The sequence below is a fragment of the Mastigoproctus giganteus genome, chromosome 3 (assembly GCF_048544385.1).
Source record: "Mastigoproctus giganteus isolate SK-2022 chromosome 3, ASM4854438v1, whole genome shotgun sequence".
Classification (NCBI taxonomy): Eukaryota; Metazoa; Arthropoda; class Arachnida; order Uropygi; family Thelyphonidae; genus Mastigoproctus; species Mastigoproctus giganteus.
This window is the reverse complement of record NC_143577.1, coordinates 235015998-235088086: the sequence shown is the minus strand read 5'-3', so window position 1 is coordinate 235088086 and position 72089 is coordinate 235015998. Positions and strand designations below refer to the sequence as shown.

The 72089-nt window shown below is 36.0% G+C and overlaps 2 protein-coding genes across 4 annotated transcripts in view; both read left to right on the top strand.

Annotated features, from left to right (window-relative positions):
• Nucleotides 1–8938, top strand: part of LOC150088897 (uncharacterized) — a 599507-nt gene extending 590569 nt beyond the window's left edge. For all 3 annotated transcript variants that reach the window (XM_090369705.1, XM_090369706.1, XM_090369707.1), the window contains 4 exons: nt 902–1044; nt 4045–4283; nt 4583–4748; nt 7351–8938. In XM_090369705.1, the coding sequence (XP_090225831.1) occupies nt 902–1044; nt 4045–4283; nt 4583–4748; nt 7351–7607 (805 nt within the window). In that variant the 3' untranslated portion in view covers nt 7608–8938. The remainder of the gene's footprint in view (nt 1–901; nt 1045–4044; nt 4284–4582; nt 4749–7350) is intronic.
• Nucleotides 8939–35105: 26167 nt separating this feature from the next.
• LOC150088896 (uncharacterized) lies at nt 35106–68948 on the top strand. Its single transcript, XM_090370349.1, has 7 exons — nt 35106–35223; nt 43311–43757; nt 45359–45419; nt 49597–49727; nt 54354–54414; nt 60177–60307; nt 68893–68948. The coding sequence occupies exons 1-7, from the start codon at nt 35106–35108 to the stop codon at nt 68946–68948; spliced, it is 1005 nt and encodes a 334-aa protein (XP_090226475.1).
• Nucleotides 68949–72089: the final 3141 nt, after the last annotated feature.

Here is a 72089-nt window from a genome sequence, read left to right as displayed (position 1 = left end):
TTAAGGTATAGAGCTTGGGTTAAAGCTTTCCTGTTAATGTTGCAGTGTAGTACAAAATGTTCTTGCCACAAAGTAATTAGTGTGGCGTAGCTTTGAGTTATCTCTGTTTCAGTGGTTTGCCAAATTCAGAAAGTTAAGTGTAATCATTGTTTATTATCACAGCTGGATCAAAGGTGCCTAAATACTTTAATTCATGAATTACTAGTCACAGACATCACGTTGATATGATAAAGAGTAAGATATTTGGTATGATAAAAAAATGTGAACTAACAACTGACATTCACAGAAAAAATCAGGTCACAGAACTGTAATTGTTATGATAACCATTATTATAAAATAATGGAATATACAAATTTGATAGATCGTCTTCTTTTTCTATAGTTATTATCAGTTATGAATCTGAAATAATTTCAGTAATTTAAATTTAATATGAATATGTCAAAATTCAGATCTGATTTTAAGATACAAATTTCAGAAATATATTCCTTTTAAAACCTGGCATAAGCAAATTTTATTTTGAGAATTGTGGTCTTGAATTTCTTTTTGTTTTTGTTAACTTTAAATATATGGTACAGTCTAAAAGTTCTTAAACTTACATATTAAATATAACTAAACCTAGACATAGCCACTCTAAAAGCACTTTCTTTGAGTAGTAATGCACTTTTGCCACTTTTGGAACAATTTCTGGTAGCTGGATAGCACAGAGAGAATTTTGAGTTTCATCAGTAATGTCTTGTTTGCTACAGAAGCAATAACCTCATAAATGGATTTTTTTTTTTTTTTTTTTTTTGAGAACAGAAATTCGTGCTTTTTACTTTTGCAAAAATTAATGTTTAGACATTAGCTGTTCAGTTAAAAATGTCGTGTAAATTAATAAAATAAAACTTTTTTCTTTAATTAGCATGATTACAACATCAGGAACAATTGCCAATACTGGCCCTCCTCCTACTTGTGTTATGACAATCTGCACCACAGATGGAAGAGAAGTAAGCAGTGCAGAAATTGGAGATGATCTGCTGCTGAAAGTAGATGTTCAGCCAGACTGTGAGTTTATTATATAAATGATCCATTTCTTAAGTAAACATTAAGATTTTTCATTGGTAACTATATATATATGTGTGTGTTTGTATATACAGTAAATTCATAAATTTTGATGCCTTAATATGAAGTTTAGAAAATATCAGAAAGCTTCAAATTTACTGTGTTGCAAACTAAAAAAATTTTTTTTATTAATTTCTCTTTCTATATTATAAATATTAAATATTTAATTCATTATTTAAAATAAAAGTTATTTAATGATTTCAAATTCCCATAGCTTCATAACGTTTTGGCATTACAATTGTTGAAAATGAAATACAAGAAAATTCCATCTTTTTCAGTTAGGCTGTTGTTTTAAATCCCCTGTTCCAATTGCACTGCTGAAATCATTCTCTGGTAGTGAAAACCTTTATTCTTCATCCTACTTTACTCCACCCTTTGTCAAAATTGCAAACCACTGCCTGCAACTTTAATTTTTTTTAACAAATGTGCAAAAGCAATTTGAGATAAGACCATGGTATGTCATAATTGCCTTTGCATCAAATTCTTCAACTTCCTTTTTTGCTCAACACTGTAAACAAATAAATCCAAGATTGAATTTATAAAATAGAAAACCTGCTCCATGTCCAAATGACAATTGTGCACTGGTCTGCAAAACTTAAGGACCATTCAGGTTTTCACCTGTAGCTTCTCATAGGAGTGGCCTGAATATGGGAAAAGCATATCAAAGGGACCTCATGAGGTAAAGAAATGATGAAGGAAACACAACAACGGAAACAAAACTGTACAGAAGGACTTTATTAAAAAATGGAACATAGCACTGGCTGCCATGATACAGATGCATCACTGCTAAAGATGGAACAAAGGGAAGAGGTGGTCCTCGGTAGATATGGCCACCCATAATGTCGATGCACGCTTTGCACCGCCTATCCATACTTAGAACAATGTCATTGATAAGTTCTTGGGGTAACATCGTCCATTCCTCTGTCAGCGCCATCTTCAGCTGGTGAACATTTTCTGGTGGGTGTGGACGTGCCGCTAGGCATCTCCCCAGAGCGTCTCATATGTGTTCGATGGGATTTAGATCGGGAGAAACGGGCAGGCCAATCCATACGAACAATGTCCTCACTTTCCAAAAGCATATCAACAGCTGTGCGATAGGGTGTGGCGTTATCATCCATAAACACGAACTTAGGGCCAATAGCACCTCAGAACAGATGCACATGGGGAAGGATTACCTCAGTACGGTAGCATGCACCAGTTACAGTACTGCCTTCCAGTATCTGGAGTTGTTTATGGATAAAGAGATAATTGAGTAGGAGAAGACAGAGAATGGTAATCAATGGACATTGCTCTTACTCAGGTTATGAACCTGAGGGGGCATAAATTCAAATTGAGAAAAGACAGTTATAAAATAGATGTGCGGAAATTTGCCTTTGGCCAGTGGGTAGTTGACTGCCAGAACAAACTTCCATCTGTCGTCATGGAAGTTGATAGCTTAATAAATTCAAGGAGGAACTGGACAAACTTTGAATGTGTGAAATTGTTTTTTTTTTTCTTGGGCTGATCCTGCATCACGTGCCTCAATTACTACTATTACTACTGTTGTTGTTTTCTATATTTATCAGTGATACGGATGAAGGCATATCAGGCTTAATGTCCAAGTTTGTAGATGATACAAAGGTTGGCAGGGTGGTTAACAACAGGATCTAAAAAGGTTAGGCAGATCAGCTGAGAAGTGGCAACTGAAGTTTAACATTTACAAATGCAAAGTACTGCATATGGGTGGCAGTAACCCCAGAATAATGTACAAATTGTGTGGTACTACACTCAGGTTAGTGGAAAATGAACAAGACCTGGGGTTAATTGTACAGTTGGATATGAAGTTCTCTGAGCAATGCAGACAGTCTGCAGGACAGCTCATGGTCAATGATATACAGGAATTTTGCTAGCAGGGATAAAGAGGTGATCATCCCATTGTATAAGGCAATGGTCAGGCCACATCTTGAAGGGCAATGAGATTGGTGAGGGAAACAAAGGGGTGCTCTTAACTGAAGCCTTTCTTACCAAGAAAGGCTTCAGTTCTGCAAGTTGCAGCATCTCGACACTAGGCACCTGTGAGGTGATCTAATTGAGGTGTTTAAAGCTTTGAATGGATTGAGCAAGCTCAGTGCTGATGGGATTTTTTCTCTTGATCAAACTGTACACATGAAGGGACAAATTCAAATTGCGAAAGTATGGTTGGAGAATAGATATGCAGAAGTTTGCCTTTAGCCATCGATTGTTTATTGCTGGAACAAACTTCCATCTGTTGTGAAAGTTGATGACTTAAATAAATTTAAGGTATTACTAGACAAACTAGTGTAGCAAAAATATCAAATTTTGTTACACTACTTGAAATAACCTTAATTCTTAACCTTATTGGCATAACCATATCACATATATCCTTAGCATCTGAAAACTCATTGTATTATTTTAATTCTGAACAATTATAAATCCTATGTAAATCTCATACCTGAGCCAATGTCCCTAAACTCTCAATAAAAATCCTTATTCTGTTAAAAAATAGGTCAAATAGTCTAGTCATCTACCATTCTTTCACGAACTCTCAATCTCTGTCACACAATTCTTAAATTTCTGATACATGCTGTTTGTACATATTTATGTTGGCACTTGTAATTCTGCCATTTTCTCTTAAATCTGTTAGAACTGCACATGGCAACCAGTCAACTGGAATCCATTCACAATTTAACTCCTCATGCTAACTGTTCTCTCTTTTTCTTTATTCACTCTCCCAATTTTTATCATTCTTTAAAAAAATGCCTCCACATATACTTGAAAATTATGACTTCCAGAAATAAGTTCCATGTCAATAAATTTCTTCAATTATCCCCAACTCTCAGCCCATTGGTGACAAATACCATAAATTTAACAACTATTTTTTTTTTGTGGATTGTAGTTTTAAAAATAATATTTCAATATACATAATAAAATCTTCTTTTACAGATATTTATGGAGGCTTTGCTCGTAGCTGTGTTGCCAAAACTATGGAAGACAATGAAGAAATTCAATATGAAGTAACAGATGGCAATGGATGTGCTACAGATCCTAGCATATTTGGCAACTGGCAATTAGATCCTGATAAAAAGGTGCTGCTTGCTCGATTTAATGCATTCAAATTTCCTACAAGTAATAATCTGAGGTTCCAGTGTAACATCAGAGTGTGCTTTGGTTCTTGTCCTCCAGTAAGTATACTTATTAAAACATTATTTAAATCTTAAGATACAGAATAGAATTAAATGGGTTTGTTAACATAATTCCAGGATTAAGAATAATGCAATATCTCAAAAAGTGTAAAATATTTAATAGCACCTTTCTCCTTTATTTTTATTAATTATGTGATTATGCTGCTAGACAGAAAATGACTTTATATTTACATCTCATCTTTGTACATATGTTAACTTAGAAAATTATTCTTAAAGGACTAATTTTAAGTTCCTTAAATTACATTTAAATGCAAAACTTTTTTTTTTTTTTCAATCAGGTAAACTGTGATGGTGTAGATGCATTTGGCAGAAAGAAACGTCAAGCTGAAAGGCCACTTTTGGAGGGTTACCAAGAAGGAACATTACGAGAAGAAATAATGGTTCAATCAAATGCTATCCTAACCTTCGACAAGAAAGAAAGTCAAGTTGCACAACCAACTGAAGGTAAGAACTTTTCCTATTCCTCTGTTTAAAAGTATTTTCATCAATTCATGTATATTTCTCTTAAAATAAAAATAAAAATCAAAACGTGCAGGCATATTTGAGAGATCAGTCAAGCATTTATGGTAGGGCTATCCAACTGGCATCCCTCCCCCATTAATACTTTATGAAGTTCTCCATAAAAAAGTCAAGACTGCTTGTTACTGCTATTACTATATAATGAATAATGGGAAATCTTAAGTGCCTTGTTTGCATGAAGGTGATGTAGTAATACACATACTGTGAGTGGGTGGCTACTATATTAGGTACACCTGAATTTTCATGAAGTGGAGTGGTCCTTCAGTAAATAGCATCTCATATTTTGTACTATGTGATATTAAGCAGGTGGGTAGATATGTAGGGATGCTGCATGTTTTGCAATTCAATATGAGAATGGGCAAGAAGAAAGAATTAAATGACTCTGAAAGTGGCATGGTAGCCAGCATCTGATGCACTGGTATTAGTATCTTGAAAGCTCAACCCTGCTGGGGTTTTCATGCATGACTCTGCCCCAGATGTATCAAGATTAATACAGTAACCAAATAAAATCCAGCTAACAGCAATCCTGGTTGGAAACAGTTTGTTGATGTGAGAGGCCAATGGAGGCTGACAAGGCTTTTGTAGGCTACAGTCAATCAAATAACAACCCAGTACAAAAGTGGCAACCAAAGAGTCATTTCAGAACACACAACTCATACCATGTCATGGATGAGATATCACAGCCAATAACTGAAAACTGAATCAAATTACAATCCTGTCAGCAAAAAAAAAACAAGAAGGTACAGTTACAGTGGGCTCAAGAACACCAATACTGGACAATGGAGGATTGAAAAAACATCATCTGGTCTGACAAATCCTGATTTCTGCTGTTTCACACTGATGGGAGGACTGGAATATGGTGAAAATAGCATGAGTTTATGATGGACCCATCATAAACTCATGCTATGGCTGGTGGTAGCAATGTAATGGTCTGAGGTCTGCTTTCATGGTGCATAGGCTCCCCCTTGATACCAGTTAAGCAACATTTGAACACATTAGTTTATCTAGAAATTGGTTTAAACCAGGAGTATCCCTTAATGGCTGCAGTGCATCCATCTGCAGATGGATTCCTCCAACAAGATAATGCACCATATCATAAAGCCAAACTGGTTCCAGGAACATGAGCACAATTTCAGTCTACTCTGGTGGCTTACCCAGCCACCAGATCTCAATCCAATTGAGCACCTGTGGGATGAGGTAGAACAAGCTCTTCAGAACAGAAATTTGCAGAATCCAATTTGCAACTAATTGTGGGAAGCAACTGAGTCAACATGGACCAACAAACCTGTGGCACCCTTTTGACTCCTCATCTAGTCCATGACATCTCATCTAAAGGGGGTGACTTACTCAATATTAGGTTGAGGTACCTAATAAAGTGGAAACTCAATGCGTACACATGTGATGGAGAGGGGGAGAGAGAGAGAGAGAGAGAGAGAGAGAGAGAGAGAGAGAGAGAGAGAGAGAGAGAGAGAGAGAGAGAGAGAGACTGTAATCATGCATCCCATGGATGAATGCCTAAGAAATGATTTGGTCCTCTTGTGGCCTGCTTATGATCAAAATTTGGATAGCCCATTATTTATGAGATGAAAATAAATTATTTATAATAAGACATTCTGTATGCAACATGATAGGCTATCTCTTAGGTAGTGCTATATTATCATCCTATCAAGTTTGTCATGATGGGTCAAAGCCATTATCCAAGCAGGAAGTCCCTTCCATTCTTTTCCATCTGTATATCAGTGCCAAGTGTATATGTATATAAAAACTGGTACCACTTTAAGTGGTACCAGTTCAGTGGTACTGTTACAGTACCACTTAAAGGTACTTAAGTAACAGTTAAGATCTGAAATTCAGTCTGCAAAAAAAAATTAATGCAAAGAAAGTAAGAAAAATGGATAAAAAATAAAATAAGTTTTCTGTTTATATACTCTGGGATGACCACATAAGGTCAAAAGATAAAAAGAATACAACCACATTTAGTAGTCATGGACTTAAAACCGTGGCCATTCAAGTACCTCTGTACTCTTTCACTTTACCACAGTGACCAAGAGAGAGAGAGAGAGAGAATTAGGTACTACTGTTCATCAAAAGTTATTTTCAAGATTTTGGAGCAATAATTATAATAGAATAAATGCTTAAAATCCTGCTTGGCCCCACACCACAGTGACTGTCTGTAGAGGTTTGAGATGGAATAAAGCTCTGTCTTTATTTTTAATTTCAATAGCTTTTTGCACTTAAATTTTAAACTTTTTAAAATTTTAATTTTCAAGTTATATTTAAACTGTCCATTCATTTATTTCAACAAGCTCTTCTACTAGCAGCATTATATTAATAGTTACGCTGTGTGGGTCTTCATAATAGCTTATTTCACTTAATAAATATTTCTGAAAATGTAGCCCCAGCCATCTTCCCATTTATAGATAATGAACAGTGTTTGCTAAGTTATCTTATACATTTTTTGACAGTTTTTATTGTATTTTAATCAAATATCAATTTACCTAAGCTCTTCTTTTTTATATTTTTACAGGTCCCAAAGTTGAAGAAATAGATAATGTTTGTCTACCCAAGCTAGGACTTATAATCTCCCTTGTGATTACCACATTACTTGCTCTAGTGGCTGTAGCTGTAGCCATATCATGCTGGTTAATGGCATACAGGCGGAGGCCCAAGGCAGCAGGTCCACTGCCACATCCCCCAGACTTCCCCAATCCTTTGTACACAACACCAGAACCGGTGGCTGAGCCATCTCCCGATTACTATCCGTCTTCCCATCCAAGTCTGTAATTACTGCCAACTCTCTAGAATTTTATCACCATAGTTTTTCTATGGAAGTTTCCTAAAGTACTCAGAGTGCTGTGGAGGAGTGGTCAAAGGAGTAAAGCTGAACAAATTCTCAGTCCCTCTGTAGTCACTGATGTAGAAAGTCTGAGGTCTCGGGTGCTACAAAGGGTGGTGCACTAACATTAATAGCTCACTTTCCTAAAGGTTTTGTTTCAACATAAACAGCAAGGTTACAATGTGCCAAATGAAGACCTTAGGAGATCGCAAGAAGAGAGAAGATACTCAAGGCAAATAATGCTCTGTCCAACGTACATTCATAAACAGTGGAAACCTCAAATATTGAAGGGATCTCGAGCCAATTTTCATTATGATGTCTGTAGTGTATAGTAATGTATATTAACTTCAATTGCTGTTATTTTTCATTGTAAATAGGGGAAAGGTTTTGAAAACAGCTTGTAATTGAAGGTTTTAAAAAGTTTGGTAATTGTGCTCAAAAAAATTGAATGAAAATGACAGAATTTTATAAAATATGGGTCTTAAAATTTGCTTCCACTGTCAATGAGTGCAATGAAAAAAGGCAGCAAAAACTTAGAAAACCTTTAATATAGGAAAATGAGCTATTGCTATGAATGTGTGTATATTTCTGGAGCTGGGACGTTACTTCTAGGGCATGTGGGTGCATGGGTCTCACTGAATTATTCAAATGTAGATTGATAGCAGTCTTATGTGACAAGATGTCTACTATTGAGAAACAACAAATAGCAGTGCTTCATGTCGTAGCTGTCTCCCAAACTACATTTGATAAATGGCTGTTTCTTATTTTTGTTATTTATATATATGTTTATTAACATTTATTTTAAAAACTGCAGTTGTAGACCGGTTGTGTTCATTCTGTTGTAACCATATGGAATACATGGATGTATGCCTGTATGTGTGCATGTGTGTATGTTTGTGTGCATGTGTGTGTGCAAGAGAGACAACGAGAATGAGAGGGAGTGAGTATTTGTGTGTGTTCCTAAGGAGCTTTTTTCTTACTCAGGCTGCTAATGTTAATAAAAACACTGACAAGTTAAGGGCTCATCCACTCCTACCCGACCATGTAACACTCTCCACCCCTTTACTATTTGACTGTGGCAGCTAGCTAGTGGAGCGTGTTATGTGATCATAGAACTCTAGGACAAGTCACTAAATTATACAAAACTTCAAACCTTAAATGTTTCAAGCCGGTGCTTTTCCTGGTGAACTACATACTCTGTATAGTTTTGCTATCAGTTTTATTGTATGTGTTTGTGAAGTAAAGGTCTTTGAAATGCAATAAATTGTGATCAGTTGTCTGCCAGGTGTTCATTTTTATTTTAATAACAGACACTAAGTCAAAATTTGATATGCTCATATCTGTGATACATCAACTTGAAAAAATCTATAATTGGTAAATCTCCTAAAGACAACGTTTAGATATTTATTGAAGCACAATAGTTTTTATTTTCACTTGTGTTTGCAGAGAAAAGAGAGAACTGTTCATAAATTATTTCTTACCGTCTTCTCAATTACTACTGTTACACTTAAGAATGCTATCTGAATTGAGTCATATTTCATCTTCATTGTGAGCATACAAATTTGGGAGAGGGTGGATACCACTCAGAAACTGGACAGAATGTTGTGCTGCACATGGCAAATTTATGCAACAGTTATGCTTTCTTGAGAGTTGATATTTGTTTAATGTCATAACCATGTCATAACCCTTACATGAGTATGTATATCTACAATTTTTATGTGTGGACTCCCAGGGGTGCATACACAGATATACTTTTTTTTTTTTTTTTCAATTATATTTCAAATGTGTCTGTTTATCTATGAATTATCTTGCAATTTTTCCAGTATATACTGCTATCTATTATTAATTATATGTTTTAAAATTGTGTCTATTTTTGGACAATCAGAAGAGGATTGTTGCCTAATATTGGATTAAAAGGAGCTGTAGAAATTCTGTGAAATTCAGATCCAGAAATTGATGAAATTGAATTAAATAATACATAAATAGATACAGCAAATATTATGGTTTCAAAAAGTAATGATGAGTTTATTTTTTTTAATTATATTTTAAAAATTTTTTCAATTAGTTTAAAAAATAATTTAAAGAACTGATTTTTAATAAGTTAGGTTGATTTTTGGCAGTAAGTTTACTCTAATGCTGGGCAATCCAGTCAAAATAAGAAAAAAATTAATATTTAAAAGCATTTATGTACAAAGTTTTCATTTTTATAAAACTTGAAAATTTCATGAAAAAACACTCCACAGAGTCCAATCCCCTATAAAAAACTGACTAAAGGATCCCACACATGTTTGGATAACCTACTCATGAAAGGGTTAAACCAGTGTTTCAGTGTGCTTATCATATTGGACAAGCACACCAAAACAAGAGAGACCCAATGCATTTGAATACTGCCATTCAGGTCAACTGCATTATTTTATTTATTTATTTTATTATTAATAGCTACACGGTGCAAGGAAGCCTGAGGCTTATGCTGCACTAGCCAAAAAAAAATTCCCGAGTTACCCTGAGAGAGAGAGAGAGAGAGAGAGAGAGAGAGAGAGAGAGAGAGAGAGAGAGAGAGAGAAAAGTAGAAGGAAATCACCAAGAAAGAGAAGAATGATGATATCCAGCTCAGGACCCTGGGTGTGCCAAGCCCATACTCACCAGATGTTGAGCCCCTAATTAATGCTGTTAATAAAAACATGAAATATGTATTTATTTTTTTAACAGTTATCTACCCGACCGAATTTATTTGTATATTAATCTGGGTGTGGTAGTGTCTCCAGATCAGACAGATCCACCTATTTCTTTTTTATTTCTACAAAAAAAATTCAATTTTTTAAAATTCTGCTTACAGTATAGCAATGCTTAACCTTTTCCTTGTGAATTGAAATACTCATTAAATATAATTATTAATTTTTAATGAAAATTTTAAAAGTTTTTTAAATAAAAAGTTTTATTAATTATATTTGGGAAAAAAAACTATAAACATAAAATATAAATGTATGAAACTATTAGTCACTTCCAATTTCAACTTTATAAAACTATTAAGTATGTAAAAATTCAAAACTAATACATGCATATACACAAGTTTTTTCAATTTCACTAAACAACTCTGTATAAACAGCACATTTCACTTCCAAACCTACTGAAGTACTATGTGCATATTTAGGCAGCATGACAGAGAAAAAGCCACTAATCTCAAACTGTCAATTTATGTACAATGGATATTTTTCAGGTGGACATGCATCATAACCCAACTATTAACTTCACCTTTATTTATATACCAAAAGGCTAGCAAAAAGCAAAAAAGGATTAGCGAAGGTAGGCTGAGCTAAACAAAATTGTGTGTTGACTTTTATCCATATCATTCATAATAATGAAAAACAGTCAGTCAATTTTTGAGATGATTATCATCACAGCTGGCATTAAGAGCTAGTGAACTGAGTGATTTTCTTGTGGAAATGAGCACATGATTTTCATGTGCTCAAAAAATCACTCAATTCACTAGTATGCCATTTGGAAGAATCTCTCACCTGGAGCACCAGTTGGACCTTTCCAGTCCAGTCTGTTTATATGTTCACTATCCTCACATAAATCATATTAATGTTTGTTAATTTTTAGTCACAATTGCTTTGGAAATAGTACATTATAAGTAGAGGATGACTACTTATACTTTTGCTGAACCTTTGAACTTTTGCTTTATTTTCAATTGGAACTAGTAAGGTTAAAAGATGTAGAAGTAATGTAGTAGTGTTAAAGGATGGAAAAGTAACTTCCCCAGGCCTGGATCTTGGCTATAATTCAGATGGGAGAGCCTAGTAAGGTTGTTTTATCCTGGATGAATCTATGCCAGCTTTTGATACTCCTTGTCAGAATCGCTTGAAAGGAAGCATAAAACAACTATGTATAAATGATATAAGAAGTACGTGGGTGGTTAAAGTTTATAGAATTACTGTTAAAAATACAGCTTTTGAAAAATTTTTATTTCACTGTTCAGCATAGTACCCCTGATCTGCAATGTGCTCTTATACTCCACAAAAGATCACTCTCCTCTGAAATTTTGTCTTCCACAGGAGAAATTCAGTCTTCTACAGTATGTATCACTTCAGTCACTGTCTTTTGCAATTTGGCCTTCCACAGCACGTTCCTTCATCCAATATGAAATGAGGCGCACTATAGTCACAGCAGCTTGTGCGCCATTAAACACCCATACCACACACACCCCAACATGAAATTTCAAACAAAGGGTCCTAAGAATATTCTAAATAAATTAAAATTTGAAAAGGATCAAAACTGCATTTTAAATTTATCATGATGTTTCTGTGGGGTGGGAGGGAAATATGGAATTGGACCTAAAAATTCTGCAAGGACAAATAATACATACTGAAAATTTGATGTCAATCCCACCTTTTTTCTCAAGTAATGCAAAATATACTTTTCATTTAAGTATAAGAATGGAGTTACATTTCAACATTTGCATATTGCATATAACCCTGTTTGGTAAAACTCCAGTATAGTCACAATTGCTTTGGAAATAGTACATTATAACCTTGGTACCAGACCTTGGGTACTAGTCCAAATTGCGACAAATGGACAGGAACAAAGCAGTGATTGGCAGGTGCCACTCACTGCTTTCCCCACCCACTGTCCTCCTAGGTTGATATGCCTAAGGTGTTTATCCTCCCACTTGCCGCTGTTTTTAAATCGGGAACTCATTTTCCAATTTTAAAACAGTGGGATGGGGGAGGGATAAACACCCTACCTAAGCTAAGCACCTCCCTCCTCGATGACACAAAACAATCCGAAAGAAAACGCCTTCGCAATAATCACCCAATGACAGAACTCGACCTTACAATCACTCCATTCTACAACCACACCCACTGCACGGAGACAAGTGGTACCCAAATAATGGATTTTAGTTCCTTGTTCCTTCACTTAGTTGCTCCAATAGGCCAACAGAGCTCAGTAATAGGAATTTAATATTCACATCTTTCATTATATTTTCAATCAGAAGTTTTTCTTCCACACACTTCTTTGGTTACTCATTTACATTTCATACATTGTTCACCAATCAACACAAGGAAAAGAATTGACAGGCTGTAAATGTTTCTCCTCCATATTTCTGAAATTCTGCACAAAATGAATTGTCCACTGCAACAGAAGCACTAAGCTGCTCCCCATGTGCAAGTTTGTGAATACTATATCATTGCTTAAATATGTTCAGCCACCCAGATGTGTCAGAAAATTTGCCTTCCAATCCTGATGTTTAATGAAAAAGCTTTATGTTTACACATTGAATCAGAGATAGATATTCCTGTTTTTTATTAAACCACTGAAATAGGGCTTCAAGTCCTCATAAGATTACTTTTCCTATCTTTCATTAAAAAAAAATCAGTGCTGTTATTTTAGTCTCTTTTGCAAATTTTTTCCAACCTACAGTATTTTATTTCAACATGGAAATTTTCTCAAATGTAATCTGCATCATAAATCCAAGGACCACTTGCATTTACATGTGATTAATTTTATGATTGATCCTGTGTAAGATGAATTATAAAAAAAATTATACACAAATAATCTGCAAATTGTTAATGCACACCTGAATAACTGAGAGCATAGCTGCATTCATAGGGTAGATGCATCTATGATCTCAGTTATTCAGTTGTGGATGGAGCTAAAGCCCCCCAAGAATGTGTGTTTTACGAGGACTTCAATAAAGAATGATCATCATTTTTCATGAACACCAGTACTGCTTGCTACTTCTAGCTGAGCTGCAGAATTTAAGATCAAAACAAGCTACTCACATATAGACTACACGGTTAACTCATATGCATGGTGTGACCTTGGCAGTCAGTCAACTTTATGTCTGTTCAGTTGCCTATGGAACAATGGATATGATACAAAAAGAACAGTATGCTGCTCTCAAATTTTATTTCCATCTCAAGGAAATATCAGCTGAAGCATATGAAATGTTAAGAGGCTTATGGTGAATCTATGCTTTACTTCCAATTTACTTTCATATAGCACAGCTCGCAGATGGTTTAGAATGTTTAAAGATGGGTGTGATTCAATCACAAAAATCAGCAGTCCAGGAGCTCCAACCACTTGTCACCACAGAAACCATAAACACTGCTTCCGTAATCATGAGAAGATTGTCATATAACAATCTTCAATATATTGTCATATAACAAGTGAGGCAACTGGCAGATGTCATGAATATCAGTACAAAGCACTCACGATGATATTCTCCATAACTACTTGCATGTAACACACTTATGCATGATGGGTTCCACGACTACTCACACCTGAGCAACAGCAAGTTTGCATGGAAGTTTGTCAGGAGCTACAACAGATGGTTACTGAAGATAGTGAGGTTCTGCACAAGGTGATAATGACAGATGAAACATGACTTCATTATTTTTAACCAGAGAGTAAGCAATAAAACTGTTTGGAAGTCTACGTCATTGCCAACTCGCACAAAAAGCAAAAGTTGTAGTTTCTGCAAAGAGAGGGTATGGTCATCTCTTTTTTTTTTTTTTTTTTTGATATTCAAGGAATGGCTTACTGGCATGTTGTGTCACATCATATGACTATTATGGGACCTTACTGCAAAACTGTACTGTCATCACAGTATAGTTCAATCATCACAAACAATCAACTGTATGCAGGTGGGTAGATTTTGCATCACAAAAATGTGACCTCACATTGCTCATACTGTCATGGAGTACTTAGCAAGCATTAATGTCAAGTGTTTCTCATCCACCATACAGCCCTGTCCTTGCACCCTGCATTTTTTTCCCCCATTTCCAAAGTTAAAGAAAGAGCTGCAAGGAAAAGATTTCCAGTCGTCACAAGAAGTTGTAAAGACATCAGAGGTGATTCTCAAATGCATGTCAAAAAATTGCTTCCAGCATGTTTCTAAAGAATGGCAGTGCATTTCTCGTCATATAGGGATTACTTTGAAAATGACCATCAAAATATGAATTAATAAAGATATATTGTGAAAAAAAATTATGATTTTTCTTTATTGAACAGCTCTCATATAATAGGAGAGATCATAATAGATTCATATGCCTCATAGTCAAAGTTGCTTTTTTGCTTAGCACACACAACATTATGGCCTATCACATATCATTGATATACTGCATAACAGCAATTTCTGTAACTGAGTTTTGTATTACAGTGAAACCTTGACCTTCTGGTGGTGAATACTGGAGCTATTTGTTTTGTTTCTCAAAAAAAAAAAAACTTCCATTAAATTAAACTTTTTTTTTCCCTATGAGACTTTATTTTAGCTTTCATTCTTTAAACAGTTAATAAAATCTGAAGTAATTTAAAAAACTAAATGAAACAAGTAATTTTTCACACTGATGTTTTGCATAAAATTATATTTTTATTTATAAGCACCATGATCAACAATTTGCCAATCCTCTACTTTAAGCATTATTATACACAAGAAGGAAAGGGCTGAATAACCATATTGGTCCTCTACAGGATATCTTTAGTAACATCATTGCCAATCCTAAAAGTATAGCTGATGAACTAAATAAATTTTTTCATTAATATTTACATCTGAACATTCTTTTAGGCTTCAACAGTGGACTGGCAGAGAAATTGTCATGCTTTGAAAGGCACAAAGAGCTGATGGGATAATAAAGGAAGCAGCAATACAGACTGTCAAACCACTATCTATTTTAATGAATGTGTCTCTGGACTCAGGTAAAGTCCCAGCAGATTGGAGATGTACAAATGCTCCACCAATTTACAAAGGTGGTTCCAAAAAAAAAAAAAAAATGGATAATTGCACAACTGCAAGCTTAACTCTAAGACTGTGAAAATTATGAATTCCATGATAAAGGATGTAGTGCAGGATTTGGACAGAAATAGAATTGTGAGAAACAATGTTTATTAAGGGAAATCATGTCTAACTAAACTGATAAGCCAGTATGAATTTGTCACAAGAGAAAGAGAGATAGAGAATCTTTATTGCCCTTCATGGCCATAAAGCCAGGGGTTTACAGCCTCCCAATACTTCCGAGATACTCAAACAATTATTTACAAAATGAAAAAAGGTAACTATACAAATGAAAACATATTTCGATACAAAGGAGAGAACTCCACACGAGAGTTAGATCTGATCGAGCTGACTTAACATCGAGATAAGAGCACCAGCTCAATCAGACAAGCAGATGCAAGGTAGAGATCAATGATTGCTGATTAGGTACAGATCAGTCATTGCCGATTAGTCCTGCTCATCATTTTTTTCTGGTATGTCCACTCAACAGTGAATTTGTTCAGGTTGGCGTCAAGTGCCTGGGTTTGCTTGAGCATCTGCTAAGGGAGGAACCTGTCCGAGAGATGGAGTCATGCTGAACGTGGGTAGAGCTTAGGGTTGGCCCTAAGGGCAGCAGGGGGGAATCCACCAACCACAGGTACCCCAGAATGAAGGTGTTGCAATTATGCCTGTTATCATCTTGACTGTTGCTAGGAGGCGCTGGTCGTCGATTAAGGTAGGAAGCCGTGGAATCCCGAGAGAGTCGGCAAGCTGCATGGTGCAAATCGGAGCTGGAAGGTTGTGCCTCCTATTGGCCCACTTTACAAGCCAGAATTCTGCTGCAAAGAGTGGTTTCTTTACTGACAGTGCTGCTGAAGCCCAAATTTCAGCATCATAGAGCAAAGGTGGAAAGATAACTATTCTTATGTACTTCACAGTTGTCTTTTCATGGGTGATATGTAGATGTTGTTTTGCTATCCACCAGAGTCTTGAAGCACGTGTGAGGAGCATGTCTAAGTGGGCATTAAATCGAAGTTTGGAGACGAGCACAATGCCTAGATCACAATGGCTGGACACAATTGGGATGAGGGTGTTGCCCACTGAAGGCTGGGGAGATGAAAGAGTTTGCTTCAGTGAATACACCATGAATTCGGACTTAGCAGGATTGATCTTGAGCCCAAATTGGCAGAGGTAAGATGTGACTGCAGTGAGAGTGTTGTTAATTTCCACTTTTACCAGATCTAGGCCTTAACTGGGGATGATGAGAGTGAGTATCTTGTTATCATCCACATAGCTCAGTAGACACCAAGAACGTGCAACCAGTGGGGAGATAATAGATGAAAAGAGAACTGGAATGAAAGGACAATTTTGATATAGTATATTTAGATTTAGTTAAGGCTCTTCAAACCATTCCATGCAAATGTTTTTTCAGTGGGCAATTGGTGGAAAGGTACTATAGTGATTAAAAGATTGCCTATGAATGGCTGTTGCTCTGACTGTATAGGGTCTCAAGTGGTGTTCCAGCGCCAGGTGCCAAGCATTTCCATGGCCAAGTGATTCTCGTGCAATTGAAGAGCGTTTTTCTCTAAGCGACTAGGTTCTCTTTTGTCCCTTGCTTATTAAACTTTTTTGTTAAGTAGCTCTACTTTCTTAAAAGCACTAAGAAGAGAGCCCAGAAGAAGGAAAGAACATTTTTCTTTAATTTAATTCATCTTACTAACTGTACTAACCTATCCGCTTAGCCACAAGCGGAACTGCTCCTGCCTACTTCCTCCTTGGAGGGGCCGGTAACCTGGGCGGTAAAAATAAACCCACAGGGTCAAAAGGAGCTAACATGGATACGAGCAGTTATATACCTTTAGAGCCATCAAGCTCAAGGTCAGAAATTCTTGACAATGACCATGATACCAACCAACCCAAAAGGCTTCAAAGGGAAGCACAATGCCATGATGAATTACCAAATTTCTTGGTGATTCATTCTTGATAATATGTAGGCAAATTATCACCCTTCTTGATTCAAAAATATTTGGAATCAATTACTGGATCACCAAAAATGGTGAAAAGACTACAATCCGGAGATCTCATTGAAACAGCCACCACGAAACATTCTGAGCGGCTCTTAAACACAACATCATTTTGTGGGCTTGCAGTATCAGTTACTTCCCACAGAACCTTAAATTCACCAAAGGGTGTGATCAGTGAGTGGGACCTAATTACAGTCTCCGAAGAAGAGCTACTCCAAAAACTCAGTAGTCAAAAAGTTACAAATGTCAAACGGATTATGACTAAAAAAGATGGAAATCTCAGTCCAATGAGATCCATCATTTTAACATTCAGTACACCAGACTTACCATCTTCAATTAAAGCTGGCTATTTAAATTGTTGTATTAGACCATGTATTCCGAATTCCGTTCGCTGCTTCAAATGCCAGAAATATGGGCATTTGCAGCAGGCATGTAGAGGTGAGGCCATACGTCCCATCTTCGGCTCTGAAGATCACACTCAAGCGGATTGCTCTGTCAAAACTGCAAAGGAAGCAACCCAGCCTTTTCCCAAACTTGTGAGCTATGGATTACAGGAAAGAAAATTCAAAAATACAAAATAGAAAATAACGTGATGTTTCCTGAGGCACGTTGTCAAGTTATGTCGACCATGCCTAGTAGTCGTTCCTATGCAGCTCGCACTCGAAACTTTGTTTCTACTGCAGCTCAAACAGATGTATCAGTTCCACCTAACACCTCTCCAGTGAACTGGCTCAAATCTACGCTTTCAACCTCTAAAAAGATAATCCTCCAAAAAAAACTAGCGAAGCCACAAATACTCCAATCATCATCCCTACTCATATCCCATCGGTCCCAGTTGAAAAACAACAATTAAAATCTGATTCAGGCTCAAAAAATATGGAATCTCCCACCAACAATATGGATGTAGATGAGTTGCTAGATAATGAGGAGCCCATTTTAGAACTCCATGCAGATGACACCATGGATATTGGACGCCTCACATTCCCAAAAAAAAAAGACCGGAAAAAATGTCCCATGTACAAAAAATATGGAATCTCCCACCAACAATATGGATGTAGATGAGTTGCTATCTCCCACCAACAATATGGATGTAGATGAGTTGCTAGATAATGAGGAGCCCATTTTAGAACTCCATGCAGATGACACCATGGATATTGGACGCCTCACATTCCCAAAAAAAAAAAAAGACCGGAAAAAATGTCCCGTGTACAAAAAATAGTCAGATGAATCATCCTCAGGTAAACCTAAATAATGCATAACATCATACAGTGGGATTGCAGAGGACTAAGCACTCATTCTGATGATTTAAGAGATTTAATCGCTCAATTCAATCCCATAGGCGTATGCTTACAGGAGACATTCTTGTCACCTCACGTTTCGCCAAAATTTTCAAATTTTACCATGTACAGACGAGATACGAACTCAGAATCACCTACACGTGGAGGAGTAGCTATTCTTGTTAACACTAACATTCCATTCAGGCCGATCCAATTAAGACTACCCTAGAAGCCGTGGCTGCTCGCATTGCTATTGGTACATCATTTACCATTGTTTCCATTTATATTCTGCCATCTGCTGCACTTCTGCTTTCAGAACTTGACAACGTGATTTCACAACTCCCAACTCCAATTTGTCTTTTTGAAATGGACACCATCCATTGTGGGGGTCTACTACAATGGATAAAAGAGGAAAACTGATGGAGGAATTCATGAATAATAATGATCTTAATTTATTAAATTCTGGATCTCCTACCTACATCCACATACCAACCGGTTCTGCTTCAGCAATAGACTTGACAATTTGTTCACTATCCATCTTTCCGATCATGACATGGTCAGTATTAACCGATACCTTTAACAGTGATCACTTCCCAATTATTTGCTCACTACAAACAGGGTTAACTCCAAATCCCGACCAACGATCCCCTTGGCAGTTTAAAAAGGCAAACTGGGGAGGCTATTCTGCCCAAATATCACCTGAACGTGGAGGAGTAGCTATTCTTGTTAACACTAACATTCCATACTCTTAGACAGATTGTACGTTCAAAGACAACATTTTATTATTATTATTATTATTATTATTATTATTATTATTATTATTATTATTAGCCATATGGTGCAAGGAAGACTGGGGCTTATGCTGCACCAACCAAAAAAAAAAAAAAATTCCCATGTTACCCTGAGAGAGAGAGAGAGAGAGAGTAGAAGGCAATCACCAAGAAGGCAAGAAAGAAAAGAATAATGATGTCCAGCTCAGGACCCTGGGTTTGCCAAGCCCATACTCACCAGATGTGAGCCCCTGAGATATACTGATGATGTAAACACTTACATAACCAATCAGATCCTGACAGCAGCTAATGCCTCCATTCCAAAATCGAAGCCATATCGCAAACAGAAATCACTGGTGGAATACAGATTGTTTAATTGCCAAACAGGAAAAAAAACCGTGCTTGGAATAATTTCCGCAAGTATCGTACCACTAGTAACCTAATTGCTTATAAAAGACTCAAAGCAAAAGCAAGGCAAGTTAGGCGGAACGCGAAACGGGATTCATGGATTGCTTTTGCCTCAACCATCACCAAAGACACTGATACACGTGTCAACTGGAAAAGAATACAGGCATTAAATGGCAAATTTGCTCGGCTGCCCTCTTCGATACTTCATTGTAAAGGGAAAGGCATTTCTACTTCTGAAGAAGTTGCAAATGCATTAGCAGAATCATTTGCAAAAATCTCAGCTTCTGCCACCTATGCGTCCACCTTCCAGAACATCAAAGCAGGTGCAGAAAGGTATAAAATTAACTTCTTCACGCGCCGATCATTCTTGTACAACCAACCTTTACATTAATAGAACTTCAAGAATCATTAAACTGATCTTGCAATAGCGCTGGAAGTCCAGATGGAGTTCGGGAAATGAAAGTGCTGACTTTGCCGCTAAACACCCTCAACCCGCTCTCTCACAATATCCTCAGGTTCCTTACTCTGACTATAAGTCTGTCATACGGAAAGCGTGCTCTAATAAATGGTCACAGACCAGGAAAAGTGACACCAACTTTACCAGATAAAAGAAGATCCAAAGCTGTGGCTCTCTGGCATCCGACAAAACAGACGAAAGGAAGTGGTGGCAAGACTCAGAATTGGACACCCATCTCTTTCTATTATTGGGAGAAAACTCACCACAGTGCTCATCCTGTCAGACGCAACTTACGGTCCGTCATTTTCTGGTTGATTGTCCTTTACATTCAACCTCTGGTCAAACACTTTTCAGTCATCCACGTTGAATATATCACCGATTTATCTAATTTCTTAGGAAATGAAGCAAATATTAAAGAACTTTTGCTATATCTAGAACATATTGGCTTGTACAGAAGCATATAATTTACCCTCTCTTACAATATGCTTTTTGTGAATTAACGATGAACAGACACAATTTGGCCTTAGTAGCCCTTGCGTCGTTAAACCTAATAACAACAAGTGGTGTTCCCCAGGGTTCAGTACAGTATTACTCGTGTTCTTAAATTTGCTAATGACATTGATAAAAAAAACAATGTTACCTTGTCCCAAGATTGATGAGTTTGGCCCTGGTGTGAAAAAAAAAAAAAAAAAAAAAAAAAAATCTCCATAAAAGTTTCTCACATCATCGACAGAATTCAAATCTAGGCCTTTTCCATACAGTATAGTTAGTAGTAGTAATAGAGGCATGGGATGCAAGAAAAGAGAGCATATGAGCTTATGTAGCCTCAGACAAAAAAAAAAAAAAAAATTGCACAACCATTCCCTCTAAAAGTTTGTCCAGTTCCTCCTTGAATTTATTTAAGCTATCAACTTCCACAACGACAGATGGAAGTTTGTCCAGTTCCTCCTTGAATTTATTTAAGCTATCAACTTCCACAACGACAGATGGAAGTTTGTTCCAGCAATTAACCATCGGCTGGCTAAAGGCAAATTTCTGCACATCTATTCTACAACTGTCTTTCCTCCATTTGAATTTATGCCCCTTCAGGTTCGTAATTTGAGCAAGCGGAAGAATCCCATCAGAATTCAGCATGCTCAACCCATTCAAGGCCTTATACACCTCAATCAGATCGCCTTGCAGACGCCTAGTCTCCACCCACTGCAATTTGCAGAACTTAGGCCTTTCTTGGTAAGATCCCTTCGTTCCCCTCACCAATCTTGTTGCCCTTCTCTGTACTCGCTGAAGCAACTCTACATCCTTCCTAAAATGAGGCCTCCAGACCTGTATTCAGTACTCAAGTTGTGGCCTGACCATTTCCTTATACAAAGGGATAATCACCTCCGTTTCCCTACTAGCAATATTCCTGTATACCACTGACAATATCCCATGACCTGTTCTTGCAGGCAGACAGGCTGCAAGAGCAGGTCATGAAAATTTCATACCTGACTGCACAATTTCTCCCAGGTCTTCTTCATTTTCTACCACCCTAAGTGTAGTACACTGGTGTGCAAAATTTAAGGACAAGTAAGGTTTTCACCTGTAGCTTCTCATAAGAGTGGCCTTGATATGGGAAAAGCATACCAAAGGAACCTCGTGAAGTACAGAAATGATGAAGGAAACAACACGGAAACAAAACGGTACACAGGGACTTTATTCAAAAATGGCAACATAGCACTGGCTGCCATGATACAGATGCATCACTGCTAAAGATGGTACAAAGGGAAGAGGTGGTCCTCAGTAGATATGGCCACCCATAATGTCGATGCACGCTTTGCACTGCTTGTCCATACTTAGAACAATGTCATTGATAAGTTCTTGGGGTGACATCGCCCATTCCTCTGTCAGCGCCATCTTCAGCTGTTGAACATTTTCTGGTGGGCGTGGACGTGCAGCTAGGCGTCTCCCCAGAGCGTCCCATATGTGTTCGATGGGATTTAGACCTTGGGAACGAGCAGGCCAATCCATGCGAACAATGTCCTCACTTTCCAAAAGCATATCAACAGCTGCAGTGCGATGGGGGTGTGGCGTTATCATCTATAAACACGAACTCGGGGCTAACGGCACCTCGGAACAGACGCACATGGGGAAGGATTACCTCAGTACAGTAGCATGCACCGGTTACAGTACCGCCTTCTAGTATCTGAAGTTGTGTACGTCCATCCAAGATAACGCCTCTCCAGACGAGAACACCTCGAGCGCCATATCGATCCCTTTCAGTGATGTTTGCGGGGTGATACCGTGTGCAATTCAATTTCAATTCCTCTTGCCAGATTAACTGACATCCAGAACCGCTGCTGAGACTGAATCTACTCTCATCAGTAAAGAGTACCTTAAGTAAAGATTTTGTGGTTGTAACCTTTAGAAATAGTGTTGGTCCTTAAGTTTTGCACACCAGTGTTCCACACAATTGGTATGCTTATCTGAGGCTACTTCTACCCACATGCAGTACTTTGCGTTTGTGAATGGTAAACTTCAGTTGCCACTTCTCAGCCCATCTGCCCAAATTTTCTAGATCCTGTTGCAGTAGCACACTGCCATTACTGTCATTAATAACCCTGCCAACCTTTGTATCATCTGCAAACTTCAATATTAAGCTTGATATACTTCATCAATATCATTGATAAATACCGAAAACAACAATGGGCCCAACATCGAACCTTGGAGGATTCCACTAATAACATTAGTCCATTGAATATCATTCTCTGTCTTCACCGATCAACCACCCTTTTATCCATTGTAGCAACTTGCCCTTAACACCATACTGCTCCAATTTCTACAGTAGTCTTCCATTGCGCAACAGTGTCAAAATCTTTTCTAAAATCCAAGTATATGATATCAAAATTATTTTTTAATAGTACTCAATCAAATTGTCAGACAAGACTTTCCCTTAACAAACCCATGCTGTGAGACGAAAGTTCTTTCATATTCCACGTTTCTGGGTAGCATATGTTTAAAATTTCTTTCAATTCCTCATCGTCAACGATATCGTTATTTTCTTTATTTAATTTAAAATTACTCTGTTGCATTAATAACCGAATCTTTAAGTATAAAACAATGCAGTTTAATAACTTGTCAAGAGGTAATTTTTAAAATGTGTTCTTACTTTCGATATTGATTCCTTCAAATTCTTTCCACTTCAACATGCCCTGAATTTTAGCTTCATAATTTCCTTCAGAATTTTTCAAATTAGCAATAGCATTGATAGTTCGAATAGTTAATTTATCTGCTTTTACTATAGTGACTTTGTAAAGCTTCTGAAAGGTAAGAGAGCTCTGCAAGATGTGGATCATTAGTGCTAAATCGTTAAGAAATTCCAGATTTAAAAGTCGGTTTAATATTTGACTTCTGATTCAAAATGTTTGCACAAAAGCGGGATAATTCCTCCAAATCGCAATTGCCAATTTTTCTTAAAGAAACCCCAAAAATTCTGTAAGCTGTAGGATCCGCAAAACCTGGATCCACCCCTGCTTACTAGGCTAGAGGTTCCCAAACTTATATACCTCTGTCCCCCTTTAAAAATATTTTATAGATTGATTTCACGCCCACGTGTTCCAGAACAATTGAAAATAAACAGATCTGACAAAATTTAACTGAGTAAACATAGTTCTATAAATTAAAGTATACAGGAGTGGACAAAGATAATAGAAACACCTGACATGAAAGTAGTTTTTATAATGGCTGCATGACAGATTTATGAACATGCAGTGATTATTACTTTATTTATTATTCTTTTTGTTTCTTGCAGGTAGTACTCCGAAGGAAAGACGATGAAAGTTGATGTTTATTTAGAACTGATATAAAATGGTACAATAAATTCAGAACTTAATGGAGTCTCAGCAAATCCAGTTCTAGCAAAAAAGTTCGGCGAGAACTTCATAAAGCTGAACTTTATGGAAAAGCCGCTATTGGCTATCCACACATTACTGATGGTAGTAAAGAGGACGCAGTGGTGTAAGGAGCACAAAAACTGGACACTTAATGATTGCCATATTTTCAGAACAATCACCATTCACACTTTTTTCCAACATCAGGGGGGAGCTTGTGTTTAGCGAATGCCGAAGGAAGCGCATCATCCTGACAGTCTTGTGCCAACCATCAAACACAGAGGAGGAGGGGCGACAATGGTTTGAGCAGTAATATTTTGTATCCTTCAAGTCCCTAATTAACCTGAATGGGGGGATTACTGCCACTGATTACCTTGATATTCTGAGTGACGAAGTTCATCCCATGGTGCAAACACTGTTTCCCCACAAACGATGCCATGTTTCAAGGTGACAATGCTCCAATACACACAGCCAGATGTATCCAATCTTGGTTTGAAGAGTATGAAACTAAGTACCTTCCATTACCTGCACAATCACCAGACTTAAATGCATCCCATGAGCCACTGCAGGCATATTTGGAGATAAGAGTGCAAAGCAGATTTCTTCCACCTATATCACTCAGTAAGGCCTCCGTAGCCGAGTGGTCAGGAGCGGGAGTGCAGTAGCACACGCTCTTTGAGTAGACCGGGGTTCAAGTCCCTGACTGCTAAATACGGTCGATCTGCCAACCTGCACTGGACCAGCGTGGTAGATTATGGTCCATGTCCCTCAGCATGAATTGTTGAGGAGGCTTCCATCCTGCAGTGGGTTGATAATGGCTGCAGTTTATGTCACTCAAGGAGCTTAAAACGTTTCTCCGTGAAGAATGGTCCAATGTTCCTCTTAAGACAGTTCAAGATTTATTTGAATCTAATCCATGTAGAATACAAGCTATTTTAAAAGCAAAGGATAGTCCAACACCATATCAGTGCATACCTGTAACTCTCATCATAGGTGTTTCCATTATTTTGTCTGCCCTTGTATATACAGTAGTTCAATACATTTAATCTCAAAGGGTGAAATATAATAAGCTTCATATCTGGATTAGTCGGATGGTTTGTCCATATTTCGTTAAAAAAAAAAAGAAAGAAAAAAGTGCTTCACTAAAACACGTTCCCCTCTCCCCCCCAAAAAAATGCGCCGTGGGGACCGCTCTATACTTTGGGAACGTCTACAATAGGAAGGAAATTAGATAACTGTCACAGTAAATGTTACAGTCATTATACGATTTTTAATTAAAACAAGTTAGTTACTGAACGCGGTGCGTTACATTTCAGGCACGTTAGCAAACAGTAATAATTTATGATTTAATAACAAAAAAAATTAATTAATAAAATAAAATAAAAATAGCAAACAGTAAAGACTTTTATGCGCGAGCTTAGAAATTGAGTTACTGCGCATCCCCACATGGCCATTCATTTCTCAAACTAGCTCATGGCAACAAACATAATACTCAGTACTTCAGCTATACAATCTACATGATATGTAGGGGGAAAAAAACAAAAATAATAATAATTGCCGGATTTCTATTCGTCCGATTTTAATGATATTTTAGGAAGGGTGGACAAATCTTTTTAAACAGCCCAAATAAAAAATTTCAGAAAAACCATATACAGTGCTGAGAGTCGAGTTATTACATGCGGACGGACGGACAAGGAAATAATAAAAATGACTAAATACAGTGTACAGTTAAAAGATTTATAGTTAAGCTTAATTAAAGTGCTGTCTAGTTAAAGCTTAATTAAAGTGCTGTCTAGTTAAAGCTTAATTAAAGTGCTGTCTAGTTAAAGCTTAAAGTGCTGTCTATAAATGACTAAATACAGTATATAATTTCATGAAAACCATCCACTGGAAGTCGAGTCATTACATGCAGACGGACGGACATGGCGAAGACCCATCGTGCAGATACGCCAACGCGCCTAAAAAGCCTTAATATATGAGTGAATTAAGTGCAATGAATTAAATCATGAGGGAAGTCCGCAGAGGAGAGGAGAGAAGATAAGAGGATTAAATCACCTTTTACACTTTATACTTTTTAGATAAAGAAGCAACGACAATTAAGTTTAGAGGGAAATTTTACCTCTGCGGTGCTAAAATTTATGAGAGCTCGATTGTCAATATTGTATAATTTGATAGCATAATAATTCTTCCTGTATATCTTTTTCTCAGTCAGTCAGTCTATTCCCCTACAACGACCCGATTAACTCCTACATAAGAAATTTCTACATACGTTCCTCCAATTTATACACCTTTTTATGTATAAAAATTGTTGATAATAGCTGTTATAGAATATTTTAATTAATAAATGTTACTGCAATAACACGGAAAATATTTCAAAAGTAGAGGAAAGTGAAAGAAATATTGAGATATAAAAATAAATAAAAATTCCAAGCTTGACTAACAGCGTAATTTACTTCCTAAGACAGTTCTTTGGTACACCGACGTTAATGACATATCTTAAGGTTAACAAACTTGATATAAGGCAAGGCCCAAGGAAGCTGTTTCTATTAGCAAAGGTGCTTTGCAATGGAAAGGAGTTTGTTTATGGATCATGCAGTAGGGTGACCACTAAACGGAGTAAAAAGCCAGCTTTATATGACCTGACACCCGTTTGAGGACAGTACGAAAACTATAAACTTTTCCAGGTGGATGACTTTCCATACGGAACCTACATACAAGAGTTCAGTACAGCGAAACGTGTCTAGGTCATCATTCTTCTATTCCTGTGCACATATTCCTAACGTGAACGTTTAGTCCATGAGAAAAATTTCGGTTTTGTTATATTAGTGACTCGTTGACAGTGACCGCTGGGGAATGTGCGCGCGTATTTGAAAGGTCACGCCAGTGAACCTGTCGGAGGAGCTGTTTACTGAAATAGGGTCTCTGTGAGGATTTCGACATGAATTTGCAAAGTTTAAGACCATCGAGAAATATGAAGTTTAGTTATTCCTTGAAGCCTTCCTTATTGTTTGTTGCTGGTGTTGTATTAATTTCACTGTTATGTGAGGTAAGCTACTTAAAACAGAAAAGTTTCTGCAATTGGTATTTAGTAGAACTAAATAGATAGCCTGTTTTAGGGGGTCAGCAACCTCTCGCCCGATTTACTGTACAGTAGTCTTCTGTGCCAATGATAGGCTTTAATATAATAAATTTAAATGGCAATCATAATTTATTTCATAATAATAAATAGTATTCGATATTAATAACATATTTTATGATTAATGTCAATTTATAATTCAATAACAGTATGAATTTGATTTTTTAAATCAAAGGTCGATATATTAAAATAAATAACCAATGTTTTCCAAAAATAAGTAGAAAGTAAGTAAAGGTTTTTAAAATGCATTTAAGAAAATTAACTTTAAAATTAAATTAAAACACAGGCATACCTGTATGTCTTTTGGTAGGAATTACATAATAATATCTTTTAGGGATAATTTATTGATATCATGTTGTCACTTGGCACTGTTGAAAGTTAAGGTTGCCAACTCCTAATTTAAATATAAAAATGTATATTTATGAGGGACCATATTTTCAGAATCTAAATTTGGTACAAAGAATTTTATCTAATTTCTTATATATATATATATGAAAAGTCCTATAACAGTATAAGAATTAAATCACATATAAAGAATCTCTTTTATTAAAAAGAATAGAACGCCACAAAAATTCAGCAAAAAAAAAAATACTTATTTATCAATGACAGCATTTATGTTTCTGTTTTATAGTAGTAAAATTATAATTGTAAATAAGAATTTTTTGATATGTAAAGGAGTTTATTTTTATGGATCATGTAGATATATCAACAGATGTCATTCAATTCATCATTTTCTTAAATATCTCTTGGCAAGTCTGAGTAATTCTGGGCTATCGACAGAGATTTTATAGTTTCAATCGTCTTCAATGATTATTGTGATCCTCAAAAATTGCTAATAAGTGAAAGCGGCCTCTCAGTCGTAAGCAGTTACAAATAGAGGGCAATTTTCACATTTTATATATGTTTGAAATATCAGTGTTCTCATAATGGAAATCTTTAAGTACGTTTAACCATCTCTGATCTTGCTGATCCAGGAGAGGGTAATTCCCCCACACACAGAATCTGACTTGAGTAAACTGGAACAAACGTTGCTTGCTTTAAATATTACAAATATTGTGTATTTTGGCACATATCTCCTTGAGTCCAGCTACTGATTGCGGGAATGTTGGCCCGGACCGAAGTTGACGTTTCAGTTTATCCCAAAAGTGTTCAGTGAAGTCAAGCGCTGGGCCAGTAATGAACTCATCTCGTCTGTTCAGAAAATGTTTTTCTCAAGTTTTCACACATAACAGGTCCTAAGTAAAAACAGAAATCTCATTCAGCCCACGGTCTTACTCGGACTTGTGTAAAATAATCATTGGAAAGTCTTATTCATATGCATGGTATATTTATTTTTCAATGCGGTAAAATACTGAAATATTAACTGCTTATAATATTTAGGTGACCTCGAGTTATGCACTACTGCTGCAAATAGTATATTCTTAAAAGATGCTCTCATGTCCCTCACCAACACCATATCTGGTTCTTTCCATATAAAGATAAATAACGTGACATAAAAATAGATTTTTTTAAAAAAAATTAATCAAAAAATAAAATAAAAGTTAAATACTTTAATTCTAGGTTTCTTCTGATACTGAGTTCCAAATAAAAATCACAAAGTTTTCAAGTTCTCTAACAACGGCCACAGATCACTTATGTTGCACCAACTCAAGCGAAGATAGATGCGGACAGAACTGTTCATTGTTTTTCCGTTTTTGTATGAACCAGCTGAGAAATACACCGCTGGTATTCTTTAATCTAAGAAATAACGCTAAGGATCGCTGCTCAATTGGGACATTCCTCTCTCCTGTGTTTTCCAGAAACTCTTCAAATGATTTCAATTTGGTGGAAGTGAATCACACAATTTACTCTTCATGGCCGGTAAGTTTTAACATTTAATTGCAACTACAATGGGAAATTGTTATGTATCAGGAATGATGAAGGAATAAAGTATAGAGGCAAAACAGATTTATACATTTTATTATTATAGTTCTTTGTCCTTTATGTAAAAATGGAAGAGAAATGTTTGCTTGTTTTTTAATAATGAAGAATGGGATAGTTTATAAAACTATAAACATTAGATAAAATCTTTTATATTTTCTAGTAAAATTATTCAAAATACTATGCGTTCACAGCGTATATTTGAATCCTGTGTGCTAAAAATCGGTATGTAGAATTGTCTATCTCGTAAACTCCTCTGACCCGATGTGGTCAACACAGCGTATAAACAGAGTATAGTATTTATTTAAATTGCACTTCAGCGTAGGAATTAAAATTTTACATTGCAAAATTGAATAAACTGTATCGATTCTTTTCGATACAGTTATATGCATTTCTAACTAAATGCAATAACATGCATTTCTAGAACAGCCAGGTTTAGGCAGCGGGAACGAAACCATCAACTGTAATAGTCTGTTTCTACTTGAGTGAAGGCGCTTTTTATGCTACCCTGGGTGGCTATCTGTTCCTGTTCACATAGAGTGTCTGTACTACTGACACCCTATGTGACTTACAAAGTCACACGTGGTTGCATTAATAAGCATTTATTCATTTATTTATTCTCGCATTCTGTTTATTTAACTATTTTGAGAAACGTATGTACCCTTAATCACATAGAAATCTCTGAAGCTTAAATTCCGGGAATAACCATATAACTTTCGTCTTAGAATATTGACAGTAACTTCCCAGTTCATTAACTTCTTACTTATTCAGTGTACAGCGTAGGGTTTCCAACCGTTTAAAAATATAATAGAGGAAAATTTAGTTGATGTGAGCAAACGGAGGGGGAGGCGTTTTTCATTGTTTACTAAAGTTTTGAGATAAATGCAACAACCTATAATATATTATTGAACAGCTATTTATTTTAATATTATAATAATATTAAAATAAAAAGAGAACTTTAAGGTAGGATTAGGGTTATGAGCTGTCATAATATTTTCCCTCTAGAAAAAGTGGTGCCAATCCACCAATGAAAGGACGGTAACTCTGATACGTTAGCTTATTTTATTATTGGATTTTCCTAATAAACTTTATTTACAGTATTATATTCAAGTCCGTACCTAAAAGACATGGATTTTCTGTAAAGGGTACAAAGGACGACCAAATTAGCGATGGGTGCAAATTGATGCACATAAAAACGGCTTAAGATGTTTTGGGCTGCGAGGTTTGATAACTAGAAATCTGAGAGGAAATTTGATTGTGGTGTGTTAAATAAAATGAATGTTAAATTAAATGTGTTAAATAAAATGAATGTTAAATAAAATGAATGAGGACTATCTGTTCTCTCTCATAAGTGCGACAAGGATCAGCGGGACATAAGTGAGACAAAAATCAAAGAATCAATATCAAATCTCGAGGATCTTATGAATTTATTTTAGTGTCGAATACTGGAATAAACTACCTCCCAAACTAGTCTGGCTAAATTCAAAGCGAAATTGGATGGTTACCTTGTGGGAATGGACAATGTCATTTGAAATTATAAATACTACCCTGATATAGCAGTGTATAAATTACCATAGCAATGAAATGCATTACAATATTTCAGCAATATCAATTCATTACAATATTATAAAATGATAAGTTTATAAAATGAACAAATAATTACTCTTATGTGAGAGCGGGTGGTATTTTTTTTTTTTTTTTTTTTTTTAATAAATGGAAGACTGCGTGTCGAAAATCTTTTTTCCTTTATCGAAGCGATTCGCTTCTGTGCGTTCCACATCGTAAGATTTTAGCGTTTGACTTCATTTTTTGAATGACGTAAGTTGAAGTAACTTTCCTCTTTAAGAAGAGGAAAGTTACTTCAACTTCCTCTTTAAGAAGAGGCACTTTCCCCTCACGTGCTTCGCAAATTTGTCCAACTAAGCGTTTTCCTGCTCCACACATATTTTTACAGCCATCAATAATAACAGCAACATATCTTAGCAGATCCCACTTCAGGTTGACTGAATTAGTGCTTTCTCAACTTCTTTGAAAATATTCTACCCTGTAGTTGTTCCACGCAGACTATTCATAGAGGCTACTGAGTTACTTCAACCTCGGCATTGACAACAATCTCGAATAAACAACTGAGCAGTATCGGAAACGTCTGTCGACTCATCAAGAGCCAAGGAAAACCACTCGAAATCATTTGCCTTGCTTTTTAATTGACTATTGATGTTGCTCCCAATGTTTTCAACTCTTCGAGCAACTGTTCTCACCGAAAGGCTAATAGTCTTAAACAATAACCCCAGGGGCTCACATCTGGTGAGTATGGGCTTGACTCACCCAGGGTCCTGAGCTAGATATCATCATTCTTCTCTTTCTTGGTGGTTCCCTTCTACTTCTCTCTCTCTCAAAAGGTAATTCAGAATTTTTTTTTTTTTTTTTTGGCTGGTGTAGCATAAGCCTCAGGCTTCCTTGCACCATATGGCTAATAATAATAAGTCTATTTTCTCTGGACACATTTCTTCGGCTGCTGCAATCGAACGCGATTTAATTAACTCACCATCGGTATACGGCTTTCCTTGCTTGGCTAACAAATGAGCCACTCGGAAACTTATTTTGGTTGCAGCCTCTTTTTATTTTCGTGAAGAAATTCTGCTGTGATGAGATATCCCGTTTTCAATTTTCTGACAGTTGCTTTCCTGTGAGTTGGGAATAATGTGATGAGTTTGGTAATGTCGACATATATTGTATTCCTTTAGCATTACTATAGTGTCATTGCATAATAAACACAATGCTTTGGCATTTAATTCGATAACAAAATAATCCGCACTCCACAGAGGATTAAAAATGCGACATTCACAGTCCATTTTTCTCTTCTTTTCTTGTTTTGACATGATGGGTACGCACTAATAATAAAATGTCGCGGTACGGCAAAATGCGTGGCACTCGAAAAGCTGTCAAGTTATCACTGCGATTGTACTGCACCAAGGAACAGTGCGAAGCGATTGAGAGAACCACATACAGTCTTTGTCGCAACCACTCAACTTTGCTGTTGTAGCGCGAAAGCAGCCATAGACAATACGTGAACGAACGAGCGTGGCAGTGTTCCGATAAAACTTTATTCGTGGACACGGAAATTTGAATTTCATAAAATTTTCACGTTGTCACGAAATTGTCTTCTTTTGATTTTTTTTTAACCATTTAAAAATGTAAATCCGGCCATTTGCCTGATTTTTACATTTTCTCTGCGCTCTGTCTGTCTGGTAAAAATTTAATGAAAATGAAAAGGTTTGAGAAATATTCTTATATACTTCAGCTCTTCTTTGTAAATTACTTTCTAATAAACCAATGATAGAAATGAAAGATTTTATCTTAAATTTATATTTTGCAGAAAGATCAATATCAGATGCATTTCCTTCATTAATCTGTACTTTTCTTTGCACTCTTATAATCTATGTTATCTGGTAATTTTTCTTTTGCATTTTGGTCAAATTCATCGAAACTATTTCTGGTTTCTTTTATAAAATCTGATAAATATGCATGCAGTTTTTAGCATGTACTGGGTGGTTAAAAAATAAATTTCCCTATTCAGGTGACCCTAGTGTCAAAACAGTTAGAGATAGCGCTGTGAAAATCGGTGGGTATGTCATTTAGGGTACGGGGAAATGATTTGTAGAAGAAAAACAATTTGTTCAAATTTCCGCCACCAGGAGAAAAATTGGCACTGTAAACATGAGATGGCATACTTAAATTAGGATTACATTTTAATATCAGAACTTAGAAATCTACAGATATTGTTCTGTGCTTTCCTTTACTGGAGATGACATTCTGAAAATGGAGAACTGCGTGACAGTTTCATGCTATTTAATGCTTGCTTTCAAATCGACGAGCGTCGATTTGAAAGCAAGCATTAAACAGCAGATACTGTCTTTCATGTATCCCCATAGCCAGAAATCACAGGGATTGAAGTCTGTGATTGGGCTGGCCAGAACTGTGGAAAGTCTCTGGAAATGATACGATCGTTTCAGAATATTGAACGGAGTAGTTCCTTCATTTGTCGACCAACGTGAGGAGGGGCACCATCTTGCATGAACACTACGGTCTCCAAGCATCACCTTTCTTGCAGAGTGGGATAAATGTGATCTCTTAGAAGAGCGCAGTACCATGCACTAGTTACCAGTTACCATACACCTTACAGGGCTGTGAGGTGTAGAATCTTCAAAGAAAAGTGGTCCGATTATAAACTCTGCTGTGAATCCACACACCATACTGTAAAGTATGGACTTTGACTTTGTAGTGGTCTTTCATGCACAGCATATGGACAAGAAGTTCCCCATATTTGGCAGTTTTGTGCATTTACAGCCCCATGAAGAGTGAAAGGTGCCTCATCAGACCACAAGATCATTCGAGCTCATGTATCGTGAAGTTCCATACAAGGCAGAAATCGTAGAGCAAAGTCTATTCGTTGTTGCTGATCACAAGACTTTAGTTCTTACACTACATGAATCTTGTACAGGAACCAGCATAAATTTATTCAAAGCACTTTACGTACAGTAGACCAAGGAAGGTTCAAGCCTCTTGACACACCTCTGGCACTACTGACTGGTAGTGTTTCACATTTTGACCATTGCAATCGCCAGTTCATCTGCTACCTCATGTATCAGAACGGGTCGTCCCCTGCCTCCCCGGTTGGTCGCTTCAAATTTCTTTATTAGTTTTCGAAGCCCCACTGATGTCAAAGGTCCTTTATGCAAATCTTTAAGTTTCTGATATTAACGTAGTGATCATTGGCGTTACTATTATTCTGGAAGAAGTTTTATTAAAGAGCACGTTCCTTTTTTAAGAGCCATAATGATTATTGGTGGCGTTGGCCTTTCTGCTTTTATCTAACAGGATGTCATTTGCGTAAGCAGCGTGTCTTGAAGTAAATGACAACTTTTACATATGTGCAGCGCCGTTTTTCCCCTGGTGGAGGAAATTTGAACAATTTTTTCTTCTACAAACTGCTTCCCCATACTCTAAATGAAGAAGAACTCTTTATTGCATACAAAAGGCACACGCCGTACACAATACCCTTCGTGGCTACAAGCTAGGGGTTAAAATTTAAAATGACATACCCACCGATTTTCACAATGCTAACTCTAAGGTGCACTATAGCCATAGCAGCTAATGTGCCAACAACCATACCACATACACAATGCTAACTCTAAGCATTTTGACACTATGGTCTCCTGAATAGGGAAATTTATTTTATAACTTGATAATAGAGGCTTCTTTGGCTCGCCATTTCATATTCATTATTCTGAAATTTAATGAAAGCATCGATAATTGAATAATAATTATTCATAATTGCTCTTGTAGCTTTAATATCTGCTTCCCATCTAATGTGAGAAAGACATTTTGGAATTTCAGATTTGGATCCCAAACCCGATTTAAGAGACCATCGTTTTGTCGAAGCAAAGAAAAATGTCTAGGTTTGTTGCAAAATTGCAAAGAAATTTACTGTCTACGCAACAATCAACTGCAGTGCGGCCAACCAAATTTAACGAATGTCCAGCCCAGAGAATATATACATATATGGAATATTTATTTTTTTCTAAAATATTTTGCTGCTTACTCTTATATTTCCTGGAAATGTTGGCCACATTATCATAGGAGTCCTCTACACCAGGGGCTCACATCTGATATGGGCTTGGCACACCCGGGATATCATCATTCTTCTTTCTTGGTGATTCCCTTCTATTTCTGACTCTTGCTCTTTCTCTCTCAGGGTAACTAGGGAATTTTTTTTTTTGCAGGTGCAGCAAAAGCCTCAGGCTTCCTTGCACCATATAGATGATGATAATAATAATGCACAATGATCCAGTAGTTACAACACTGGACTACCAGCCTGGTGGATACAGGTTCGAGTCCTGCCTTGTTGGAAGTGAACGTGGTTCCATCACGCTAGGAGACCGGTATAATAATAGTAATAAATTAGAATAATAAATAAATTAATAAAAAATAATAAATAAACATTGTGAAAGTTGCTCCAGTAGACCTGCCTACCCCAAGGTTGGAGTTGCGGCTAAGGCAGATTGTGGCATCACTTCCAAGAACTACCACTGGACATAAGCCAAAGCTAAAGAGGTCCACCATCCATAAATGGATACTGCATCAAGTGTGGTGCAGGATAGTCACTCGTGTTTAGGCCTTAGGCAGAGGGATTGGCTTGAAAAGTCAGAGACTGTCTCCAGAGGAAGACAGTGGAGCAAGTGTTGGAAGTGAACATGGTTCCATCATGCTGGGAGACTGGTATAATAATAGTAATAAATTAGAATAACAAAATAATAAACATTGTGAAAGTTGCTCCAGTAGACCTGCCTACCCCAAGGTTGAAGTTGCGGCTAAGGCAGATTGTGGCATCACTTCCAAGAACTACCACTGGATATAAGTCAAAGCTAAACAGGTCCACCATCCATATATGGATACTGTATCAAGTGTGGTGCAGGATAGTCACTCGTGTTTAGGCTTTAGGGCTTGAAAAGTCAGAGACAGTCTCTGGAGGAAGACAGTGGAGCAAGTGGCGTTGTCCCCTGTATGGCTACCCCAAGAGAAGGGCAAGGACTTCCAGTTGGTGGGGCTGGATAGTCTTGCCCTTGACGGTTACTGCGCTAGTGACCACCCAGGAAGGAAGAAAATGCCAATGCAATGGAGCATCGAAATGAATATGTATATCATGCAAGCATGCTATGAAATAACAAAGCTGGAGACCAATATGACAACATACAGGTCAAGACTACATACCAAGTGGTTGGATTGATTCCCGGGTATTCGGGTCACTGAACAGCGAATAGCAGACCAGAGAAGGACCATTGTCACAAAGAACGTGATAGCTCCTGCAAACTTGGAAAAAATTAAGCAGGACGTGAGTGATCAACGACAAAGGACAAAGAATATGGATAATACCGGAACCAGAGGAGGAAGAGCAAGAAGAAATACAACTCACAGCAGCTTTCCACTTCAGCTGGGTGTCTTTCCTTGATAAATATGTGAGCAAAGCTACTCTATGATCAGTTGAATTCTTGTGTTGTTTAATTAAAACGAGGTTTTGCCAATTCTTAAGGCCATCATTAGCTAAAGTGCAAATTGAATTTGAAAAATGCTTGCATACAAAACAGCAGACACATCCAGTTGATGGAGAATATACTAGCCACTCTAGACTGTGCTTATCACCATTAATTTTTGTGGAATGAAAGAGTCCTTGGGATCAATACCTTACTTAATTTTTAAATATGTTTTGATTTTTAAAATAAATCCTTCTAGTGTTGCCAGTCAACAGGTCCTTTTTGAACCCAAAGAAATACAACTTTCCTCAACAGATGAATCTTCGTTTATACTTTAAAACAAGTGTCAATTTTGCATAAACTAGATAAATGAGCCTATAATAACTTATTCTTTTGATACCTGCTTGCAAAACTTCTCATTTTTAATACTAAGCAAAATTAATAACTCACCTCGCAATTTAAATAAAGATAATTATTTCATTAAATAATACTGTTGTAACAATAACATATAATTTCTATATTACCGTTAAAACTATTCTTAAAATTGATCTGGCAACTATTTTTTAATGAAGGGGAAGTTTACTTTGTCTATAGAAGCTTGGAGAACTGGTAATGGAACCAATTCGACAGAGTCTACAGGTAAGAGTATTTTGTTATTTATTTAGCAAAACCATAAATACTGAATGGATTATGAGCTAATATCTTCAAAATATAATTATAAAATCTTTGAATTTCTACCTTTTTAAATTTTAAAAATACCGACACTAAGTTTCAAATAGGTTCACTGAGAAAGAACAGGTTCATCTATTTCTTCACAGTGAGCCAATTTCAAAGATAAGTACTGTATTTCAAGGAAAGATTTGAATCCCACAAATGGAAACAAGCCCAGAAAAAGTTCCTCCAATGGGAGGAACTTTGGAGGCGCATTTTCCATGAAGTTGAATTAACTAGTCTCAGACAGAGGGTTGCAACCATTATTTTATTCATTTTTATCTGGAAACTGGTACTTAAAAATAGGCAAACTGATCTGAAAATCAACATTGTAAGAATTATAATATGACACTGTGAAACATAATTTCTGAAATCTACTTAGGTAAAGTTCCTCGTGCTGCTTTTCTGTTTTGGAGTATAAAATTAATTATAACTCCTTTCACTAGAAGTTCTAAAGGGCCATATGTATGAACAATATGATTTTACAGTAGATTATTTGTTAGGAAGTAAATTGTCAGGATAGTCCACCAAAATGAAATAAAAACTAGTAAGTGTAACATATAAGTATGTCACATTTAATCATTCAGTACAATTTTTGTTAAATAGCGCTTTTCAATTATAATGGATGCAGACAGTGGCACATTTAAAAGGTTAGGAGAAGAATGAGCTAGCAGAAACAAACACCAAAGATGGGGATGAGGTTTTTCTGAGAAATTCAAATCTTGTCTACAGAAGCAGTACAAAATGTAAATAAGCAGCACCTATAACCGATTTTGCATATTTATTTTTATCCAACTCTGACTGGTTGGGGTTCATTTCTGCTGTCAATAAACAATTGTGTGACATCAGCTTGACGTCGCTTCATCTGTGCAGCATCTGTGTAGAATCTCTTTATTACTAATAGAGTTTAAAAATCATGTTTTACGGATTTTTCTCCACTAATTTATTCAAGCTAAACAAAGTAATTAAGTTTAGTTAACTTTTTTTCTCAGAGTGACTTTTAAGTTATTTAACAAAAATAACTAAGTTACTTTAAATTTTATTTATTATTATTATTATATATATAAAAAAAAAAAATCTCCTTTTTATAGGTTTTTTTTCCATGCCGTGATGGGTACTGGTACCAAGTGCATGGGGTGGTTGGTTGTGTCTGGTTACTATTATTATTATCACTGTCAGGGGTGGATCCAGGTTTTGTGGGACCTGAAGCTTATACAATGTTTGGGGCCCCCTTTAAGAAAAAGAATACAAAATTAGGCACGAAAGTGAATATTTATTTAGAATGAGAAAAAAAAATCACAATGAATTACATATTTAAAAAAGCTGACAAATACCACAATACAAAATCCAGAAAAAATAACATTTTTTATTAACTGCCTGACACACCTCTATAATACTTTTTTTCCCTACATTTTTTCGCTGCATATTCTTTGATTCATATATCAATGATTTTGTAATATCATTTTCTATAGAGAGAATAGAAAGATGATTTTATCTTTCCTCTAGCAGGGTTGATTGAAATTTGTTTTTTTATTATTGATAGTTTAGAAAAATTTCTTTCAGCTTTGATTCATATATCAATGATTTTGTAATATCATTTTCTACAGAGAGAATAGAAAGATAATTTTATCTTTCCTCTAGCAGGGTTGATCGAAATGTTTTTTATTATTGATAGTTTAGAAAAATTTCTTTCAGCTTCACAACCCTTTATTGGTAATGTCATGTAAATCTCATTTGTGATCAGGTTTCTCTTCCAAGTCTTCAAAAATATATTTTAGAGTCCTTAAAATGCTGTTGTACCCAAGTTGCAAGGCCTGAACAGCTTTATAATGGGCAGACCATCTCATTACACTTAGATTCTTTAAAGAAAAATCCAAGTTGGCATGTGTGCTTAAAATATTCCATTTACGAGACAAATCTGAAAAGAAAACAATAACTGTTTCAAAATACCAAAGTAGTCAAAAACTTCAGGTACACTATGGAGACAGCCTTTTCTCCGATGAGATTAAGAGAACGAGCTGTGCACGGCACATATTCTGTGTACTTATTGTTTTTAAAGAGTGCTTGCAGCCCTTTGTCCCCACCTTCCATAATAGCTGTTGCCATACGACTGTGAATATTCAACAGCAGGTTACAATTGTCCAGAACTTGTTTTACTTTGTTGAATAAAGTCAGAGCTAGATGGTTTTCAGTTGAAAATGTTAAAAATTGCTCATAGGTTTTCCGTTCTAACAGTAGTGCACAATAATCACTAACTAATCAGTGTTTGTCACATCCAGTACAGAATCTACAATAATAGAGTAGTATTTCTTGTCTGTTTTATTTATTTGATTTACCACTTCATATTGTACACATTTTCCCATTATTTCGAGTAATCCTTTGTATATTATTTTGGATAAAAAAGTCACATTTGTTTTCAGATTTTGACGTTTTTCCAAGTGCCATGCAAAAATGGATCAAATTAAGTAATTAGTTGGATCATTCCCATGAAATTTCTATTATTTGAAGAACATGACTTTTCAGTGTGATCTCTGTGACCCTCTTTCACTTAAAAATTTAATAACCGCAACCACTCTTTTTAGCCCTTCAAAATAATACTGAACGTTCTTTCTTGTCTGTTCTTCAAGATGTTGGTTTGGTGCATTTTTATTTGATTTACGTGTAATCCAAGTAAACATGGCCTTCTTGTGCTCTGTGGGGGTCTTCATGGCTATCAAGGGTTCTCGATATATTCATCCAGTCTAAATACCCGTCTGATGTAAGTAATGTCTGTCTTGTTGAAAACAGTTTACAAACAAAACAATATAGTCAACCTTTAGTCTTTGAATAGGCCAGCCAGGATCTCATAACAGTTTGACCATTTTTTAAATTTTTTTTCAAAATATATTTCAGAAGCTTTCCTTTTCCCAAAATTCTAAAAATGCCATGCAGCCATCCCAACATAAGGGGAAGTCAGAGAGGAAAGAGACAGAGGTTTTAACTGATTTTGGTTAAAATATCTTTTGCAAATTTTACAAAAATATATGACCATTTTTACCAAACTCTCTTACCAAGAGAGTTCCTTGTATCATACAGGTGTTCAGAATCACAGCTTTTGAGTACTCCGTGTTCTCTGGGGAAGGGGGCTATTACTGTTAGGTTCTTATGGAGGCTCTTTAGAACCATGCTGGTGGTTGACATGGTGATTGGGATAGTCATTACTTGTTCCATATGCCACATATCTTTGACTTCCTGTCTTAGGTCTGAGTGTGTCCTGATCTTTTCCTTGTATGTTTTCTGAAGGTTTTGTGTTGGGCACTGCTATATCAATCAGGCAGGTAGCCATTTCCTTCTTGTCAATTAGGGTTGTCTGATCTGTTGTGCAAGATCGTCTTGTCCATTATTATGGCAAGGTCCCAGTATAGTCTGTGCATAGTCTCTGGTATGGCCTAAGGCTTATACTTGTACTGTAATGCAGTAAGCTTTCTTTGATCAGCTGGTATTTTTGCACTAACTTCTGATGTATTATTGTGGCCACCTGGTTTTGTTTGTGAGTGTGCTCCTTCTGGGTCATCACCCTGCATCCTGAAGCGGTGTGCTGGATTGTTTCTGGGGCCAGGTGGCATCAATAACATGTTACTGTTACACCGGGGTACTTGGCGATGTATTTCCTGTAGTTCCTGGCGTTGATTACCTGATCTTGGTTGGTGAGATTATTATTATTATTATTTTAATTTTACAACAACTAAAGAACTTTAGGGCAAAAGTCTCATGAAACCCAAAATCAACTGACTCTAATGATGGTATAAATGAAGAACCATCACTGGACTTCTCGAGTTTTCCACAAAATCATTAATAAGATTGTCTGTTTTAATCCCCTTACCCTCATAAATTTTTACATCAATAGCATGTACAGTGTGGTTTGAGATAACCATTTATGCAACTTCTCATTCTTGGCAACTAAGTGCACTAGTTTTAAGTATATTAGGGGCTCACATCTGGTGAGTAAGGGCTTGGCACACCCAGAGTCCTGAGCTGGATATCATCATTCTTCTCTCCCTTGGTAATTCACTTCTACTTCTGACGCTCTCTCTCTCAGAGTAACTCAGAAATTTTTTTTTTTTTTTTTTGGCTGGTACAGCAAAAGCCTCAGGCTTCTTTGCATCATATGGCTAATGATGATGATAATAATAATATAAAATTTGCATTTTGTATACAGCCCCAGAATAACACAGACAACTCCTTACTCCTTTGCATGGAATTGGCTAGTTCCAACTGAAGAAGCTTTTGTGAATTCCTTTAATCTCTGATGAGATCGAAACCCAGACTTCTCCAAGTGAATGGAAAGTGGTAAAACCACTATGCCATCATGCTAGATTCTGTTACATAATGATCAGGGGTGATTCCAGTAGGGGTTATAGCAACTCTCATGATCAAAATGATATGGATTTTTTTATTGCTACATGATAATTAAAGCTTAATGATTCCCCACAGCATTTAGTCCCCCCCCAAGGACTGCCCCTAATTGGTGATTCTCCACATATGAACAGTGAAAAAGGATTTTCTACAAGAAAACTTCACTGATAGGATGCTGAATCATGGATTCCGACATCAAAGCTACATTGTTCTCCTATTTGAAGTGCTAGGCGTAACATGTTGGAATTTATGCTTTTGGAGATTTAAAAATCAACATATGATGTAATTTGTATAACGTGCTGAATTATACTATCAAAATTGCAAAATGTCCTTTGCTTCCAGTATGTTATGAGAACCCTGGAGATGCCAAATTTTAAAGTAATCTGCCCATTCTGAAAAATGTAATCTGTTGACAGGGGCCTCAGAGAATACTAAATCAAGAATATGGTTTCACAAATGCAACATAGTGATGGGCAGTCTTGATCACTAACAAAATTCTGCTGTAAAAATGCTGAAATTTTAATGGCTGCAATACAGAAAGTACAGTTTCATTCTTACAGAAAGTATGTTTCTGTATGAATGAAAACACAAGTGCGTGTTGAGCACATGAAGAAATTTGATTTGGAGACAAAAATATTAAAAACACAACAAAACAATAACTGAAGCCAACCGAACCAACTGAAGCCACCTGATAAAAAAAACAAGTGAAAGTCCATGCATGCTCCTGGCCATCACCATCCAAAGTCTGAGTTGTCTGTTTTGTTACTAGACAGGCTGAACTTACCTTTATATAAATAACATGACTACCTATGACCCATAAATTAGTGCTTTGGGGTTCATTATTTGAAATTTTCTTCTGGATCTTCCCTAACTAGCAGAGAACTATATATGGATAATTAGTTAGTGTTGTGCAAATTTACGAATCAGTCCCTGTTAATGGACAGAAATTTAATTTTGGGTGCTTGAAAGTATTAAAATTTTTTTCACAAATTTCAGAGGGAATTTATCTCTCCAACCCACCTTTTTTCCCTGAGGATGCCCCTAGCTACAAACTGTAACAATTTGTTTAGGATAATGGGTGATGAAGGAAATTACAGACTTTTACATCTTTTCCTAATCTCATAGCTGAACCCAGCCTCACTTCCAAACCATTCAGGCTAGCACTGATCCTGGTTAATGACCAAGGGCAGTGCAATTATTCCCCTAAATGGAACATGTTAATACTCCAGGCAATCACCTGGAGTTCATCCACTCCCAACATCTATGCTGGCTATGACTGCAGTTCTTTCACACTGCACAGATGTTACTGTTGGATTTTAGGCACATCAGCTACTTAGGTCATATTGCAACACAGTGTGTCTGTGCAGATGGGCTGATCTGTATGTTATGTGATGAACGGTTCCACATGACCCACTCTCGAGCCACTTCCGATTCCATAACACAAGAGAACGGAACATGTGGGAATGAAACACGTGATGAGTACCGTGAACCTGCTCGTATTTAAAGACGCACCGCAGAACAAAGAAAATACTGCTGAAGAAGAAGGCAGGAGCCTTCGAAAGCTATGGTTTTATCACTTTTAATTTAGTATATTTTAATGTATTTTATTGTTCTTAACCCAGTATATTTTAATGTATATTTCATATATTTTAGTTGTAAAGTTAAATATAATTTATTGTAAGTACAGGCAAATATAATTTATTATAAATACATAGTTATTAAGATTCCAGTTTTCGTTTTCGTTGTGTTTTATTTCTACATAAGGTTGGTGAAAAACATTTAAAACTACAATATGTATGTTATGTGGGCTGAAAAACCAGCACACCACTGATAAAGTTTAATTTTTGGCATTAAACTTCACTTCTCAAAAAATAGTTAACTTTTTTCATTTCTCTGATTTCAGATAATCAACTTATAGCTCGTTTTGTAGACCAGTATCGACTAAAACCATCTGATGAATGGCGTGAAGTTAGTCAGACATCAGAGACTGATTATCATATCACCTTCTCCTACAGAGTTATCTGTGCTTCCCGCTTCACTGGTTCCAAGTGCACAGTTCGTTGTCCAAGTCCTGATGATAAATCTTCTCGATTCACATGTTCCAACACAGGAAAAAAAATTTGTCGTGAAGGCTGGAAAGGAGAAGATTGTGATCTGCCAATTTGTAAGGAGGGTTGTCACAAAAGTCGTGGATACTGTGACCATCCTAGAGAATGTCAGTGTCGTCTTGGATGGACAGGTGAATTATGTGACCAATGTCTTCCTATGCCAGGTTGCATTCATGGCACATGCAATAAGACATTTGAGTGCAAATGCTTAAGTGGATGGGATGGATTATTTTGTGGCCAGCGTAAGTAATTATTTGCTTAATTAAATAAAATTATTATTTTCAAATATTTAAAGTATTTAACCTGATTTAAAGAGATGCTCATTGTGTTTATCAAAAATTCAATCATTACCTCACTTAACTTTGTGTTCACTTATACAGGTATTATTAACTGATCATTATATTTCTTATCCTGGAAATATAATGCATTTAAATTATAGTGTGCTTATATCTGTTATATCTTTAATTATTCATGTTTTCGATTTACAATAATGATTGCTATTATGGAAAAATGGAAGACCATGAATAATACAGCAGTTAAACAACCATCTAGAAGGAAAAGAAAATTAATGGGTAGGAACCAGAAAATCCTGAAGATAATGCTTGCATCATCTCCAAGGATGTCCCTACAAAATCTGATATCGAAGCTCCAGAACACCAACAGGACTGAATTGTGTGTGCACTGTTCATAAAGAGTTGAGTGGGCTTGGTTCACATGTAGGAGCTACAGCCCACAAATTAAACAACAGTGAGACTCCAAACATTGTCTGGAATGGTATGTTGACCACTGTTCTTGGACTCAGAAACAATGGAAAGATGCTGCCTATTGTATAATATCATCCCAATGTGTCCAGGCGAAAAAAGAGGTTGTCTTTTGTTATGATTCTGACTGGGACAGTTAGTTTGCTGTTTGGTTTTTAGGAGCATTAGCAACTAAGGCCATATTGCTCCGGGATATGCGGTGGTCATTCCCTGACCCTTCCGCATCCTCCATATTTGGTGGCGACGGGCTCGAACCCCGGTCTAATCAAGAAGCGTGTGCTATGCACTGCTGCTCCTTCCCACCTGGCTACGGAGGCGCCTGGGACAGTTGGTTATAATGCTGAAAACCACTGATGCTACATTGTATACTGACACGCTGAACAACTGTACAGTATTTTCCTCTCTGCCAAGATAATGCTCTGTCCCATAAGCCTGCCCTTATATCCATACAGTTTGAGGGGAAAAATTCCGCAAATAGCCTGGCCATGCAAAATCCTGATCTGAATCCATAGAGCTTCTTTGGAATGGATTGGAATGTTGATTTAGGTTAAGGCTAGTACAAAAATTCATGATTTTGTTATTAGTTACATTCATTAATTTGTTTTATAGAGAGGGCAATCAAAGATATCCTTACATCTATGACATTAATCTCCTGGCACAAGATAACTTGGTATTGCATTCCAATTCAGTAACCCTTATGAGAAGTACACCTTCTACAAGTATTTATCCATTATGCAATGCTATCACAACCCTGATGGCCATTTTCTCAGCATGGTAAGAACTTCATTATTATGACACTTGACAACTCTGTGATGATTTAAACTGCAAGAGACATCAAAAGGTACTCAAATCTGTTGGTTGCAGAGAAATATAATTTTCATTAGGTAAATGCTGTCTATTTGTAGTATATAAGTAGGATAACTCATTGCAATAGCATCTGGTATGTAAATCTCTGAAGAGATCAAGTTATGGGTTAATATACCAAATGGGCCAAATCTTTATAAAGCTCTCTTTAGTGATCTAAATTATTATTATTATTTTTTTTTTCATAAAGAATAAAATTTACATATTTTATCTTTCAGCTATTTGCAAACATGACTGTCATCCGACACGAGGATATTGTGAGCAGCCAGATGAATGCATGTAAGTTGCATATAGTGTCCTCCTCCTTATAGTTGATTAGACCGGAGTTCAAGCCCATCACCACCAAATACGGAGGATGCAGAAAGGTCAGGGAATGACCACTGCATATCCCCAGAGCAATAAGGCCTTAGTTGCTAATGCTCCTAAAAACCAAATAACAATAACAAATAACAACCTCCTTATAGATTACTTAAATTCATTTAATATATACTGAGAATAAATTAATTAAATTTGAGCTAAACCTGTTATATGGGGAGAAAGAAAGGTATTATTAACTGATCACAGACATTTAGTGAAGCTAATAAACACCCAACATCTAAAAATCCAAGTGGAAAAAATTCCATCAAAGCTTGCCACAAATTCTTCTTCCATCTGTCGCTTAAGAGCTTAGACTTTCCAGATTCTGTGAAAAAAATCACTTAAGAATGGAAACTTTTCAAAAAAATACATTATTATTCATCATGTTTAATTTGATTATAGGGATAACTAACTTGGGTTTTAAAACTATTGCTTGAGAAATGTTAGGCATTTTCTCTTCTTTTATATAGTATATTGCTTCGAAAGCAGAATAACTACTGAATTATGATGAATTTCATGCTCAAATTAGATAATTTTGGGTAATTTCACTATGTTTAGAAATCAAGTGGTTTGGAAACTATACTTCTTGGGATGTTCACACTTTGTCTTGCTGTATGCGTTGTGGTGACATCTTTTGGTACCATGGATCATTCTTGTCCAACCTATGCAGCTCTTCACCTAAAAGTTTTGTAATCCATTTATATATTCATCAAGGCAAACTATAACAGTTTGACCAAATTGATCAAAATGGACTATAACAGTTTGATCGAACTTCAGAATGTAACAGTCTCAAAGCATCTCTAATTGAGATGCAATCAAGTCAAGGAGGCCTAGAAGGCTGACTAAATGTATTTTGTTTTACCAAGAAAATGCACCAGTGCACATACTGGTTTTTGCCATGGCTGTCGTTCATTAGGTTTGAATTGTTACCCAATACACCATACTTTCCAGATCTAGCCCATTTGATTTCCACTTATTCTTGAAACTAAAAACTAACTTCTATGGAAGGAAATTTGGGTAAAATAATGAGGTGACAGCAGCCACACACTCCTTTCTTTCAGGATCTTCAAAAAAAAAAAAAAAAAAAAAGTGATGACAAAAATGAGAACATGAATCTGAAGCACTGCTGGAAAAAGTACACTGGATTACAAGGTAAGTACATTGAAAAATAGTGTAAAGTAAACATCAGATAATTTCTATGCTAGGCTAGAATTTCATCAAACAACCCTTGTAACACATCTACATTTTCATTTAAAATTTCAATAGACAGCTGACAAAAATTTGGAAGGGCAACTTTGGCATTATTTTTGAAAGGCCTTGATAGAGGTGTTACACAACCTCTCTCAAGGCCTTTGCATGTTGCATAGCAGAAGATAATGGACTTTGCCACATTGAATTGCATGCCTATTCCTTGTCACCTTTACTAGTGTATGAACAGTGCCCCAAAAAATTTCAGGCATTCATTACTACTAAAACAGAGCATTAACTCATCTAAAAAGTGTATTACGTGCCAATATATATTCACATCTTTTCATATTAAATTCTTATCCGAAATGCTTTTGTGTCTGAGCTATTGACTGTGTTAACATGCTTCAACAGTAAAAAATCCATTGGTTAAAAGAGCCAATTGTCCTGGACTAACTAAATGACACACATTGAACAGAACACACAGCACAACAATGAATCCTCTAGTATAACCAGCACAATGTTGAACACTCAAATCCTACAGCCACACTCTGTATACTGATAAAAAAAATATATTCTTTTTGTACAGGTGTTCAAAAAGTCACTATCTATTTGGCTAAATAAGATGAATTTCCTAAAAATGTCCAAATGACATGATTATATGCATATTTTTGTATAAAATATAGGTATTTATATTGTTCTATAACTTTTCATAATTTATTATTTTTTCTTTCCAGACCCAAAATATACATATAATATTGCCATTAAAACATTTTTTTGAAATTTGCCTAATTTAGCCTAATAGTGATTTTTGGGACACCCAGTATAACAAATCAGGAATTGGAAATTTTTCACAGAATGGTGAGAAAGGTGTGGTGAATTTATATTCATCATACGAGGTGCTTTTGAAAAGTTTGTGGCCTCAGTATGAAGAGTTTATTCGAGAAGTCTAGTAATATGTTACTTTTCAACATTGATGCTGCAATGCGATGATTCCAGCTGCAATAAAAGTTTTCTCTTGGGCCTCTAGGAATGCATCCACTGCAGCAATGATGTCACTTTCTGTGGGAAAATTAATGCCAGCCAGGTATTTTTTGAAATTAGGAAATGGGTGAAGGTCTGATGGTGCTAGATCTGGTGAATTAAGGGATGGGCCAAGAGTACAAAAGTTGCAATTGTGCATTGCAGCCATGACAATGACAGACTTGTGAGCAGGTGCGTTGTCCTGGTGGGACAAGACTCCTTTGCCAAGTTTTCATGCAAACGCCTCACAAATGTGTGTAATATGCCCCTATGACTGTCTGGCCTTTCGGAAGGTAATTTACTAGCAACACTCCATCAGCATCCCAAAAACTGATGAATGTGTGCAGAAGCAATCAATTTGGTTTTCTTTGAAGGGGGAGAAGAATTGTGTTTCCACTGTTTGGACCACTCCTTTGTCTCCGGCAGTGATGTAGCCACATCTCATCTCTGATCACAAACCTTGCAAGGAAATTTGCTGGATCTGCTTGAAAATTATGCAGATGTTTACTTGACTTGACAACTGTTGTGCATTTTTAATGGTCACAAGTGAGGAGGTTGAGAGTTCAAGCCTATCTGGTGCCAAAAAAAAATTCATGGCTCACTGTGGGTGTGGCACTGAAACTCTGGCTGCCTTTAGTAATAACTCAATATGTGTAAGATCACTGCAAATTTGTAAACTCTTCTGGCCTCAGCTGTTTACAGAATAAACGGAAATTTATTTATTTTAGTTACTGAGGTCTCAAAATTAAAATAAAGTAAATAAATCAATCAGAGAATTAAAAAAAAAGCAAACTAACTGTGAATACTGACACCGTCTCTAGCAGTGCAAATGCACGACTCCCTGCTATGGAGATACACCCTCACAACCACTAAAAGAGGAATATATACACCTAAAATAAATAAAATTAGCATAAAACAAGCAAAGATGCAGTGATTAAAACGCACAAAGATGATGGAAGTCAGGAAACTCGCAAGGACCACTTTTTTTTATAGGATCATCAGCCCTGTGAGCTCTGGAGGATTACATTTCTGTCATTGAATGTCATCAATAAACTGTCAACAAACATCCCTGTATTATCTAACTATCAGATGGAAAATATTGTCTAGTATTTGGTATCACATTCTAAATTTAAAAAACTGCTACCTTCCTAGTTTATATGACGTATAGTTTGAATAACAACATCTGTTAGTTGATTAGGCACACCTAATAAGATACATATATGAAGTATGATTCACATCTGAAAGTTATGGCCAAGTTTCCCATGGTAATTTATGACAGCCAAAGTAACAACACTTGATGAAGCATGGGCTTATAATTCTATATTATTGAAGTTTTATTGCAATTTCAATTTAATTAAGAGTAGCATATTTAAATGTAAAATACTATCATTAAAATGTTAAGATATCAATTATACATTTTTTTATGTGCAATAGTAATTTAACTTTAGATTATTAACCATTAGTCTGTGAGCCTATACACTTTGGGTACAAAGCCCCCCCCCCCCCCTAACAGTGCCAAATGCAAATCAGTTCCCCATTTCTTTATTAGGAAGTGGGGGCTGACTTGTATAATTTTTCTTCTTTCAAAGAGTGCAAGTTAGTTCAAACAACAACTCCAAAATAATAATTGCTATTAGATGCTGAATGTGTTTTAATTATTGTAGTTATTAATTAAACATAATCTCGTTTCTGTAAGCATATTTTATTTTGAAAGAACACATTTTAAATAAATTTAAGTAGAGATGTTCCAAGATCTAAATTTAAAAAAACTGCACTTCATCCACTTAAAAAAATAAGTTATTCAAATTTAAGATTGACAAATATTACTTTTTTTTTTGTCTAGTTGACTGTTGGTTAAGTTTCCAATGTCTAATTTCTAGTTTACCAACAGATGCCGCTTTGGATGGCAAGGAGAACAGTGTAATGAATGTAGACCACTACCTGGATGTGGCAATGGTTTTTGTGAAAAGCCATTAGAGTGCCTTTGTCACGAAGGGTGGAGAGGAATTTTCTGCAACACACGTAAGTACTACAACAGTTATCACCAAAACCAATATTTTTATTACTTTTGGTTACATGTCATTAATTCTTTTTATAACCTGTTTGGATTGCATATTACAATTATAAAAAATTTTGACCTCCTTTTATATATTTAATTTTTCACAGATGGAATGGAGCTTGTGGTGGGTTGCTTGGACAGCAGCAGTAGATTTCTTAATTGATTAGATGACTACTTCTTATATCAACATATTTGTAATGCCACATGGGAAAATAATACTCTTGTTCTAACCAATAGCAGGTAGTGATTTTTTTTTTTGGTAGTTGTTGGCGCATCGGCTTCTGTGGCCATAATGCACCTCCCAAGGTTTTTGCAGTACTTTGATCAAGCCCGAGGCGGGATAGCAGGTAGTGATCGTAATGTTTTAATGTAAAGGGGAAAGTCCTTAAGCATTACTTGAACTCTATTAAATGGAAACAGCTGATGACTCTGACAAGTATAAATGCTAAATGGAAAATGTTCAAAGAATTTTCTAGAAGTAACTCATCTTTTTATACCTTTAAAGCATTACTATTCCAGACCTAGAACAATGTGAATGACCACTGAACCAATGTAGCCAGAAGCACATGCTCTTTGAGTGGACCCTAGTTCAAGCCTGCATGACTGCTAATGATTAACAATTGTTTGTTTGTTTTGTTTTTGTTATTGGGTTTTTAGGAGCATTAGCAACTAAGGCCATATTGCTCCGATATGCGGTGGTCATTCCCTGACCTTTTCCGCATCCTCCGTATTTGGTGGTGACGGGCTCGAACCCCGGTCTAATCAAGAAGCATGTGCTACGCACTGCTGTTTCTTCCCACCTGGATACGGAGATGCCATTAACAATTGTATTAATGATTTATCGTAAACTTCTCTTAACTGGTGGTTATGCTAAGTATAAACAAGAACTTATTTTTTTTAATTTATAGTTTCACTTTGGAACATGAACAGTAGAAGAGTGACCCTAAATGGATGGCTAGTGAGCTAAAAAAATTTTTTTCCCTTGTATTTACATGCTAGCATTCTTCCAGAATAACAGATATCAAGAACTATGGCCAGGATGATAGGTATCAAGAACCAGACAATTTAGTGAGCACTAAAAACAGATTGATAGAGAACTTGTTATTAAGTGAGTGTGAAAATGGCATGAAAAGCTTCAATGTTGCTAAAAAAGATTGCCAAACCACAAACTCTTATAACAACTCTCAACTCAGGTGTTGAGAGTTGTTATAAGATGCGTGCAACTCTCAACTCAGGTGAAATCCCAACAGACTGGAGATGTATAAGGTACCTCAAAGATGAGCAATTACAGACCTGAAATTTCTTTTAGTAAAGGAAAGGGATTATATGCAGTTGTTAAAATAATTTGAAAATGGTGATATTGCCTCTTTTGGTAATACTATTTATTTAAAAATGAAATTTAGAAAATTAGTAATTCAGGTTGATTCATAGATAACAATGTCAATACTAAATTGAGCATAAATTCCAGCATTGTTGCTGTCACTGGAGTTAAATTTCAGTCCTTGTATGTGTTACTCTCCCCAGACAGTACGCCAGAAAAGGACTGAAGTTTGTTTGTTTGTTTGTTATTTGGTTTTTAGGAGCATTAGCAACTAAGCCATATTGCTCCGGGGATATGAAGTGGTCATTCCCTGACCTTTCCGCATCCTCTGTATTTGGTGGGCACGAGCTCGAACCCCGGTCTAATCAAGAAGCGTGTGCTTATGCACTGCTGCTCATGCCCACCTGGCTACGGAGGCGCCTAGGACTGAAGTTTAACTTCTATGGGAAAACTATGAAATCCATTATTATGGATGTATTCTAGGAAGTGAATTATGCAAGAAAGTCATTATAACATTATTACAAAAGAAATAAATGCAAATTAAAAGTAAACTAAGAGCAAATTTTGCCATAGTATATTTAGGCTTTAGTAAGTCTTTTGATACTATCTTACATAAATGCTTTTGTATAAATTGTAACTCATTGGTGAGAAAGTACTACAGTGGATAACTAATCTGATGATTATGCATGGATGGGGTCAATTGGGATTCTGTGCTTGGACCCTTGTTGTTTCTAATTTTAATTAATGATAGTCATAACAATATTATAAGTTTCACATCAAAACATGCAACAAGAACCAGAAAATACTGCTATAACAAAACTCTGTTATGCAACTAGTGTAAAAATGCAAATTAAGATGTAATATTACTTAATGCAATGTTCGACATCTAGATCATAGAAATTCTAACTTGAATTATCAACTTAATTTTGGGGAGGGAATGGGCTGTTGAAGTTGAAAAGGACTGAGGTTGCAATACGGTTGGACATAAAGATCTCTCAACAATATGATAAAGCTGCAAGGACAGTGCATGGGGTACTATAAATGACACAGGAATTTTCATACTGTGCAAATCGAGGGTCGCACCTCATCTTGAATACTGTATACAGGCCTGGAGGGCTCATGTCAGGAAAGATATTCACTTGCTTGAAAGGGTGCAAAGCAGAGCAACAAGACTAGTTATATACTCACAATAAAAAATTAAAAAAAAAAACTGTAGTTCTGAAAGCTGCAGATTTTGGAAATTAAGAATCTGTGTAGGGATGTGACTGAGGTGTTTAAAGCCTTAAAAGGGTTCAGCATATTTAAGGGTGGAACATATTTCTCTTTCTAGACTGACACAAAGGGACACTGATTGAAATTAAGAAAAGATAACTGTTAGACTGGATGTATAAAATTTTTCCTTTAGTCAAAGAGTAATCAATTATCAAATCAAGTTACCATCAGGCCTTAGAGAGTCAGTGATCTTATATAGATTTAAAGAGAGAGAAATATTTGGAAGGAGTAAATAAAAATATAAACTGTGGAGACATTTTATCTCTCTTTTTTTTTTTTTTACCTTTTTTAATTTAATTTACACACACTATTCTACTAAAAAGTATTAAAATGCTATCATGTGGGAAAATACATCTTAATGAAAAATTAATAAGGAGTAAGTCCACTTTGGCCCCAATAACAGTATCAACTTGTCACTGAACACTTTTGATCAATGGAAGTGGGGAATATTGACCGTGCCCTGATCCAACACTCCAATTCACCCAACATGGGTTGATTGGATTCTGGGGTGGTTAGTTGTTTGCTATAAGGGATGGAGCATTATCATGCTGGAACATGGAAGGCTTATTTCCAAAGGGCTCCCAATTTGTGGCCATAACATTGTCCAAAATATCAGTGTATGATTCATCATTGATGATTTTTGACATTACACCCAATGGTCCAAGTAAGAATTATAAATAGTAGTACCACACCTTGACCCCACCTTCTCCAAACTTCATTGTGGGTACAGTGCACTACGGTGCCTCCGTAGCCAGGTGGGAAGGAGCAGCAGTGCGTAGCACACGCTTCTTGATTAGCCCGGGGTTCGAGCCCGTCACCACCAAATACGGAGGATGCGGAAAAGTCAGGGAATGACCACTGCATATCCCGGAGCAATATGGCCTTAGTTGCTAATGCTCCTAAAAACCAAAATAACAAACAGTGCACTACAGTAGATTACATTCCCCCAGATATTCTCCTCGCTCACTCTTAACCATCTCATCTTAAAAGACTGTAATATGACTCACTGCTCCATAGCCTATGAATGATGTGGTTATTTTTTATTTGCAGGTGGCACAAACTGTCCTCCAGAGCAGCTTAGTTTGCATGATACATTGCCATATGACAATTTTCTCCCTTACTTATTTGGAATTCCTGTTTATAGCTGGAGAAATTCTTTAGGCCTCTTCAATCAGGGTGGAGTTAGTTGATCTTGGGCAGAGGGAGCAGGGTTTTCCTCATGAAGTATCCTGATTTTTCTGCCCACATAACATTCAAAGTGAATAAACACATTAGCTTTAGAGAAAAAGCATGCATGGCCCATATTAGGAATAGTCATCCAATGTGGGAGGGAGAGTAAGAAAAGAAGTGGAACTGCTTCCCTACCCACAGTTGTGGTTGTGCAATAATCATGCCAGGTGGCACAAACTTGAGGACATGTTAAATTAAGGAAAGACAGCTGTAGGTTAGATATACAAAAATTCTCTTTTAGTGAAAGGATTATTAATTTCTGGAATAAATTTCTACTTAATCTGGTAGAATTAGAGGTCTTATGTATATTTTAGGAAGGGCTGGAGATATCTGACAAAACTAAATAACATTTATTTATTATTTTTTTTAAAGGCTGATGATGAGTAAGCCTAGCTGTTTTGCATCATGTTCCCTCTATTATTATTATTTTTTTTTTTTTGTTAGTTGTTGGCGCATCGGCTTCTATGGCCATAATGCACCTCCCAAAGTTTTTGCATTTTACTCTGATCCAAGCCTGAGGCGAGATTCGAACCCATGACCTTTGGGTTGCCAGGCAGGCACTTTACCCACCTGGCTAGCCCCCTCTATTAATACTATACTATAATAATGTCCTTAGAACTGAGTAACCCCCAAAACCAATATTTATTATTAACATTTTAATTAATAAAATAATAATATATAATCTATACATAAACTATAATTAAGCTAGTTACTAAACCTATTTCAGCAAGATGCTTAATATGAATGACATAATTTTCTTCCTTAGCAATTTGTCACCCAAATTGTCATACTAACTATGGATACTGCACAAAGCCTAATGAATGTAGGTAAGTAAAAATGCATTTTATAATTCTTAAATCCTAAGAGGTTATAATTTTAAAATATAAATATCACCTTGGAGGTATCTTATCACATTACATGCAGAGGTCATAATGCAGTTCTTATGGTAGCAGAAGAAATTTATGTATCTTGTATGTATTGATAGGTTTCTATAGAAGTGGTTCAAACTTTTTTTGTTTTTTTTTTATGTAGCACTGCGAAAATAGTCTGAAATTCAAATAACACTAATAATAAGGTAATTCAATAAAACTTATATAGCAAATGTTTTAAAATGTCATCTACTCTGAATAAGCACTGTGGCAGCCAAGGCCATGAAACACCAACATGTGTCTGTAAATTGCACATATTCCATGTCTACCTGTGTTAAGTTATATTCCAAGTCCAGTTTTATGGCATGGAAAATTTAATTTATGGGGAAACATGAAACCTCCCACCCAAAAGTCCCTCCTATAAGAGAAATTGAATGCAGGAGTTTTTCCAGTGTGTAAGAGCAGCAATGCTATCTGAGTCATTACCTCCCAAGGGCACTTTTTGCTTGATGCTAAACTAGTTACTAGTTTTGAGTGGAAGTCAAAAATTTTCCACAAAGAAACCTATTACTGAAAAATTTTTTTTAAATTTTCACCAAAAAAAAATGGTATATCACACGGCCTGAGGTGTGTTTTTGCACTAATAAACACTTACCAGCCCCTTATCACATTTTACTTTCTCAGGACTTTATCCAGGATTGCATCCCTAATTTGGTATTAATGCTATGAATAAAAATATATGAAAAAATAGAAAATTTTTGGTCTGAATAGTAATACTTGATGGCAACCTTCTTCTGCAAGAAATGTGCTATGAATCCACTATTCTTATGCAACGGACTACTACCAACAATAATTCTTTTTTAAAATACCATTGGCTAAGATCACAGCACTCATCAGTTTATAGCTATCCTGGCAGTGCAGTAAGAACATGTTCTTTCACATAATAATTATTATACGTACAGCAGGGTCTCAAAGTATGCAACAGTTAGGTTCCTAGTACCTTTCATAAATTGGGTTTCCCCCCTATAGAAAACTACTGTAATAAGGTAAAACCAGATGAACTCCTATATAGAGTGTTCATGTGTATATACATTTTATTTCTGAAAATTAAATGTACATAAATCTTAAATAAAGTATGGTCAAGGCAAATCCATCCTCATAGATGCACCTTTAGGATGATAATGTGTCTTTAGATGCACCTAAAGACACATTATCATCCTTATTAATCTTATATAATCCAGATGAATCCTCATTTATCATCATAAAATATGACAAGCTAGAATTATGAGTCACGAACAGAAGTATGAATCAGGAGGTCAGTTGCATAGGAGCAGGGTCACATACTCTGATTACACAAACTTTGAGACCCTACTGTATATTTTATTTAGGCTAAAGACACATTATTATTCTTATTAATCCATAAGGTATTATCTAGTTAAAGTACAAAAGTTTTATTCATCAGAATGAAAACTGACACTGCACATCCACTATGACATCTACCTTTTCCTTTCCATTCTTTCCCTTCCCCTTTCATTTGTCACCAACTGCCATTACAAAACATACATGACAAGCTAGAATTATAAATCGCGAACAGAAGTATAAATCAGGAGGTAAGTTGCAAATGAGCAGGGTCACATACTTTGATTATGCAAACTTTGAGACTCTACTGCATATATTTTTATTTCATCTGTTGTAGTTGTTAACAAAATGGAATACTAGTTATGATAAACCATCCTCCTCATGGAATATCATTTGAAAAACACTATCCACAAATTATATCCATATAAGGAATTTCCATAGAGGTAGAGAAATGTAATTCTGATGAAAAGTATATAATTTAATGTCCTTACAAAGTGTACTAAATCATAAATTATAATTACCATGTGTCTCAATTCTAGTGTTAATCCATAAGGTTTTCATCATATTTCCATGTTACTATGTCTGGGCAGGGTTGCCGACTGAAACATTTTGTCTCTTCTCGCCACATTTTTCCAGCATGACCTTATATTTTTTGACTATCATCGGTTTGGTTATGTTTTAAGTCATTGGTACCCACATGGACTACCTTACTAACATTTAAAACACTGATAGCTGAAAATTTTCGCACCTGGCAATTTATCGATATTTATTACAGGATATATTTCGAATTTCCCTTACAATTAAAAGTCTCAGTAAGACCACCTCCTGCGGAACCAGAGTATTCTGCACTGAAAGATCCAATCCTGTGGCCAGACTTGAGAGAGCGTTAGTATTAGTATTAGTAACGGCCGCATGGTGCAAGAAAGCCTATGGCTTATGCTGCACCAGCCAAAAAAAAAAAAAAAATCCGAACAAAACAATGATAAAAACAAAAAAAAAATAAATAAATAAAATAAATAACTAAATAATAATAATTAAAAAAAATAAAATAAAATATAAATAAAAAGGAAATTAAACCTATCATCCTATGCGCTTCCCTTACCCGAAAGTACTATCCAGATGACCTTTGAATTTCCCCAAACTGTCGGCCTCTACCACCCATGAAGGCAACTTATTCCAGTAATTTATAACTCGCTGGCTAAAATAAAACTTCCTGCAGTCCAATCTAAACATTTCCCCCCCGTAACTTGAATTTATGTCCCCTAGTTCTAGCATCATTTATAATCTTGAAAATTTTGTCCTCATTCATTTTACTGATGCCTCTCAGAGCCTTAAACACCTCAATCAAATCTCCTCTAAGGTGTCTAGTTTCCATACTCTGCAACCCACATATTCGAAGTCTTTCTTCATAAGGATGCCCTTTTGCCAATCTCACCAGGTGAGTTACCCTTCTTTGCACCCTTTCAAGAAGCTCGATGTCTTTCTTTAGGTGCGGTCTCCATACTTGAAAACAGTATTCCAAGTGTGGTCTAACATAAGCCTTATATAATGGGATTATCACGTCCCTATCTCTACTTGCAAAAGTTTGATAGATCATCGACACCATGGGCCTTCCTTGCAACCTGTTTACAATGCTCAGAGAATTTCATGTCTGACCGTATCGTAACATCCAAGTCCCTTTCCTCCAGTACTGGGTGAATAAGTTTTTTTGGGATTACTGTTTCCCAGGTGTAATACCTTACACTTTGTTGGATTAAAGCACAGCTGCCATTTTTCTGACCATTCTTGAAGTCTATCTAGGTCTCTCTGAAGAAGCTCAGCTTGACAGTGATCATTAACTACTCTACCAATTTGAACATCATCTGCAAATTTAGACATCACGCCCTCTATCCCTTCATCAATGTTGTTTATGAAAATTAAAAACAACAACAACCCCTTCTTACATCAACCCAATCTGAGGAGTAGCCATTTATCACAACCCTCTGCCTCCTGCCCTGAAGCCATCCTTCTATCCATCTAAGGATTTTCCCAGTGATTCCAACCTGCAGACTCCTTGCAGACTCCCCCATATGCTCCTATACAAAAACACAAAGTGATAAAAAAAAGCATTTTTACACAATAAAAATGTAGGTAAGTGAAATCACAAGACTAAAAGTATCTGCATGCAAAAAAAAAAGAGAGAAAAATTACAAGTTTTATATCTCTATTTTATATAAAACAGAAAAATTGTTTCCCTACCACAATGATTTCAATTGACTTTATGTAGGGTATATGGAAAGGGTGATTGTAAAGCTGCATTTCCTTCTATTTCTGAAGGAGGCAGCAAACCACAGGGATTCATTATGAAATCATTGCTGCACTCAGGGAAAATTCACCTGAACTGCATTACTTTACAATTACAGAAGTAACCGTAAAGTTACTTCTGTAATTGTAAAGTAACTTCTATGGTGGATAAAATTATGGAATCCTAAAGGTTTGGAGCATGGGTTTAAAAAGGAGAAATCATGCTCATCTAGCCTGTTTAATTAATGCGACATCATTACTAAGCAGTTAGATTCAAGAAATAACTGACTTCAGGAAAGCATTTAACATATTCTCTCATGAATAGCTACTATTCAAATTGGGATTATGGGCAAGGTCCTCAAGTTGGGATTATGGGCAAGGTCCTCAAGTGGATCTTGTCCATAATTCCAACATTATAGGGGTGGATGAAGGAGAGGAAACTGAGGGTAGTTATTTATAAATGAACATCCTTCAGAGTTTGCCAGAGTCATGAGTCTAGTTTCTTGGAGATAAGGTGCTGGGGAACCCCCTCTTGTTTATAAGTTTCTTAAGTGAAACTGTTTGGAGCACACAAAACAAGTTATCAAAATTTTCAGGAATGATTTGGAGATTTGTAAATGATCACAACCAGCCCTACTGCTTAAAAATGAACTGGCTATACAGATGGTCAAGAAACTAGTAATTGCAGTTTGTTTCCAAATTATAAGGTCCCTACACCCAGTAAATAATAACTCAAAGACAACTTATAGATTAGAGAGGAGTTAAAGGTGGTAAACAGTGAGATGGACTTGGCAGTGATGATACAGGCAGACATAATTCATCATGCAATGCAATACAAACAAACAGGAAGCCAGTATCTTATCAATTATTTACCAGACCTTTGCATGTACAGAAAAGGAAGTTACAGTTCTGTTATGTGAGTCACCACGAGTCTACTTTTTTGCATTTGGAATACCGTATTATCTCAAAGCCATATCTGGGGAGGAGAATCCTTCTCAGTGAGTGCAGAGAAGAGTGACTAGACTGGTGGGAAACAACTTTGACATTAAGGAGAAAAAGAATGAGTTCAAAGGTATAATTTGCAGAGATAAAAAACTAGACACCCAAGAAAGAGACCTGATTTAGGTGTATAATGTCCTAAAGGGAATGAGTGAAATGAATAAGAGCATGCTATTCTCACTGATAGGGAAGACAAGAACCAGGAGCATAAATATAAACTGAAGATGAGTACCAGCAGACAATCTCAGAGTTTACCTTTAGCTAATGAATGGTTGACTATGGGAATAAATTATCCTGCCAGCAATTGAGGTTGACAACTTGGGGAAGTTCAGAGAGGAACTGTATGAGTGCTTCCTGTCACTGAATAGAGTATGATATGAAAAGGGAAACTTTTTTTTTTTTTTTTTTGTAGTTGTTGGCGCATCGGCTTCTGTGGCCATAATGCACCTCCCAAGGTTTTTGCAGTACTTTGATCCAAGCCCGAGGCGGGATTCGAACCTGCGACCTTTGGGTTGCCAGGCAGGCACTTTACCCACCCAGCTAGCCCGGTCGGCAAAAGGGAAACTGATGTTTTTTTTTTTTTTCTTATCAGATGCAACAAAAGCCTATTTCACTTATATTCTGTTCCAATTGTGATAACAATACCCAGGAAAGCATCCATCCTGTGTATATATACTATATTAATATAGTATACTTGAACCAATATGTTTTTAATAATAGTAATATACTGTATGCCAGGTTGAAGGTGCTAAATAAAATAACTTTAAAGTGCTTTTGTTGCTTGCTTACACACACACACACACACACACACACACACACACACACACACACACACACACACACACACACACACACACACATGCGCGTGCGCAGAGAGAGAGAGATATTTACATAGAGGACTTTCCGGAATGTTAATGCAAACAGTAAAAAGTTATCTAATTTTAAACACTACATAGCAAATAACACAAGCACCAAATACCCCACCAAATTCCTGCTATTTAGAGAACAAAATGGCATTGCAACATTCAAAAATGATCCAATAAAAATATCACAATTTAATGGTAAATTTTTATCTGTAGGTGTCAAGTAGGTTGGCATGGAATGTACTGCGATCAGTGCTTTCCCTATCCTGGATGTAAGCATGGAACGTGTAAGGAACCCTGGGAATGCAATTGCAAAGAAGGATGGAAAGGAATGCTCTGTGATGAAAGTAAGCTCTGTGCTTTATTCTATAATGAGAGATTTCACTTAAAAAACTTTAATATTCCTTCTTGAAACTAATAATAAATTGGCTATTTTATTTGTAACTAATAGTTTTAATTTCATTTATTAGTATTTATTCTTTTTTTTTTTTCTTCTCCAACCCAAGGAATTTAAAATGTCTACTATTTAATTATAACACAATTCACTCTTTTACACTAGTTGTTAGTTGCATTTTAATGTCATTAACAATAAATTATGTAGCAAAAATTTACACATATGGAGGTTTCAAACCCTTAACTCATTTTCAGTAAAGTCAAATGTACATAAAATACAAAATGATACATGAAATATTTATATACATACACTACTTAATAACCCATTCATATCAAAGAGAAAAGACTGCCTCTTTATGGAATACTACTGTCAAAGTCAGCCACATGCAGACCATGGGAGATTCTGTAGGGTTAATATGTCGAAGAGACTGGGCTTCTGCAAATGTATGCAGTCACCTATCTCTTCTCTATTAGAATGTTATAAGTTGTGATGACATGATCTATTGACATTCTAACTTGCCATCTATAGCATGAACTTGACAGTATAAGAGGTGCTAAGTTGGGAAGCAAATCTCTGGGCAGGAAGACTGCTGCAGTGTCAGCTGGAGATTGGCTAGGACTGTCCAAGATAAAAGACCTGGAGTACCAGACTGCAATAATAATTACTGGAGAATGGAGATTTTTTCAGGGGTGTACAGAGAGTGGGCATACCTTGTTATCAGAGATCTTGTCTTCAAAAATATGGTCCATGACTAATCTATATTACTATCCTCTTTTCAGTTAAACATCTGGTCAAGCCTGGATCTGATGAAGATGACATCAAATCCATGCAGTGACATTCTAGATGTCCATTTGACCCTAAAATCAGACAAATCAAAATTAAATTTCTACAAATGAGTAACAGCTTAAAGATGTCAATGAAACCTAGCCAAACTACAGAGAGGCAGGTATGAAAAATTTAGTCTAGGCTTCATTTTAAAATTATTAAAGTAATTTTAGAAGTATGGTGTAAAGGATAGGGATTTTAACAATTTGTTCAGTTTCAAAGAAGTATAAATTGTGAATCAAATAAATACAAGCATACTAGAAAAAAAAAAAAAAAAAAACTGCCAGGATACTGATAAATCCAAATCTGTTATACAAGTGGGTGTAGTCCTTCTGGACTGGACTTCTACTTTGTTTTCCTCCATGCTATCCTATTTCCTAATCTGATAAATAACTACTTAAATACAGTATATCAAACATTACCAAATACAGTCACAGAGTATATATATCATTGTCCTCTACATTATGTACTACCCACAGTTCTCAGTAAAACTTACTGTTGCATTTCAACACAATTACCTGATTTATCTACACATGCTCAACTGCCCCTTTGCTGCTAATCATTATAGCACATGACAAATGTTTCTTAATGCATGGTTTCAAACTGATAAATTGTAACATTAAGGGCTTTTACAGAGCCATATGTTTTACAACAAAATTCCCTTAAATGCTTGTCTTGTGTAGTGAAGCATTAATGTCAAACTGACTGGCTATTGATAATTTGTCAACTGGTGTTTAAAAACTCAGTTTAAACATACACATGTTTAAACTGAGTTTTTTACATGTGGACTGATATGAGTTCTCATTGTCTCAAAAAAAAAAAAAAAAAAAAAAAGAAAAATGCATAAGGAACCTCCTTAGCAAAAGATGGAAGCTATTTAGAATTTGCACTGAGACAATTAAGATTATAATAAAAGAGACTTCAGGCATTAGATATTGATAAGAATGTTATAACCACTGACCTGAACATTAAATGATTTATTTAAAACCAAAATAAAAATGCACAGGCATTAAAATAACTAAAAGAAACAAAACTGTTACAAGCATAAAAGATATTAAAAATAAATAAAAGAAATACAATGTGCAGTATAGCAGTTAAAAGTGATATAAATATAATAAACGCGAAACAGCAAATATGCAATAAAATAAATACAAGAAGCTTTCGGGGCATAGGGACCTCTTTTACAGGAAAAGAAGTCCCTCTTTTAGGGACTTCTTTTTTATTACTTAGACTGAAGTAATGACAACAGCTTGTCATACACCCCCAGAAGCTACAACCGGATGGTTGTAGCTTCTGGGGTGTAAGACAAGCTGCTGCCATTACTTCAGTACTCTGTGCATTGAGCCTGGTGGACAGAAGAAAAGAAAAGATAAAGAGGTTCCTATGCCTTGAAAGCCCTTGCATGCTTATTTTATCACTTATTTGCTGTTTTGTGTGTATTATAGTCATATCGCTTTTAATTGCTATACCACACATTTTATTTGATTTTATTTACTTTTAATATCGTTATGTTGTAACATTTTTATTTCTTTTATACTTATTTTAATGTTCAGGTCAGTGGTTACAATATTCTTATCAATACAATTAATATCACAAGGTGGCAGCTATAGTTTATGATGTCTGTAAAATATTTAATGTATGCCATGGCCAGCCTGCTTATTTTTCTTGATGAAAAATCAGTATTTCTGTGAGAAATATCATTCAGCTTTCACCCAAGAAACTTAGTGACAGCCTGTGAAAAAAAAAAAAAAAAAAAAAAAAAAATGCATTAAAATTCCTCCTGTCTTAATGGGAGTGACAAGCAGATTTGGATTGAACTGATGTTTGAGAGAGCAATGACACAATCCACCCATTAAGGCTTTAGTAGAAGAAACCGACTGAAAATGTTTTTGTGGCAGAGACAGTTTCCACGGACATAGTACAAAGGGATCCACCTCAATTATAATGAAGTTGATGAAGTCAACTGGATAAGCAGAATTTGGTCAGTAAAGGTCCGGTCAACTGGACAAGTAGAATTTGGTCAGTAAAGGTCCAGTCAATTGGAAGAGTAGAATTTGGTTTGTTATCATATGAGTCTGTATGATGGATTAAAATGGTCCAACCATTGTGACTTTATGAGCATGCAAAGTACCTACACAGCTCTCACTTTGGTCATCTCCAGTTCATTACTCAGAATTCTTGCAGAGGTTCAATGGCTATAACCTGTATGTCAACCATCTTGATCTTCATCAGGTTACCTGTATATCCAATATCACCTGGTAGAACTGTGAACCATGCAATCTGATGAAAGTCCCCATATACTAAGCATAGTAGTGGCTATTAGTCAACATATTTCCCTCATTCTGAATTAAATTTTCATCACAGCTCCTTTCTTCCATTGTGAGCTCTACTGCCTGTGAACAAAAAAAAAAAAAAAAAAAAAAGAAGTCAAAAAAACAAAAACACAAAACCGCCATAACCTTCATGCATTTTCATCTGTTACACAAATGAGCACATAGTGCTTTACTTAAAATTAGTAATTAGTAATACCAAGTCCCAAACAGTTTGGAATATATTATTATTAAACTAATGTATAATCCATCATATGATGATGAAAAAAATTAGTGTATAAATATGCCCTATGACAGTTTTTTTTTTTTTTTTAAATCATACTCTACTTTATGTATCTCCATTGTGAAAATTCCTCTGACTACATGCTGACATAAAGAGGGAATTTCCAAATACCTTCATCATTTCCTCATAGGCTCCCCCTACTGATACTCTTATCTGTTATAAGAGCAAATTGTATAGTTACTGCAAGTTCTGTTTTCTCAGAAATTCCAACATCTGGCATTGTCAGTTGCTTGGACTCTGATAGCTGCAGCCAGCACTACCTCTTTCCTCAGGCAGCCAGCCTGTTCTTTCCTCAGGGGATTTGTCGCCTCTTCCACTTATACTTTTAATTCATATTATCGCATAAACTTGTACTGGAAAGGAAAAAATATGGCATAAACAAATCAAAGAAATATGTTGAAGAATTTCTGAATAAGAATAGTCAAACATTAATATATATATATATATATATATATATATAGTATTAAGATATATTGCTTATATTAGTCTAGTATTTTTAAATAATTATAAAAAAATTTCAAATATGCACTACACTCAGAATAATATAATTTCAAACTATATTGGAACCACTGTACTAAGGCTGCACTCCATAAGCAAGTGCTTTATGTACCATAAGGCACTCTTTCAATGCTGCATAACATGCCCACAGTATGACCTCACATTTACACTGTGACAGGCCAACATCAGCTAAGTTCCTACTGTTGAAAATAGTGTGAAACGTTTGGACTTTTCCAGATAAAGGAACACTGAGTGGTAGTAATCATATTGCATTGATGTGGGATTTACATAAAGATATAACTACTATCAAGAGGAAAGAGAAAGGATTTTGCTTTCATAAAGGTGACTAATAGGCCCAACGTATTTGAGTGGTCAGACATAAGGGTGCAAAGTGCACACACTTTGATTGGACCATAGTTCAAGCCTGTGTGACTACAAAATACAGTTAATGATTATTCAATGACATATCAATTATATTCATTGACAAAATATTTAATGTAAACTCCTCTATCTAGTGGTCGTGTGAGAGCATAAACAAGAATTACAATGGTATTAGTTTTTAAATTTTTTTCAGTAGGACCAACTGCAAATTCTAAATGGGAACGATTTAGGAAGTAATTGTAGATATTATTAGGCTTTTTATACCATCTAAGAATACTGTTCAAGGTTTAGACCAAAATGGATGTAACGTAGCAGGGACACAGAAACTTATAGTAAATACAAATTAGTCTACTATCAAGTCACTAAGAGGGTTAGGTAAGCTGAGGCATATTATGTTAACACAAAAAAGAAAGGGATGAACCACACTGGTCTAAATGGTGTAGCCATTGATGATTAAATTAAGATTTCTGACAAACTTTCTTTGACAATTCTTTTCAGGTGAACCAATTGCAAATTCTAAATGGAAAGCATAAAGGGAAGTAGGAAGCTACTGCGCTTTTTACACCAACTAAGAGATACTGTTCAAGATTTAAACCAAAAATGGATGTCACATGAACTGGTGAATAAAATGCATGGGATGATTATAAATTATCAGGGGACAGACCTACAGTAAATACAAAGTAGTCTGCACTTAAGTCACTAAGCAAGATAAGACAGATTACAAGTATTTGGCTAAGCAGCATGCAAAGAATTCTTTGCTTATCTTAACATTAGAAGGAAAGAGATGACCCACATTGACCCATAAGATATGATGATCCTGTTAGGTTGCTGACAAACTAAATATTTTGGCACCTACATTCATGTGTGAAGACATTTTTAGGGATAACAGAAGTTAAATGATTTTGTGATAACTGAGAGGAAAGTGGAAGTGAAAGTACTGAAGCTAAAAATGAATAAAGCATCTGGGGTTGATGGCATCTATCCAATTATATTAAAGGAAGCAACAAAGGAGGTAAGAAAACCATTATCATCATTAAGATTACATCCTTGGGGTGAGGGGGGGTTCCTACAGGCTGGAGATGTGCTAATGTCTCCTGTTTTCACAAAGGTAGAGTCAAAGGACAAAGTAGATAATTACAGAGCTGCAAGCTTGACCTCTCTTCCAGGGAAAATAATGGTTTCAGTGGTTAAGGAAGTAATGCAGGATCACCTTAACAGAGAATGGGCTGCAGTTATATGGAAATTACATCATATATTTGTTAAGGGGAAATCTTGTCTGACCAATCTGATTGACTAATATGACACAGTAACAAAAAAACTAGATGCAAAAATTAATTTTGACATCATATACTTAGATTTCAATAAAGCTTTTGATACTGTTCCAAATTAAAGATTGCTGTACAGAACAAAGCACTATGTTATTAGGGATAAATTTCTGATATGGATAAAGGGATGGTTGAGTGATGAGGTAGGAAGAGAAAGATATTATTAACAGCCACTGCTTTTCCTGGAACTAATGTTATTGGTGGAGTCCCTCTGGATTCAGTGTTGGGCTCCTTTTCTCAATATTTATTAAAGATATTGATGAAGGCATATCATGCTTATTGTCTAAGTTTGCAGGTGATACAAAGGTTGGCAGGGTGGTTAATGACAGGAATCAGGAGGTACCACTCCAACAAGACCTGGAAAAATTAGACTGAGAAATGGCAATTTCTCAGTCTATGGTGGAGAACAAAAAAGACCTGGGGTAACTTAACACATGAAGTTTTCTGAGCAGTGCAAGCAGTCTGCTAGGATAGCTCATAGGATTCTGTGAATTATATAGGAATTTTGCCAGCAGAGACAAGGGGATGATTATCCCATTGTAAAATGGATGTTGCGCATTTTATCACATGAACTGGTGGTAAAATGCACGCGATGATTATAAATTATCCCATGCATTTTATCCATTGGTTGCATCTTGAGTGCAACCAGGTCATACAGGTCTGAAGCTTCATTTTAAGGATGTGGATTTGTTGGAAAGGATGCAGAGAAGAGCAACAAGATTAATTAAAGACACAAACAATATTCTTACTATGAAAGAAAACTTCAATTAGCATTGTAATTTGCAAAACTGAAGAATAAGGATGACTGATGAATTTTTCACAACATACATAAGGGGACATAAACTGAAAAAGGATGGCTACAAGGTAATTGTATAAAAATTTGCTTTGAGACAGAGGGTAACTGATGATTACTGGTATGAACTTCAATTTGGCATTGTAGAAATGGAATTTGAATAAATTTAAAGAAGAATAAGAGAAATTATTAGAGAGAATAAACACATGATATGGATAGTTTTTCTTTCTTTTTTTTTTTTTTTTTTTGATGATATATAAGCATGTTTCCTTGCATCATTTGTTGCTACTAATACTAATGTCAAAAATGTGTCATACTAAGTTTGAAATTTGGCCTAGTTCATTATTTAATTCTAGAGCGATCAGGTCAATTGTTTCTAATGAGCTGTATTATCCTCACAAGATTACACAATATATAATACATTGGTGTTCAAACAAAGTGCATCACCCCTTAAAATTGTAATTGTCTTCCGAAAAACGTAAGTATATGGCAATATTTCTTACATATTGCATCAGATAAGATCGATACGCGTAGGTGATGACGTAATATTGCATCAGCTACATAAGCACGCTCTGCAAGAGTTGCAGTCATTCCTTGCTTGTGTCAGGATAGTGAGTTACGTGCAGTTGACGCCACAAAGAAAGAGTGCTATTGTTGCTTTATGTGAGGAAGGATGTTCTTCTCGTCATATTACTTATAGAATGTCTTGTAATCAGTCGACAGTGAGTAGATTTCTTTCCAAACTTAAGAATACTGGTTCTTTTGCTGATAGGAAAAAAGGAACCAGATGAAAACAAGTCTCTATGCCAAAATAGGACCGCATTTTGAAGTGCTTATGCCTTAAAAACCATAAAGCTTCTTCGTCTGAGCTGAAAAGAGAATGGAAAGAACATACAGGAGTGGTAGCAAGTGCAATAACAGTCAGAAGACGCCTCTTCAAAAATGGAATTGTAGCCTGTCATCTTAAGAAGCCCCCTCCTCACACAAAAAATGAAAAAGGCACGATCAATTTGGTGTGAGGAGCATGTCAAATGGACCCCCGAGCAGTGGAAGTCAATTATTTTCTCGGATGAGAAGAAATTCAACCTGCATCGCTCTGATGGGAGACAAATGATTCACCGTAGAAATGATGAAGAATACCATCTAGACCGTATGGTGTCTACAGTGAAATTCCCTCCAGCCAAATGATATGGGGGTGCATTTCGTATTGCAGAGTAGGTCACCTGCAGTTTATAAAAGGTTCCGTAAATGCCAATGGATACCTGGCTATATTGGAAGGAAAATTGCTGCCAACCATTAGACTATTTCAACCTGCCAAGTAACTGCATCTTTCAGGACGACTCTGCTCCTGGACATCGGGCGAAAAGTGTAAATAGGCACTTCTGCAGTTACTTGAGCTTCATTTCTGCATTGAAGGTTCAACAGTAATGTGTTTACATTTGTTACAGGTGAAAAAATGGTTAGAAGAACGGTCCATTACAACTCTTAGCTGGCCAGAAAACAACCCGAACCTGAATCCTATAGAGAACTGTTGGCATTGTGTGGAATCTGCAGTTGCCAGAAAGAAACCAAAGACCCTTTGTGAACTTCAGGAAGCCATAATTCGTGTTTGGAACCACGAACTAACTTTAGAAAGTTAATCACGAACTTCAGAAATTGATCTTGTCAATGCCTCAACAGTGTGCTGCTGTCATCAGGGCCAGAGGCGGTTCAACTAAATATTAGTTTGCACCTGGTGAACTTTTCATTTTGTTTTCCATTTAAAATGATAAACTGAAGCAAATTGAGGGCTTCTGATAACATTTCAGCCATAATTGTCATGTTTACCAAAACTGTTGTATAAAGGTTGCAAATGCTCATTTTGGAATAATTTGAGAGCACCTGTCAAATATTACTTAGCTTTGCCTTAACTATTAATAAATATCTTGTTTATATTTCTATTTGTGATGCTAGTCATTAATGTAACATACCATTGTGAAAAAGGGTTAGAAATATGAAATTCACTTTCTTCGAACACGTGTAATTTTAACAATCAAATAATACAATGATTAGTTTTATTTTCTTTATGTTTCTTTTAAGGTAATCTTTATTATTATATTTCAGGAAGTGAAAATACTGAATGTGAAGATGAAAGTAGCTGTAACAGTACAACGTATTAAGAGAAGAAACATGTATTTTCGGTTGATTCGCCTCAGATACCAAATAAGCAATAAAAAAAAAGTGATAAAATCTATTCTAGTTATTTAATTAAAAACAGAATTCTTCTAAACTTTCTCACAAAGGTATTAATTTTCATAATGTTCTGTCTGTATTATACAGACAGCACAGTATGCTATTTACAATGTAGCCTGAACATGCAAGAAACATTTAACTTTTCTTGCACATTATTAAATCACCATGACAATAAAGTTTGAAATGTCCTGCAGACAAAGTATGTAAAACATCTCTGACATAGAAATTGAAAGGCATGACTCAGGGGTTAACTAAATGAGAAAAAAATTTGAGACATATATGCTGCATAAATAAGTAAAGACACATAATTATCATTCTGACATTGTAAACTAAAAAGATGTGTACTGTATATACATAATGTTCACAACTGGAATAGTGGCAAAATGGTGTAGTGAGAAATGATGAATGTAATAAACTTAAAAAGCTCACTGCCACAAATCTACACAATAAGAGTAATGGCTGTTATTTACTTGCAAACACTGAAATAGCAAGTTTTCCATGAAGTTTCAAAGAGACACACAGTTACCATTTTTTTTTTCTTGATGTGAAAGAATATCAATAAATGTCTGTACACATTATATTTCTAGTAATGAGCCTCATAACTTGGTCAGTAAGACAAAAATGTGACATGAAAACTGGAAAATTTAAGTAACAGGGAAACAGACACTAGTATAGAGTTTTGAGAACGCAAAGTGGTATCATTTAAATGGTAGCACTATACTGCTTGTAAAGCTCTGAAGTACATCTCTGAATTCATCATTATCAAATGATGAAGTCAGATATGTGGAGGCTGTATGGAACCAATTAAGCAGATAAGTCTACAAATGAAAGGGTAGATGCAATATATCTGGTTTTATGATGTGTTACAATTTGGCTGGCTGTGGTCAGCATGCACAGCCACAAGTAAGGAGGTTGTAGGTTTGATCCTGTTCACTGCCAAAGAAAGGTGCACAGCCCATTGTGAACTGTTGGTAAAAATCTGGCTGCCCTTACTCGTTAATTCAATATGTATACAGTCACAACGAATATATAAACTTCTTTGGTCTTAGCCATATCAAGGATAAATGGATTTATATTTATTAATTTAACTGAATACTGATTTCAGGGAAATCAATATCCAGTTTTACTCATAAAAAACGTATTCTTCTCTGGCAAGTTCAGATATTCCACGGCCAATGTACTTGATCTCTTGGTGTGCTTTAAGATGATGGTGGGGTTTTCTATTTTACTAGGCAATGCAGAACTCCTGACACTGAAACTGGAGATTAGAGATGGGGAGGGGACAAGGCATTAAGAACAAGTATGAGGCAAATAAGGTCACAAGGTATTAGTGCATCACCAGCACCTCCTCATGGTAAGACAACATTCCTTACATTTTGAGTACAACTTAAATTGATATTTGCAGATTGGCTACTAGATAGTCCACCAAACTGAACTTGTTTGTTTATTTGGTTTTTAGGAGCATTAGCAACTAAGGCCATATTGCTCCGGGAATATGCGGTGGTCATTCCCTGACCTTTCCGCATCCTTCGTATTTGGTGGTGACGGGCTCGAACCCCGGACTAATCAAGAAGCGTGTGTTACGCACTGCTGCTCCTTCCCACCTGGCTACGGAGGCGCCCACCAAACTGAACTGACTGGCAACATTCTTAAGATGCAACCAGATCAGCTAGTATATACTTTGCTACCTCTATGCTGCCAGCTAGTGACCAGAGAGAGAATCCAAGTAACATTTATGCAGGATACCTTGTTATGCAACATATCTAAACCTCATTTTATATTACATGTTTCACTTCTCACCTCCAATTTTTACTTCATTCATCAACGTATAATAAACAATCGAATTAATAGAACAAATTTACCTGCAGAAAGAGAACTATTCCTCTCAAAAACTTCCCAGTACATTTTCACAAATATACATGATTTAATTTTCTCCTCTCAGTGATATCCATTGCCACCTAAAAAAATTATATTCTAAATCCCATTATTTTTTTTAATAGAATCTCAACTATCAGTTTCCTTGACCACCATTCATCTCACTTTTCCTAATTTGTTCTAATTACTCACTCTGTGGCACCTTCTACTTTGAAGGCAGTATACTTTTATATGTATACTATGATATTCTTTGTCAGAGTCTTCCTAATCTGGACTTTCTTTTTTTTTTTTTTTTATCACCTTTGGCTCAAAATCTCTTTGCCACGTTCTATCAAATTCATTTACTGTCTCCTTCTAAGAGTGAAGTAATTTTCACTGGTGATATTAATAACTCCAGTTGGCTTCAGTTTCCTGGTTGCATGGCACCTGGCGTCTCCGTAGCCAGGTGGGAAGGAGCAGCAGCAGTGCGCTTCTTGATTAGACCGGGGTTTGAGCCTGTCACCACCAAATGCGGAGGATGCGGAAAGGTCAGGGAATGACCACCGCATATTCCCGGAGCAATATGGCCTTAGTTGCTAATGCTTCTAAAAACCAAATAACAACAACAACCTGGTTGCATAGACCAAGCTGGAAGAAATGCTGAGGCTCTTGTTATTATCAGTAGCTTTAAATGACTTATTCATTTTCCTACTTGAATACTAGGTAATCCAAACCAAACACCTAGCACTATCTTTTCTCATCCTCAGCCTTCAAATTACACAATTAATGTTAGCTGTACTCTAGGTACCTCAATTCTCACTTTGATTCAATTCAACTCACAATTCTCACATGAAGATCCCCCATATTCATTTTTGGCTTCGCATTGTTGGCATTATACTAATGCAAAGTAGAATAAATAAGTAGACTGCATTCCACCCTAAACTCTTGTCTTTTATCTAACCCATGGCTTTTCAAAAAATGCTCTCGGGTTTTTCAGGATAAAAATAAAGCATATGTCAATTGGCTTGCATCAAAATCTCCAAATTCATTTTCTATGTACACAAAAGCTTGCAATAATTGTAAACAAATTATTAATAAATTCAAGCTTTATTCTGAAAAATCTAAGCACAGAAAACCAGCCTCTTGCCTAACAATAGCAGAGCCTTCTAATCCCTTACCAAAACCATTTGTCACAACTTCTGTTCATCCAGACT

Bases quoted from the DNA above. Each gene is read 5' to 3' on its own strand.
- LOC150088896 (XM_090370349.1), top strand. From the start codon at position 35,106: ATGCACAATGATCCAGTAGTTACAACACTGGACTACCAGCCTGGTGGA. The intron at 35,224-43,310 runs GTAATAAATTAG...CTCTGATTTCAG, and splicing joins AGGAGACCGGTATAATAATA to ATAATCAACTTATAGCTCGT. The intron at 43,758-45,358 runs GTAAGTAATTAT...TTTATCTTTCAG, and splicing joins TGGATTATTTTGTGGCCAGC to CTATTTGCAAACATGACTGT.